Source organism: Lissotriton vulgaris, chromosome 2_1, assembly GCF_964263255.1.
Source record: "Lissotriton vulgaris chromosome 2_1, aLisVul1.2, whole genome shotgun sequence".
NCBI classification, from domain to species: Eukaryota; Metazoa; Chordata; class Amphibia; order Caudata; family Salamandridae; genus Lissotriton; species Lissotriton vulgaris.
The window spans coordinates 1,389,754,178-1,389,826,266 of record NC_141687.1 but is presented as its reverse complement, the minus strand read 5'-3'; positions in this window follow the sequence as shown (position 1 = coordinate 1,389,826,266).

The window sequence follows — 72,089 nt, the reverse complement described above, 5'->3', positions numbered from 1 at the left end:
GTATATATTTTTTCATCACATATTGATAGCAACATAGTGAGTGAAAGAGGGATCTTACTCCGTCCTGACGAAGAAGCTTCTACAGCTTCGAAGCATGTTGACACCCCCAGGAGAATCAGCACATTACCAGCGGGATTCCTCCGACCCACTTTTTTAACGGTACCAGCCTATGACCAAATAAAGTTTTTTGTATTCATAAGGCCAGGTATCTTTTAACATCACTTTCTCACTCACCTCTGACCCTACTTCACTCACTATGAATACACCTCACATAGCACTTACAAAATCTAAGTGCTCCAGCGTAGTCGCCAGTCGCAGCACGCCCCTTCCCGCAGCGGGGCGGGAAGACCTTTTGATGATGAAGCATGACACCAAGGGCCCTTTTGGTGTGTGAGGGGTATTTTAACAAATACTGTGTATGCCTTATATCTCTAGACATTCATAAACCTCTTTGAGGTGGATCTTTTTGTTTTCTAAACCATTGCATGGAGGAGGATGCATCCACCATAGTACTCCTATGAGTGCTACCTCTTCACTCCCTAACCCTTGATTTTGATCATCGTTTGTCTAACTACAACTTGCATTTTCGGCATGTGATGTGGCTTTGTCTCTGAGATTGGGACATGGCCTTGGGCTCATGGTGTACGGATGGCGATACACACACACACATGTTGGCATGTGGAGCCAGGTGCCCTGCAAGGCCTTACGCTGCTTGTGCAATCTCACTCCGTCTCTCTCCCTCGCTTTCTCACTCTCTTTCCTTTGTTAGGCGCATCGCACACCTTCTTCTCTTCCAGGCTGTGTCCAACGGATTGTCCAGTGAGGACCCCCTAGGACTCATCCGAATGGTTGTTTTGGCTTTTGTTTGTATGGTGTTTTTTGTTGGTGATTGCATTGCTGTATGACTGATTCCTCATTTTCTGGTCACGCATGTATGTTAATTTTCCTGCTTGTGCGACATCAGGCAAAATATTTGTTTTGTGATTCGTGGTGTTGGTGTGCAGTTTCTTGGTCGAGGGTTGGGGGTGGGCTGGGAGGGGGGGTTGCAGGCCTGGGTGTAGGCCTGGGTGTGGTGTTGGTGGATGTTGTGGCCCTCTTAGGTGTCCGTGCTGCTTGTTCAGTTGTTCGGGGGCATCTGTTGTTCTTCATGTGTGGCTCTGGGCTGAACTCCCTTTTGTGGTGCAGACAGTGGTCCGACTTTACACCAGGTCAGAGCAGGTGTTAATTTCCTGCTGCTAATGCGCCTAATTGCCTGTTTTATGTTCTGATCGCGGTTCTGTCTGGTCGCTGTGACTGTTGTGGTGTGGTGTTGTTGCGGCTTTTAGCACGGGAACGTCTACTCTGCATCTCATTAGCGATAGTTGCGGGGCTCCTATGTGGCGATGTTTTTTGCAGCCTGCTATCGCAGGTAAACTGGTGCAGTGGGCTGTTAACACCAGCTTGTGAATGGGGAGGTAAATTTATCACGACTTTGGCTGCGTTAAAGTGCCAATATTTTGGCGATAGCTCCTTGTGAAAATGCCCCTTAGTTTGCTGCTCGCTAAAAGAGAAGTTGCACTACACTGGGTCGAAAAACAATTTCCACACTACAGGGATGGCTTACTAGCATGGCCTTTTGCAACACCAATAGTGAGCTCTACTCCACCAATTGCCTCGATCCTCCCAGCCCAAAGACATTTGGGGACCTTTCAGGGCTTACACTCTAACTGCCTTGTTGACTCCCAAGTGGAACAGAGAATTGGTCCGACAGGTGTGGGATAAATAGTTTTTGCAATGTAAAAAAAACCCCTCAAATATATTATCACCAGGGAGAGAACGATAAGCATAAGGCATACAATGAAATAGAAATACAATGTATTTTATTAGTTAGGTATATATACATATGTTAAAAACATAAAAATTCTGACACGTTATAAAAAGTAAAAAGCAACATATAACCAATTTTAAACAGTCAATGTAATACAATGAAAGACACCATCAATTTTTTAAAAAAAGGGAAAAACAGTGGCGGACAATATTAGTCCTCTTCGACGCGCATTTCGGCGCTTTCACAAGAACGCCTTCTTCAGGAGCCACACACACAATCAAGTATTTAAATAATCTGGATATTTCCAATATATAAATGGAACGTGCAGGAGTGATCTGTCCTCAGTATGGATGGCTGAGAAGGCTCGAATTATTATAGTTGAGTGCAACCGTCAAATCAGATTATGTTTTGTACGGAGTTGCATCTGGCTTATTGTTTGTAGGAGCCGTCACTCGTTTTCCAGTGTACTAAGGTGGTTAACAAGGCGGTTGTTGATACAGAACCGATTCCGCTGCTTTAAGATCTAGTGTTCGATACTCTTGAGAATTAATAACGCAATGATTAGCGTTCTTTTGAATCGAAATATTCAAGTTGATGTATATGATTCCCTTCGCATGTTTGTGATAAAAATAAAGTTCTCTAAAATCAGCTTCGATGGAATCAATCAAGTTTAAGCGGCAAAGGGGCCACAAACGATGTGTGCGCTCCCTTGACTTAGCCTCTGTTGGATGATGTTTTTCAACGGCTGCGGGACGCCATTAGACACATCGGTCGTGACGCCCGCAGGTTGCTGTTTATGCGGATGCCTCTTTCTATAACGCAACAGAGGCTAAGTCAAGGGAGCGCACACATCGTTTGTGGCCCCTTTGCCGCTTAAACTTGATTGATTCCATCGAAGCTGATTTTAGAGAACTTTATTTTTATCACAAACAGGCGAAGGGAATCATATACATCAACTTGAATATTTCGATTCAAAAGAACGCTAATCATTGCGTTATTAATTCTCAAGAGTATCGAACACTAGATCTTAAAGCAGCGGAATCGGTTCTGTATCAACAACCGCCTTGCTAACCACCTTAGTACACTGGAAAACGAGTGACGGCTCCTACAAACAATAAGCCAGATGCAACTCCGTACAAAACATAATCTGATTTGACGGTTGCACTCAACTATAATAATTCGAGCCTTCTCAGCCATCCATACTGAGGACAGATCACTCCTGCACGTTCCATTTATATATTGGAAATATCCAGATTATTTAAATACTTGATTGTGTGTGTGGCTCCTGAAGAAGGCGTTCTTGTGAAAACGCCGAAACGCGCGTCGAAGAGGACTAATATTGTCCACCACTGTTTTTCCCTTTTTTTTAAAAATTGATGGTGTCTTTCATTGTATTACATTGACTGTTTAAAATTGGTTATATGTTGCTTTTTACTTTTTATTACGTGTCAGAATTTTTATGTTTTTAACATATGTATATATACCTAACTAATAAAATACATTGTATTTCTAGTTCATTGTATGCCTTATGCTTATCGTTCTCTCCCTGGTGATAATATATTTGAGGGTTTTTTTACATTGTCTTCTTTCCCTGTCAAACAAATTCTGTTGCTCTAACAGGGGGTCCTTGTTACTTACGCCAATAAATACTTTTTGCATCACACTTACCTATTTCACAACCGCTTACTGGGGTACACCAGAGAGAGACTTTCTTGAAAGCTTGTATGAGCCTTGGTGGGATTGGTTGGCGAGAAGGATACACAAAAAGCACTTGGGGACAACCTATATATGAAGCATGCATGCCATCTGGGCTATTCCTGCATACCTTGACGCTCTTCCTTGTGTATGGGAGTCTTGCAGTCATGGCTACCATGGCCTGCCACCTTTGTATTACTATGCCGATGTAACAATACCAATGAGCAAACGTGTTGTGTTGCAGGATTGTGATAAAACAGTAAATAAAGTTGTTGTTTTTTTAAAGTGCATGAGTAACTATTTAACATCCACTGGCCTCTCTTCTCACTTCTCATAGACCATTCCTTACCCTTCCAATTTCCCATCTTGCGTCTGCTCTTACATGATCCATCCCATGCCCCCTTTTACCTTTGTATTCTTCCTCATCCAACTGCACTTTATTCTTGCTACTCTAATCCACTTCTCCCCTTTCTCCTATGTTTTTGTTTCCCATTCTTCTTGTCTGTACCACCATCTTGTTCCTTCCTTCAGCCCTTCTCTTTTTTCCTTGCATTTACCTCTACGTTCCTTATTCACCTCCCGCTCTTTTCACTCCTCTAATCCTCTCTCTTTTTCTCTGTGGGTCACTGCTAGTTTTCCATTTGTCACTCATTATTCTGCCTGCACCTCCATCTTGTTCCACCCTTTCGTCCTTCCCTCCCAATAGCCCCTCACCGGTGCATAGAACTGAAGGCCAATTTCTTTAAAAAAACTATCTTGTCTTCATTACAGTCCTGCTCTTCGAGCTAGGTGTAAAGTAAAAAGATCCAGTGGCAAGGGAACAATCATTATGTTCCTAAATCCTTGTTTTATTTCTATTACAGCAACAAAGAAGGATTACAAGACTCCCTTGCCATTTGACCTGTATTTTACATGGAACTAAAACGAGAACAGGAATGATGGCTATTGAGCTTTTAATATAGTAAAGGTTTAGTTTTACATTGGCCTTGCTTTAGTTAAAATGTTAAAGCTGCGTGTACATGCGCTAACACATTAAACACAGACCTATTAGCTTTGCCATTGCGTGTGTGACAAGAGGTTGTAATTAACAATATTTTCGATATTGGTGGTTACATTGAAAGCAGAGTTAGTGCATCCCTGTGAACCGTTCAGAATTGCGAGTTCGTTTTTAATTAAGGATTTCAGGGCCAGATGCATCAAGCATCCATTTTGCGATTCCTTATTAGCGAAAAATAAGGAATCGCTAATAAGGAATAGCAAAATGGAATGCATCAAGCAATCACTATAAAAATAGCGATTCCTTAGAATTCCTTAATTGCGACTCGCAAATTGCGAGTCGCAATTAATGAATACCTCCCCATTAATTCCTATGGGCCTAGAGGCCCATAGGAATGAATGGGAAGACAATCTCAATTTGCGAATCGCAATTAGCGATTCGCAAATTGAGATTGCGAGTTCAAGGGTGCAGGGGTGTCCAAAGGACACTCTGTTACACCCCTGAATGTGATCTGTGCACATATGTTGCGCACACACATGCCCTTAGGGCATGTGTGTGCGCAACATGAAACTTTGAAAAATGCACAAAAGTGCATTTTTCAAAGTTTTTGCAAATTACCATGAAGTTGTACTTCGTGGTCATTTGCGTGCCCTATTAGCGAATTCGCTATTTTTGATACTTTCATGCATTGCATTTAAGGAATCTCAATTTGAGATTCCTTAAATGCAAACAATCGCAATTTAGCGAATTCTCTATTTGCGATTTTTGCATTTGGGATGATGCATCCCAAATGCAAAAATTGCACTCGCAAAGGGCCAGATTCTTATGCCTAGATGCATCAACCTTTTTAGGAAGTGCAAACGGTGCGATTCGCAAAAATCGGCCTTTTGCACTTCCTAAATTGGTTTCTGGGATGCATCAAGCATTTTTGGAAAATCGCTTTTTTTTGCGAGTTCCAAAAATGCGATTGCTTTTAAGGAATCGCAAATTTGCGATTCCTTAAATGCAATGCATCATCCTCAAAACATTTGCGATTTTTCAAATTGCAAATGCAAATTACCACGAAGTTTAACTTCGTGGTAATTTGCAAAAATGTTTAAAAACGCATAAAAATGCATTTTTTAAACGTCTACGTTACAGACACACATGTCCTTAGGACATGTGTGTATGTAACTCACATGTAAAAGTGCATTTCATGGGTGCAGGGGGGGGTCCTTTGGACCCCCTCTCCACCCTTGAAAGGCTTTGTTGCATTCCGATTTCAAATTGCGAATTCGCAATTCCCATGGGCATTTCAGCCCATAGGAATGAATGGGAATTGCGAATTGGCTATTTGAAACTCGCAATTTTATTGGGATTCGGTAAAAATTGCGATTTTTACCGAATCTCAATAAAATAGCGAAATTAATGATGCATTGCCATTTGCGATTCCTTATTTGCGATTCCTTATTTTTCGCAAATAAGGAATCGCAAATGACAACGTTGATGCATCTACCCATGAGAATCTGGCCCTTTTGCGAGCGCATTTCGCTTGATGCATCTGGCCCTCAGGCTGTTGTGTGTAATCTAGCAGCAGCCAGTCAACGCGATATGTTCACGGACCCAAACAGCTTCAGCCGTTAAACACATCCCTCTTTTTTGTCAAGTATTAAATATAATTTATGTCTAATCATTCATGAGGGAGAAAATCTATATGGCTGGTGCTATTACTAAATGTAATGTTGGCATAATAGTTTAGCATATTTTGTGAAGGAGTAACCATGCTAAATAGTGACGTGTTGCTCTATTCCAATTCTTACATACCATATCATGTTAGCAGAGATCTCTACTAGGGAAAATGTTAAGGAATGAAAACTAATTAGCATAGCTTTTTTAAATCAGAGGAAGTGATTTCACAGAATCTTTGCTTTTATGACTACTCATGAAGTTATGCCAATAAAATAAAAAGACAACATAAATGTAAAATTCAACGTATAAACCCAAATCCTTGTAAAAGTCTAATCGTGGCTTACAAAAGAGGAGGAGAGGCAGTCTTATTTTTGAAGTCGCTCCTCCGTTCAACTGGACACCTCTGTAATAGGGTTTGGTTCCCCTGTGGCGGAGCTGCTGTGTGACTCTACAGCTTCCAGAAGCTTCTCCTTGCTCCACGGAGCTCTGAACAGAAACATTTATGGTTCAGGCTTCAGTCCTTCTCGTCATCAGGAGTGACATTTAGCCTGCTCTGAGTGAGAGCTCTATCTGCCCTCAACATATGTCAGTCTCAGTCGCAATGAGTGAGGCTTGAGAATGACAATGGGTCTCCATTCCCGGCTTTGGTCATGCAAAACAACCAGAACTGAGGTGTAGCTCTACTCATTTCCCGGGGCCCGGTGGCACTGTACCAGATGCACTGTTGAAAGCTACGCCCCTGCCATCAAACTGTAAACTGAGATCCTGTGCCGTTAACACTCACTCCTTTGCCCAGAGGTTACAGAAATGACGACAAAACCCTAGAAGCAAGAGGAGCACAGCCTGAAGGAAAAATATATGTGGATTTTTTCTCTCCTCTCCAGCACAGCGTCCTATTCATTTCTCCCCTGACGGGCAATATCTTTGGAGTTTTGCAGAGTAGAGGTGTGTAGATGATATTTTTTAATGAAATATATTTAAGAGCCATTCCTGGATGTCTGGGGCCCTTTCAGGAGGTTATTGCTCAACCTTGTCCAATGCTCACAGATAATTATACAGACTCTGGGAACATTACCCTGCCTTCCCATTTGAAATGCCCTTGTGATACTGCTAATTGGCCTTAATCGGATATGGAGTGTGAAACACCCAGCCAGCTCTTGTGATGATTCGGTATTACATCTGTTTAAGTCACCTAAACCATTTAAACCTAAATGACATTTCAAATAGTGGATTTGAATACTTAAAGTGCCCCAGACAGCCTTCTAACACGATGACATCTATCCTGAGATTTTCAAGTGGATTTCAGAATTGCTTCACGTCGCAGCTAATGTTTTATGAGGTGATCTGCCTCACACACTCCTCTGAAAGCTCATTTAATATCCCTCTCCAGCCCTGGTTATTGATACCTAAATTGGTTACATTTGAAGCTCAGATGTGCTTCAGTTTGATGTAATTACGAGTTTAACAGCCGTTATCACTGAGGAAAGAGTACAATTTTGGTTTTCAGATAACATCTGCTTTTTGCTGTGTGGTGATCCCTTTCAGTAAGTATATCTGTGCATTACTAATGTTTCCTATATAAATGTAGTTGTCTTTGCAGCTTTATCCACCTGCAGTGTGAAAGTGATGCTGAGGAAGATACATTTCTCCTTAACTCGCAGACAAAAATAGGATAGCACATGCCAGATCAGCACAAATATTTACTAAGATTTAAAAAAAATGGTATATATTCTTGCTAAGGAGACAATGGAAAGGTGCGTTTGTATATGGGTAGGGCTAGAAGGGTGAGTGTCAGAACAACAAGGGCACGATTATATATGGAGAAGAATCATTTGGATCCCACCTCCAGATAAAAGTCAGAGTAAATCATATCTATGGGGAGCCAGCACTCGAGAAAATATTTTGTGTTATTAAAGTTACTAAAAGAAGATGGAGTACCGGATACATTAGGTGCTTGTACCTTGGCCCACTAATCTTGCTGCTTTGCTCCTGTGTTTACCTGGGGAAGCCCTCTGACCACTGTGTTCTTCTGCTGAGCTGCTTTCTTGACTTGCTCCCGCCGGAATCGCGGACCGCTCGCAGCCCAGACTACACTACCCAGAGGGCTGCGCGGTCTCGCGTGAGGCAGGGAGCTTTGGGACACATCCGGTACTATTTAGTGCAGCGCGGGCTCCCGCGTCGCGGGACGCCCCTTTACCTTGGCCCACTAATCTTTGCTGACTTGCTCCTGTGTTTACCTGGGGAAGTCCTCTGACCACTGTGTTCTTCTGCCGAGCTGTTTTCTTGACTTGCTCCAGCTGGAATCGCGGACCGCGCGCAGCCCAGACTACACTACCCAGAGGGCTGCGCGGTCTCGCATGAGGCGGGGAGCTTTGGGACACATCCGGGCCTATTTAGTACAGCACAAGCTTCCGCGGCTCGCCTGGACAAACCCGGGCCAAGGGCGGGCCAGTCCGCACCCGTCAGGGGCCGGCAGAGGCTGGGCTGGGCCACCCCCCTTTCCTCTTCTACCTGTGAGTTGCGGTACAGCCCTCTTGTTTACTGGAGTTAGGAAGAAGTCGTGGGGAGGCCTGGTACCAGAGTGCCTCGCTCAGATACGGATTTACTCCCAGAATAATTTCGGAGGCAGTAATCTGGAGGGCGGGAAGAAGACTCGTGTTGCATCGCCAATAAACCCAAGGTACTGATAAAAAGACTTATTTACCTGCGATACTCATTGAGGGCACTCGTAATCCTTAGGACATGTGTACCCGGAAAGAGTCAAATAGAGTGCAGGGGTGAGATGTGAGGGGGACCCTGGACGCTTTCATAGTGAGGGCTGAGTCTCTCTTGAATCATGAAATCCAGCTAACCGAAAAGAGGCTCTCACTGGACAAGCTCATCGAACAAAAGAGATCGTCCATGGGCCTCATTGCTAATTGTCCTTCCCCCTCACAGGGCTCGTCCCCGGGCAAAGCACAAGGGGAAGCAGGGTCACCACCAAGGCCACAATACATTCTCCAGCACCAACAGTAGGGGTGACCATACCACCACAAACCATTGACCTAGATGATAACGACCAAGATCAGTCACACACTTACCATCAAGAGGGGGTGGAATCACAGGATCGCATCTCTCTGACACCTGACCGTCTAGGGCGAAGACACGCGGAGGCAAACACGCCCAACCAGGAGATTGCGGAAAAAATGTCCTCAGAACCCAGAGGGGAAGTGATCACGCCCTCAAAAAAGGGTTTACAGGCAAAGGGCATTACTAATAATAATAATAACCCAAGAGAGACCAAAGTCCAAGCAAGGTGCACAAAGAAGGGGGGACTGTACACACAGGAAAAGACAGGACAGAGAGGAGTAGTGAGAGGGAGGGGGGCCTAGAAGAAGCGGCATCGACAACCTCCACGAAGTGCCCGAATTGTACTGAGGCACTGGTATTAGAGGGATGCAACAAAGAGTTGATTACTACATTTGAATACCTCTTATTAGCGTATCTGGGACCTCTGGAGAAGAAGCTAAATGTAATAGAAGGGCAATTCTCGCAACTAATAACAAAAGATAGGACAAAGGCCGTAACTGAGAAAGGGCCACGGCTGATGGGGAGGGGAAATGTTGAGACTATTACACACTACAAGCTAGGACTACCCAATGATGGCACAAGCGGGGTGCATAACAATGTAATGGACCAGGTTAAAGGCAGGCAAGAGGCGTCAAGGAAGAACTCACCAGACAGAGGCACATGTAGTGAGGTTCAGGGTCACTTAAGTCCAAGCAAAGTCAACAGGCAATCAAGGGAGGAGAGGCCATTGGCACGTTCTAACAATGATAATACATCAAGCAACCGGGAGGGTGGAGGTGCTAGACTTACTGAACTAGCACCCTCACAGTTGGACATGGCAAATAACACCCAGGAATTACCAGTATTAGATCTACCTCCAGCAGTAAATCCCTACACAGTGGTTCTGACAGGGATCCAGCCATGTTCAGAGGGCAGGGAAGAAACCATTAACAAAGCAGCTCACTGGTTGGCCATTAACGTAGGTTTCAGTATAAGTAACCATAGACATATTTTAATGGCCAGAAGAGTATCACGGATTGGAAAGAGCATAAAGGGTTTCCCGGGAGACTGTGTAATACTAAACTTCAGATACCCGGAGATGTTAAGAGATCTATTGTACCACCAAAAGAAGGGGATTTACCAGGACGCAAGTAATTCCAGGGCTAGATTACTCCCACTAGGTTTCTTCTACAGAAATCATATGCAAACCCAGAGGAGGGAAGGTCCAAGGCAAACAAGGGCAAGGATAACGGACGGGGGGCACTTAGTACCGCTGTTCAATCGATACACCCCCATACAAAGTATCTCCACCCTAAGCGACCTGGACTGACTACCCGAGGGGTCAATTATAGTTCAAGGGGGTGACATGGAGGAAGTACAGTTAGCCACAGTCATGGGAGGAGTAGGTGGAAATCAGACTGATATTCAAACACAACCCACAGCACGGACAGTACACGGAGAGCTGGGCACTGATTCTAGTCCACCCGGAGGACTGGTACACCATAAGGGGTTTACTGTCCTGGGTCCAAACCCCTCCTTATCTGAAGGACAGGAAATTTTTAATATAATTACCTGGAACATAGCAGGCCTGTCCAGCAAATTAAAAAAGCAGACCTGGCTGAAATATATAAAGAGATTTAAAATAATCTGCCTGCAGGAAACATGGGAGGTGGATTTGGCCGATCTAGCAATGGAAGGGTATAAAATGTACTTCGTCCCCACCCAAACATCTCTGGCTGGGCGAGCTAAAGGAGGTCTGATTACGTATGTGGACCTGAGGCTAAGGGGAAAATGGGAGACCCTAGCTTGGGACTCTGCTTGTATTCAAGGGTTACAGTTCACAACTAGGGGTTTGAAATTGACTCTCATTCATTTTTGTAACGCCATCAAAGGCGGAGAGACATTGACCAGCCTGGCTGAGCTAGACTATAGACTGACAAGATTTGAATCACAAGGAGGGAGTAAAGCGCAGCTGATAGTGATGGGAGATTTTAATTGCCACCTAGGAGACCACCTACTTAACAGTCAGGGGGTCTGGGCATCGTGCCCAAGGGAAGATGGATTACATTTGGAACACACTAGGGAGGGACTGGAGCTAAGCAAGGTCCTGGGCACTCATGCTCTAATACACACAATAGACCTGATAAGAGTAGTCGGGCCGTGGGCATCCCCCCAACCTTTAAAGGCAAAGGAAGGGGTTCCATTATAGATTTTATTTTTGTACCCACCACTCTAATTTGTCGGATAATGAGCTTCAATGTCTAACCAAGTCCCTTCAGCGATCATAACCCGCTGGTCCTGACTCTACAGGGTCCTGACCCAGTCAAGTATACCCAGCGTAAACAGACCAAAGGTTCTTTTAAAGCAACGGATCAAGGGAGAAGATTAAGATGGGCAAAAATTGACTGTGACAAATTCTATAAGGCTTTACTGACGGGGGAAAACCAACAGATATGGTTGTGCTTGGACCCTCCCATTGAGGGGGCGGGCCTAATCACTGCATATGAGGGGGTTGCTCGCCGTATTGATGAGCTCCTTAGAAGTACAACTAGGAAAAAAGTAGAAGACACCCCAAGGTGGTTTAATCAGCAATGCTCTAGTGCCTTTAGAGACCTTAAAGCAGCACTAAAGTCGGTCCCCAGAGACAAGCTCTTTATGTCAATATGCAGGGGGAGCTATAAACAGGCCCTGAAACACTGTAAATACTCACTGCAAAATGAGGCATGGGAAAACCTGAGGGAGGCAGCTGAAGCAAGGGATATGTCTGCCTTCTGGAAAATTGTGAATGATCCACTCTTTCAAGATAAGGATAAACCTAAAATTGCCTGCCATGTTCTACCAGAGGCTTGGGCGGAGCATTTCAAAGGTCTTTATAACCATGATTGCCCAAGCATTGTACTTCCACCTGAAGGGGTAGAAAACAAACTTCTCTGGACATCCCCTTTGCCTTGTGCGAGATAAAAGCGGGAATAGAGAGACTAACCCTTAACAAGGCCCTGGGCCCGGATGGGATACCCCCGATCTCCTGCTTTCTCAGGTAGACTTGTGGGCTCCAATCTTAGTAAGAGTGATCAACACAGCAGTGGAGACAGGTATGCCTCCTTCATGGTCCACTGCCACAATTGTTCCAATTTTTAAAAAGGGCGCCAAAGATAACCTACAATGTTATAGACCTATTTCCCTTATTGACATCTCAGCAAAAGACTTGGGGAGAGCAATCCTTAACCGCCTAATGGAATGAGCAGAAGAGCATGAAATCATCGCGGACATCCAGTATGGCTTCAGGCCGGGTCGCTCAACAACTGACCAATGCCTTAAGCTCTACCTCCTTGTTGCCAAGTACACCGTCGCTAGTAACTAGACGGTGTACTTGGCATTCATGGACCTGACAGCGGCCTTCGATCGGGTCAATCGCACTAAACTATTGGAGTTATTGGACATCCCCGGTGTGGATCCAGGACTGGTGAATATTCTACACACCTTACACTTCAGCCCGGGTCCAATATAATGAAGAGGGAGACACCACGGATTCCTTTCCCTGCTCTAGGGGTGTCAGACAGGGTTGTATCTTGGCCCCCTTTATATTCGCATTATATATCAATGGTTTAGATAAGGCTCTGGGGGAACTAGGGGCAGATAGCCCGAGGATAGGCAACAGAGAAATACCGGTCCTGTTGTACGCGGATGACGCAGTGCTGTTGTCTCGCACTGCACGGGGCCTCCAGCACCTGATTGATGGATTTGTTCGTTTTATGAAGAACCTGGAGTTGTCCGCAAATCTCTCCAAATCCTACATCATGGAGATGGGGAAAAGACCAGGTAGAAAATTTTACTTCAAGATTGGCTCCCACTCTTTAGAAAAAGTACAGGCATTTTCTTATTTAGGCATCGTGTTTGACTCCCGGACTAGGTTTAACAAACTGATAGAGGGCATAACATCCCCTGGTTGAAATATGTTAAGGAAACTCTAACTGGTTTGGGTCATGCCGACTATTATGAAAACCTGAAGTCGTTGGCAGCACAGGCTAAGGAGACTGTCAAGATGGCATTTTTAAAGCAGAGGGCCTCGGCCAGGGACAACACTGAATTGATCAAACCATCTGTAAGATCCCACCTACCTGCTAAATCTAGTCCTGAAATGGAACCATATTTGTCCTACTTTTATAATGTTCAGGACAGATTTCTGATGAAGAGATTTAGGATGAACCAACTTCACTACATACTGGGGTGTCCAGCGGGGTTTTTTATCAACGATCGAGTTAAGGGGCCCCTGCGGCTGCGACTACAAGTCTCCGCAGGATACGCTCCATTTTGTTTTATTATGCCCTTTTTATGCCCGCCCCAGGAGGTTATTTTTAAAAAGAATTTTAAAGACTGTTAGGTTCAAACAAGCAAGGGTGACACTACTATTCCTGAAATTGTCTGCGGAGGCCTTCACACTCTTTTGCACAGTAAATATTTTAAAGATGGCCGCAAGACTGAGAAAAACCATAGACTCCAGATGCTGACTCTGATCACGTGACCCTTCTTTCTTACCCCCAGGGCCATCCCGCATGATGTTTTCAAATGGACTTTTTAAACCCAGACGATTTTAAGGTGTCCTGTTTGGGGGTTATACTTTGTCCTGCCTAGCCGGCACCAAGCTCTCTGCTATAGATATCTTTTCTACTGATTACAATGCCCTTTGGGTATATCATCAATTACAATTGTCAGTCTATTTTAGTAGTATTTGTAAGAAGTTTTGTATCTCATTTTTATTGTAGCACCTTGCAGAGTGTTTTATTTCGCGTGCTTTTAAAATGTTTGCAAAAAACACAGTTGATGGACAGAATGCAGAACAATGTCATACATTCACCCCAGTACAAGGATCTGGGCCTAAATCCATCGTTTTTTTGCACTCCACACCACCCTGGGTTAGACACTGGCTATATGCAAATCAGCTCTGACCCTGTGCCTCATGGGAACAGTCCAGTCCGAACTACCAAGCTATGTCTTTCCCAGACCGGAATCAAGCATCCAAGGACCGGTTTCTGGCTATCAGCCTTCATCAGCCTGGATAGCTTGACTCCAGTGGTGTGGAGAGCCTGGGACTTACGTCTGAGTATACCCAGCACACTCGGGGTGAAAATTGCAAAAAACACAGTTGATGGACAGAATGTAGAACAATGTCATACATTCACCCCAGTACAAGGATCTGGGCCTAAATCCATCGTTTTTTTGCACTCCACACCACCCTGGGTTAGACACTGGCTATATGCAAATCAGCTCTGACCTTGGTAGTTCGGGCTGGACTGTTCCCATGAGGCACAGGGTCAAGGCTGATTTGCATATAGCCATTGTCTGACCTAGGGTGGTGTGGAGTGCAAAAAAACGATGGATTAAGGCCCAGATCTTTGTACTGGGGTGAATGTAAGACATTGTTCTGCATTCTGTCCATCAACTGTGTTTTTTGCAATTTTCACCCCAAGTGTGCTGGGTATACTCAGACGTGAGTCCCAGGCTCTCCACACCACTGGAGTCAAGCTATCCAGGCTGAAGAAGGCTGATAGCCAGAAACCGGTCCTTGGATGCTTGATTCCGGTCTAGGAAAGACATGGCTTGGTAGTTCGGGCTGGACTGTTCCCATGAGGCACAGGGTCAAGGCTGATTTGCATATAGCCATTGTCTGACCTAGGGTGGTATGGAGTGCAAAAAAACGATGGATTAAGGCCCAGATCTTTGTACTGGGGTGAATGTAAGACATTGTTCTGCATTCTGTCCATCAACTGTGTTTTTTGCAATTTTCACCCCGAGTGTGCTGGGTATACGCAAACGTGAGTCCCAGGCTCTCCACACCACTGGAGTCAAGCTATCCTGGCTGAAGAAGGCTGATAGCCAAAAACCGGTCCTTGGATGCTTGATTGCGGTCTAGGAAAGACATGGCTTGGTAGTTCGGGCTGGACTGTTCCCATGAGGCACAGGGTCAAGGCTGATTTGCATATAGCCATTGTCTGACCTAGGGTGGTGTGGAGTGCAAAAAAACGATGGATTAAGGCCCAGATCTTTGTACTGGGGTGAATGTAAGACATTGTTCTGCATTCTGTCCATCAACTGTGTTTTTTGCAATTTTCACCCGAGTATGCTGGGTATACCCAGACGTGAGTTCCAGGCTCTCCACAGCACTGGAGTCAAGCTATCCTGGCTGAAGAAGGCTGATAGCCAGAAACCGGTCCTTGGATGCTTGATTCGGGTCTAGGAAAGACATGGCTTGGTAGTTCGGGCTGGACTGTTCCCATGAGGCACAGGGTCAATGCTGATTTGCATATAGCCATTGTCTGACCTAGGGTGGTGTGGAGAGCAAAAAAACGATGGATTAAGGCCCAGATCTTTGTACTGGTGTGAATGTAAGACATTGTTCTGCATTCTGTCCATCAACTGTGTTTTTTTGCAATTTTCACCCCGAGTGTGCTGGGTATACTCAGACGTGAGTCCCAGGCTCTCCACACCACTGGAGTCAAGCTATCCAGGCTGAAGAAGGCTGATAGCCAGAAACCGGTCCTTGGATGCTTGATTCCGGTCTAGGAAAGACATGGCTTGGTAGTTCGGGCTGGACTGTTCCCATGAGGCACAGGGTCAAGGCTGATTTGCATATAGCCATTGTCTGACCTAGGGTGGTATGGAGTGCAAAAAAACGATGGATTAAGGCCCAGATCTTTGTACTGGGGTGAATGTAAGACATTGTTCTGCATTCTGTCCATCAACTGTGTTTTTTGCAATTTTCACCCCGAGTATGCTGGGTATACCCAGACGTGAGTCCCAGGCTCTCCACACCACTGGAGTCAAGCTATCCAGGCTGAAGAAGGCTGATAGCCAGAAACCGGTCCTTGGGTGCTTGATTCCGGTCTAGGAAAGACATGGCTTGGTAGTTCGGGCTGGACTGTTCCCATGAGGCACAGGGTCAAGGCTGATTTGCATATAGCCATTGTCTGACCTAGGGTGGTGTGGAGTGCAAGAAAACGATGGATTAAGGCCCAGATCTTTGTACTGGGGTGAATGTAAGACATTGTTCTGCATTCTGTCCATCAACTGTGTTTTTTGCAATTTTCACCCCGAGTGTGCTGGGTATACTCAGACGTGAGTCCCAGGCTCTCCACACCACTGGAGTCAAGCTATCCAGGCTGAAGAAGGCGAATAGCCAGAAACCGGTCCTTGGATGCTTGATTCCGGTCTAGGAAAGACATGGCTTGGTAGTTCGGGCTGGACTGTTCCCATGAGGCACAGAGTCAAGGCTGATTTGCATATAGCCATTGTCTGACCTAGGGTGGTGTGGAGTGCAAAAAAACGATGGATTAAGGCCCAGATCTTTGTACTGGGGTGAATGTAAGACATTGTTCTGCATTCTGTCCATCAACTGTGTTTTTTAAAATGTTTGCTGCACACTTTTATGGTATTCATGGATATGGAATAAAGTAATCTTGTCTGTCTGTCTGTCATTAAGTACTGCACGTGTCATAGATAGTTTAAAAAAATGTGTGTTTAAATCATGACTAATATAGAATTTTAATGTACTGAATAATGAATATTAGATGAGAAATTCTATATACTTGATATGATTTATCATCAAACTAATGAAATGAAATGTGCAAACAAATGTTCAGAAGATTCAGTAGGTAACACAATATCATGTTCACTCGAGAGTATTTTATAAATAATTCCTAATAGTCTTTTGCAATATTCATTTGTTAGGAGATTTCATTTGTGAGGCACTTATATTTGTGCATGCATTCGTAACCCAGTGCTTTTGCTAACATTGGCTATTATTTTGAAGCCTAATATGTGTTTAGTTTAACTTCATGTGTAAATTCATTTTAACCTAATGTTATATTTCAGTGCAAGCTCCCATTCTGTTTGTGTTTAACCTTCAATGTGGAATTTTTTGTTCTATTTGGTTTCCACTCCAGTTGTAGATAAAGCCTTACTAGTTAGAAAAGGAGGGCTTGTGTTTTGTAAGATAGAAAGGTATGAGAAGACGAAGTTGGCAGAGAGGAGGTGATAGTGTCCAGTTTGCGCTGGAGTACTGAAAAATTACTGGAAGGGGTCATGTAGTATTGTCTACCTTGAATGTAATTGATATTACATGCTGTGAAAAGTGAGAGGAAGGAGAGCTATCTTGAGACTTTGGGCCTGACATCAATGTCGGTCGGAGCGCAACTGACGGCCCCTGCATTCCGCCCGTCTCTTTATGATGCGGTGGTCGGAGGTAGCATGCGGAGGGCCGACAGCTGCAATTCTGACAGGCTCATGGAACCTGTAGGCCCAGCAGTCAGAATATAATCCCTACAATAAGGGCGGTGCATTCTCAGGCTTCACTGTAGGGATTATGACATCCCTTTGGGTCCGATATTCTATGACGGTCCAACCGCCATAGAAAGACAGACGGTAACAGATTTTGGGTTCCCTAGCAGTGCCCCATCCCCCTGCAGCCTTCGCAATGGGGATCTGGGGGGCATCTGTGATGCTCTCCTAAACATCCCATCACAATGTGGTGCCTGCCACAGGATGCATGGATGTTTTAAATGTGTTTATTTTCTATTGAGGTTGGGGCTTCAACCTGCAGAACAAGCCTCAATAGAAAATATACACTTTCAATGGCCCTGAAGGCAGTTGCATCATAATAATGGAAGCGGGACAGCTGACTCCCTGTCGAGCGGTCCCGTTTCCGCTATGATGTTGGTCAGATTCTCATACACCCCACATCGTAATTAGGGTCTAAGTAGGGTGCAGACCTATGACTATGCATTTATACATTTATGCAACCTGACCCAATGCTTGGAGTATTTCTACTGAAGACTCCAGCAGCTGACACCTTTCTTCCCTTTATTCCTATCCTAAACTGTATCAAATGCTTATTAGAATAGCTGACCCCTGTTAGTGTAGTGTAGGGAAAGACAGGACTAATCCTTTCTATTGAAAACCGATTGACCCAATTTAATTCACAATTCTTTTTCTTCATCTTTTGCCTAACCATAGGGTGAAGGTCTTCAGGAGATTTGGACACATTTTTTTAGTTCTGTACTTCTATACCCTTATGCAGAGAATGGTATATGTATACTTATTTTTGAAATTATGTGTAAAATCTCACTAGTCCCATTTTTGGTTACTGTTTGGCTTATTGTGTGACCCTATTGGTTGCACTGTATTGGAAAATGCGATGACTGATAGTGTTCTCCCTTTACCTCTCATGCTTCCAATAAAATACCATTGAGTCAGAGTGAATGTGTAAATCAGCCCGAGCTCTCACAAATGGTAGCAGAGCTACATGATATATAATTTGTATACATCCATGTATTTTGCACCAGCCCTTCTGGGTAACATTGATGGCACTAGCACAACTTCACCTTTAGTGAATCTGCATCAAAAAGAGTGAAATAATAAAGAAAGTCAACAAAGAATCAAAAAATGAATAATTTATATTGATGATTTTTTTATATAACTTTAGGTTATTAAATAAGCTCCCATACTAAAGACTAATGTTGATGAAACTACATTCTAAACTTTCTAAAGCCAACACTGATTCCTAAATGGTAGTCGTTATCCTAAATCTTACCAAGCCCGAACATTAACCCAACCCTGAACTCACCTCTATCACTAAAGACCACTTGACTGATCATCCTTATTAATTGACACCCTTTACCTAAGAAGAACACTGGTAATTTGATACAAGCCGTTGCGCCTGGGTCAAAAGCCATTGAAAATTATGTTGGATGTCTATAGGGACAAATGCATTCTGATATCAACTTTTGGTAGGGATATGTGGGGTTATGTTAAGATTGATTCTCTGGGGATTGCAGAGAATAAGTATCTCAGAGGGCTTTTGGGTTTCACTCAATTGATTCCCACAGATATTCTCCAAGATAAGCTGGGTTTGCCTTATATTTTAGATTACATTCAGTTGTACTCTCTCTTGCTTTGGTGTAATGTCTGGTTAAAGGATGTGTTACATCTGATCTGATTAATTATATTAGATTGCATGAAATTGGATTGTGTATCTAACATTTCCTGGCTGGAATGTATTCAAGATAACGTCATGCACCTTGGCAGACCTGAATTATACTTTTATCTTTCCAGCATCACCAAACATGATATTGTGTGGCTAAAGGAGATTGACCATATTTACTCTATGATATGCCAATTTTTCAACGTTGTCTTTTGACCTTTCTAGGTCTCGCCTACCCAGCGGTCGCTTTGGCTTTTCAGCCAAAAACATGCACGCATTCCATTGCCTTCAATGGCAACGAATGCACATGTGGCGATTTACTTGCGGGAGCGTGCAGCGCCATATGGTAGCAATTATCTCTCCTGGCGCTGCTTGCACTCGCAAGTGAAACGCTTAAGGCCCCCTCCTGTCTTCCCTCCCCCTGCTGCCTCCTTTTTTAGCGCGAGTCGCGCGCGCATGCTTGTTTTCTTTAATGGTGCGCCTGTGCTTGTTTAAAATTGTGAGCACTATTTTCTTGCCGTGCGCACCCCCTCCCCCCTCCCGCAGTCCGTGCCTTCTCGGCGAGTCCTATTGAATTGTAAATTGCTATTATAATTAGCACAACTGCTGAATTGTGTTTGAGTTTTGTTGGCCATCCTATACCTGATTGCTACTTTCCCGTTCATGCTGCTGCCCCGTCAAGCGCCTCTGATCGCGGCCATACCAGGCTCCACACGTGGGCCCCCAGCCGGGATCTTCCTTATCACCACCCGCCCAGCTCCCACAGCTGCCTGAGTCGCTGTTGGACTGTGCAGCCAAGTGCATGGCCGAGATCTGGGCCTTTGAGTGGTGGAGGAGAGATTCAGCCTCATCCAGAGCCTGTGCAGTACCACATCATCTACTGGAGGTTCCCCCGCTCCGAGCACCAGTTATGCATGTACACCTCCTTCTAGCCTGGGTGACGCAACAAGGAAATGAACCTTTAAAAAGTGTCTACGACTGTGTAGAATCACTTTAGTAATCAATAATTTTTCTGTTGGTCTTTTTCCTTTTTTTTATATAATATCCAATAAGAAACCACTGCGCCCCTATGTAGTTTATGTCTTATGTATTGTTATTTTGGTTTTACTGATACACTTGGGACACTGTTCACCTTTTTATGTATGATCTATGTATTTGTATGCACTGAACTGTATGACAAATTCAAACAGAGTTTATATGATGAAGTAAAAACATGATAATAAGTTATATAATGGGTCGTGTATATCTTTCCGCCATTCTTGTCAACCCTCGGTGCCGATCCTTATTGCTATTAAGCTATATATTTATTTCATATCATTTTTATTATACCACAGGAACCATTGTTCTTTGATATAATTGTTGGCCCTGGTTCCTATGTGAGTAGGGTTTCCCTTGTTCTTTTTGAAGACTGGGTGGCGAGGAAGGCGTGCTGCTGCCAGCCAGGGGCACAGCCCGCTCAGCCTTGGCGGCATTGGGGGCAGCTGGAGACGCTCTGGCAACTCCCATGGGGACCACCGCAGCACCCACAGACGGGGACAGGCTACCCTTCCGCCAAGGCATCCGCCTGCTGGAGACGGCCTACGTGGAAAATGTCCTGCAAATTGGTGAGTACACACTCCGTGCCCCATGACTATATGGCTTTCATTCTTGAGACCCCGCCCTGTGTCCTTGAGCAACTTCAGAGCCCCTCTCCCTCCTCAATCGCCTCCTAAAATATGCCTTGTGCTCAGTGTTACTTTAAACTGCCTATGTGACGTGAATGTAAACAAAAGCGATTATGTGGTGTCTGGTTTTAGCCATAATCACAAACCCCAAAATGTAGACACAGCTCCGTTAGCCTAGAACCAACCCCTGTTTTATCAGCCAGTGACCACAGAGATCACCAAGTCTTCATAATGTAAACAAGGCACACCCAGCCCGTTATGTTACTACTCCTGTCTGTAGTGCAAACCGTGGCTGCAGAATCACCCCAAGCATAGCTTTGATCTTCCTCCCACATCCCTTCCACTCCTCTGCATGGTCCAGTTACTGTCAAAATGTAGATTCTTAAACAAGCTCTGCCTTTCTGCTCACCAGACCAAAGGTCAGCTGGATGTCCATTCATGAACCCAATTCCCAGGCAGTCTTCCCCAGTAGCTGTTTCCAAAAATAAATATTAATCTCCCCATATCACCATTTTTAGGAAGTACGTATATTCATGAACAGCATTTACCCCCATATTGAAACAACACTCCCTATAGACCCTAATTGTTTCCTAATCTCACCAACCATGCAGCTCAGTTTCTAAACTAATCCCCAGACCCAACCAGCCCCCGCAGCCAAATCATGTCATAATCTATCTCCGATCCAGCTCTTAACCTAATTATTCCAACCAGCCTGTACTCAAAAAATCAACAGTGCACCTAGATCAGTCGAGCCACTGACAGGGCCCTGTCTGTACCAAATAACTAGACCAGCCCACTAGCTCCCCCAGCCCTCCTGCTCTGCACTCACTATAAATGATTAAACTACACTGCTCTGTGCTGCAACACCTAGTCATCGCCCCAGTGCCTCCGCTTGCTCTCCCTCCTTCCCTGCTGCCCATGTACACTACCCGCACATTCCTTCCTTTCATCTTCCGCTGGGACTGGCCAATCTCCTCCATTTATCTCCCTTCTTCTTCCTGGAAGCTCTGCTCAATGGAAGGAACTGGACAATGGATGAACAGGAGAAGAGCCCACAGTACAGCCCGGACCGCCCATCTTTCCAGTAATTTTCCAAAGTGGCAAATCAGATCTACTTTTTTCCCAGCCTGAATGTGCTCCATGGGAGGAAGGGCAAGTCTCCCCCCATACTCCTCATATTACTCCCTCTCCTTCCGACTCTTTCTCACACCACTCTCACGCTCTCACACAATAATCCAGTACTTCTCATTTGTTTTCTGATGTCTTTTTTGGGCTGATAAATAATGTTTTCCGATATGTTGTGGCTTTGCAAAGTGGTCAAACTCTGATTGTTTTCACATTTGTTTTGGGTAGTAGATAAATATTTACTCTTTTATTATTCACGTTGCCTTCTGTCTACTTTGGTTACATTACATGCACATTTTCTGCAAAGGGAAGAATTGTTTTTAGCTTCACTCACCCAACTGCATATTACACACATTGTCGTGTCAGACACAGAGCACCATCCTCAAAGCTGGATTTTGTTTTTGTTATCAATTTACTCATAAACAGAAGATGCCATATACTGCGTCTTGGCCCATAATAAGCTAACAATATAGTAACTGTTCTGTGCGCGTTGTGTTGATGCTTGGGCAGCACTTTTACTGCCTTTCTGTTGCTTCAACAATGCAAAGTGACGTATAAGAGGAAAGGGAGATGGTTTTGTAATATGTTACTTCACAGTACTTTGCAGTCGCACATAGAATGTTATAGTGCTGTTCACGTGCATCAAGGCAGTTTTCTTTATGTATGTGTGTTAGAAAGCCTTGGAATGTGTCTATATTGCCTGAGGCAAGCATGTATTCTAGCATCAGACTGCACGACCCAGTGTGTAATTATTGTATAGCTCTTCAATCCTTGGCAGTATTCCATGCTGCCTCATGCGACCATGTCCTGATTGCACTTTCAGGTCTGTGCCGCATCTAATATCGATCTCTAGGCAGCACACACCTGCTTCTACATGACTGCTGCACTCATTGGTCTGCTTTTGGGCCCTGGCACCTGTCAGGTCCCTGTACTCCATTCACGACAGGAGACTGCCAGTCATTCAAGGTAGGCTTTATTCTTGATAGATTGTTACAGCATCATTCACAGACGTCTTGCCCCATCCCTGGTCATCCTCTATCTCCTCTACTTCCTTTCCCTTGACCGGAACTGGTGTCCAGTGACGGCCCCATCTCCCACTCATACTGCATGGTCCTAGTGCCCACTATCCAGGGCACGACAGCACCCAGGATAATTTGCTGCATAGCAAAACCCTTATAAAGTCCCAAAGGCGAGACCTATTGGCCAATGCTTGTTTAAATTGAGTCTGTTTCACCAGCTGTTGTTTTCTGATGGAACATTGTATAAGTATACTGAACCCCCTTTATGTACATGCAACTTTTTTCATTTAAATGTGATACTTTGCACATTGTTATGATATAGCCTTTGTATGCATATCGTCGTCATACGTTTTTAAACCGCTTTTTTTAAACTTAGGTTTTCATCAGGCTAGGCCAGCATTTTTATTTTTGCAACTTTTAGATTAACGTATAGTTTGTTATAATGTATCAAAGTTTCTTCTGGGGTTAACAAAGCTGTTCATTAGGTACAATGCTGAGCAAGGACGATTGGTGATATTTTTATGATGTCTGCTTTATATTATGGAGGTTTTCTGAATTGTTGTGTTATTGTTTTTATTGTACTTGTATGATTTCATTGATAGCCTTGAATACAGTTTATGATGGTGATGATCACCCTTATTCTGACTCCAATTATAACAATTACCTCTTTAAATTCATATATTCTTTTTAAAGTGCAACAACAATTTTCAATTTTTCTTTCTTCATTTTTGACAAACTAAAAAAGCAAATGTTCTATCTTTGTGATTTTGTGTTCCTGGTTTTTGTGTTCCTTTTTATTTTGGCACTTTCCATGTGTAAGGAAAATACTTTCATGACTCAATCAGTTTGCTACTGATTTCAATGCTGCGTTTGACAGTGTGCCGAGAGATCATCTGTGTCAAGGATTGGTTAAATGGGGCATTCTGCCGACATTACTTAGGACAACACAATCCCTGTACTCGGAAACATGCTACGTGTAAAGATAGTTGACAGAAACAAACTCTTGAGGAAAGTTCTTACATCTCCTTGATTAAAACAGGTGCATCTTTGCAGTTCTCATTTTTATTTCAGACCTCTCAGGAAAGTTGGATCTAGTGAATGCGCATTCACACAAATTAGGTGGCAAAGTGATCTGCCCTCTTCCAATGATTTACTACTAATAAGTAAGAAGAGATCAGGTCTCCAGAGACTGTTGAATGAACTACACTACAGGCTCTTACCTCAGTAAAAAGTCCGGATGTTAATCTGAAAAACAAGTGCTTAAAATTTGAAAGAAACGAAAAAACATGGAACCTGGAGTGTAACTAGGAGTCTATTGCACGTGAAAGTGAGTACAAATACCTGGAGACCGTAATGGACAACATGGGCTCCTTTAACAATAACCATAAGCTTCATAAGGGACAATGCAGACACTCTAATCTATGCCTTCCCAACACTATGAAGATCACTGAAGAGCTCGACATTTGGCCCCTACAAAAGATCCTTAATGCCAAATTGATTCCCACTTTTACCTACAGGATTTAAATAACGAGAGGAAGAGAATCTGAGCTCTTAGATTGGTTAATAACAAAAACGTGCCATACAAACGTCTATCTTCCAAAATTCTCCTCCCAAACCCAAGCCTGCATGGAGTTTGACCTCTTAAAGTGGAACATGGCCGGGCAGGGAACTTTCCTTAAAGCATCTCATCGGTTTAAATCTGCACAGCGGGGCACTCTTGATCACATAATCTGGCAAGAGTTTGGAACTACTTCCCAAGGTTTGAGGCTTAGGAACTGTATGGATACTTCCTTATGTTGATTACAAGCATCTGACCTGCTGGCGGCTTCACTCTCTGGAAATAAATTTTAAAAGATTTTAAACAAACACATTTGAGGGCTATCAATGTTGCAGGATAACATAGACAATAGCTAAATGAGTTAACTCATAGAAAATAATAAAAGTTATGTCTTGATGCCCACAACCCTACTTGACCTCCTGCTAGTCAAACTGCAAGCTTCAGAAAAGACCTCTAGACCTGGGGCCTTATTTATGAAGGCTTTGCGTCAGGTTTGCGCCGCCGGTGCATCACTTTTTGTGACGCACCAGCGGTATAAAAAATGTGCCTTGTTGCGCCATATTTAAAAAGTGACGCATCTAGGTAGATGCGTCACTTTTTAAACCCCTGTTCCACATTATACCTGCATCAGGCATAATGTATGCAGAGGGGGCATTCCCCCGCAAAAAGCCTCGTAATAGTGACGCAGTGAAATCTATGAGATTTCACTGCGTCACTTTTAGGACGCTGTTGCGTCAAAATCTTGCGCCTGCCTCACAGCAGGCGTAAGACTGACGCAAGCCCTTTCACATGGGGCTTTCCCCATGTGAAAGGACGCATTGCTGGAGTTGCATCACTTTTGTGACACACTCCAGCAATGCGTCACTTTTGCGCTTACAGATACGTCAGAAATACTGACGTATCTGTAACTCCTTGTGACATGATGCGTCATACATTAAATATGAGGCATCAGGTATGTCGCAAGGAGTGCGCACTGAGAAGTGACGCATCGCTGCTTTCACGCAGCGATGCGTCATTTCTCATAAATTAGGCCCCTGGCTCTTTGGATGACCTTGGAGCTGCCCGAATCCCCCGCCCCCTTACAGGTGCATAGTGCGCTCTTAATAATTAACTGATTGATTGACTGTACTGCAAAAGCAAACTCATGCGTTAACGCTTTAGTGCTCTGCCAACACTGGATAGTTTTCCTCCATGGATTAAATTGATAGATGGTTCCTCGTGCATACAGTGTGACAAAACAGAAGAAACACTAATTCATGTCAGATGTATTTGCCCAGAAATCTTGGTTGAACAAAGTGGCCACGTAACAAAACCACTTAGAAACATTGGGGTTCGCACCTGCAGAGACACAGTCATTAAATGCATGTGCCCCACAAACATTTCTCTTGATGTCGGTTTTGTCAAGTATTTGATGATGTTGGAAAATGACTTGAGAGTGTACACACTTGTTAAAACATTAAACAGCAGCCAGTAAAGCTTTTGGGATGATGTTTGAAAATTAATAGAGTGCATATCCATTTTAGAACATCGAACAGTAGTAATGGATTATCCTAGGAGTTGATATGAGCAAACATCAGCTCCTTCTGTGGAGTCTCTGCAAGCCTTATATCCTGGACAAACATACCCATCTTTATAATAGCAGTACGCTGTTTGATTTTAGTTTTATCGAGATTTGCAGAAAGGTGTCCCTTCACGTAATACTGAAAATGTTACGTTCTCTTAACAGGCAAGTAGTGGCCCTTTCCAATGTGTCTGCATGATTATGGAATCACCAAATGCACTTTCATTGTGCACTCTGAGTGTTCCCTTTGTGATTGCATAAGAACTAAAATCACGTTTTATTTGTGTCCTAAGCAAAGTCACTGGGGTACCAGTGTGTATAACAGATTTCTTTTTCTTTAATCACATCTTACTACTCTTAGGGAGACAAGTTAGAGACTAATGACCTATAATACACTTAGCTCAGGACCTCTCATGCATTAATGGCTCGTTGAGTGTTGTGAAATTTTATGTGTTTTAGCAATGGAATGTTTTTAGATAACTATGCATGTTAAATAAATGAATTTAAATTATTACAGATTTTTTAATTTAATTGTTATTGTATTTTAGTTTAGAAATGTTCCCATGACATTACATCTCATCCTTTAGTTATTTAACTGGAAAGCGGTGATCAATTTGTTTGTTTCCAGTTTCTATGCTGTTCATGTAAGTTATTGACAGATACCAATATTCATAATAGTGTGATGTGAATTTAAGAGCCATGTTTGATTTCTGTTCACCTATTTTCTTGCCAGTCACATTTGTCACTTTGAGGCTCTCCCCAAGTGCACAGAGACGTGTCACTTGGAGCCATATGTATCAAGCCTTTTGTGATTCGCAATTTCGGCCTTTGCGAATCGCAAACAACCTTTTTGCATGTTTTGGGATGTATGAAACATTCCCAAAATAAGGAATTGCAAACTTGTGCGATTCCTTATTTTGCCATAGCATTTAGGGAATCGCAATTTTGCGATTCCTTAAATGCTATGTATGTAGCATTTTTGGCTAGCGAATTTTGGGTAAGGAATCGCAATTTACCACCAACTTGTAGTTGGTGGTAATTTGCGATTTCTTGTAAATATGCACAATTGTGCATTTGTGAGGGTGGCATATGACGCACATACATGCCCATTGGGCATGTATGTGCGCCATATGCACACACATGTAATTTACGGGGATGCAGCAGGGTGTCCTTGAGACACCCCTTCACCCTTGCAATAATTCTCAAATTGCGATTAGCAAATTGCGAATTCGCAATTTGAGAATTATTTGGAAATCATTCCTATGGGCCTCCAGGCCATAGGAATGCATTGGAAATTATTCCTTAATTGCAAATTCGCAAAATGCGAATTCGCAATTAAGGAAGCTTAAGGAATCGCTAATAAAAAGCGATTTTCTTCATACATACCATTTTGCGATCCCAAAATAGCGATTCCTTAAAAATCGCTATTTAGGAATCGCAAAACGGAACTATGATACATATGGCCCTAATATCAATTTTACTACGAGTAACTCTCAAAGGTACAGATATGCAGCTACCTGGTTCGCCATGCATGTTTGGGATTGCATTAAGTTGTGGTCTTGTGTTATACATATTACTATCACCATATAGATACGGTTAGTATATCGTTATTCAAGAGTGCCATTTTGGAAAGATCCCCTTGTGAGCATAATTAACAGGACAAAATCACATGGAAAAATTTGCATATAGTATCACTGCACTTCTAATTCATCAAAGACAAGAATGGAAAAACGTGCATGGCCATACAATGTTTTATAATAAGTGACATACACGAATGGTAAAAAAAAAAGAAAATACATTAATGTAAAGGAATCTTAAAAACAACAAAAACATGTAATGCCAAATGGAGAGAAAGAATACAAAGAAAATCATGCATATAATAACAATGTGTTACATTCTTTTTGGTTCATCATAAATTTGATAATTACCAATATTTAAGGGAAATAATGAAATTTATTATTTGTGTTATGGCAAGCGGCGGCTCCTCTATTACGGCAGAGGAGCGTCGCCCCGCCTGCTGCGAGTTCAGCAGGCACACACGATAATACAATGGTGATAAATACTATTTTATTATTGTGTCTGAGGCTCGCTCTGGCAGGGGGCAGGGCTGATTTGTGCAATTGAACTATTAATGCAGCCCCCGTCTCTGCGCAGGTCAGAATGGCCTTCTGTCTAGAGCCGGCCAATCTGACCTGCGCACTTCAGAGCCTGCAATCCCAAGGCTGAGAAACAGCCGAGGGACTGGAGCCGCAGGCCCACCGCCTCAAAATAAGTGATGAGTCAGCTGCTCCAACCAATCCTGGAGCTGCAATGCAGCTCATGGATTGGTCAGTTTTATGTTGTACAAGGGAGGAAGTCCTCCCCTTTTCCACCCGAGTCAGTGCTGAGGAGAGCACCAAGAGCATGAATGAGACAACATCCAAAGCCTGCGCTGCAGCGGGCACACGGAAAAAGCATCAGTTGGAAGGTAAGTTCATTTAAAAACAAAATAACTCATGTTATTTGTTATCTGATCCCCCTCCCACTCCACCCGCACACCAGCCGCTAATGGTTATGGCTGTTTTCAATAATTCGCAACCAACATGTCCACTTTGCCTCACATTTTCTGAGGAAAAGCTGTTTCATATCACCTTTTACCTCGTGGTTATGTATTGAATTCCATGAAACAAACACTGATTGCCACTCTCTTGGCATTAATGGCTAATAGTTAATGTCGTGTTTCAATTAATACATTAAGAAGTTTGGTACCCCTCTCTGTTGTAATTTTATTTTTATTTTTGTGCATTCCATACTTGACACGTTAGATCCATTGCATATAAAAACACAGAAAAAACCTTAGGTTTGGTGGACAACCTGTTCTCCATATTCTGCTTTGTTGGAATATAATGAAGACAACAAAGATATTGAATTTTTTTACACCTGCAATAAAGAATCTTTCTTTCGTAAGTCTTCCTTCAGGTCTGGTACCACTGATATAAGGGCCAACGTTTACAACACATTTTGAAACTGTAATTACTGAGCATAATATACCTAATAATCAAACACAGTTGAAATGTTCTGTTATGTGTTTTCAAATTCTTCTTTTTCAAGTTGACCTCTTCACCTACATTTTTGATTCTCCGTTCTACCCTGCCCAGGCATTGATGATCATAGCCTCTCCTCAATTTCATCCAAGTGCAATATTGTTAAAAAGACCTCCTGGCCACTGCAATTATGCCTGATATATACTATTTCACTGAGGGGGAATCTTTCAATGACTGATCTGCAATGAGCATTTGTTGCTTCTAAAAGTTTGCACTCAGTAGGTTTTCTAAATATTCTGCTATGCATGCTGACATTGTTTATATAAAATTCATAATCCAAAAACTCCATTCTTCTGCTAAGGGAAAGTGCCCCATTTAATTTCGAAAAGGGATCCAACAATATTGACTTTTGGTTCTGACGAAAGCCATCGACCCAAAGTGTGCAAAACTGGCTGAAACATGTTGACCTGGCTATTCCAGAGATAGATGTGAGAGACACCGAATATCTCTCTACCCACATCTTCTATTCTTTTAATCAGACAACTACCTTCATTCTTCCTTCTAAATAAATTGTATATTCTTGATGATAGGAGGTATTTTTAAATATTTGTCCTCACATGGTGGATTGTACACAATCTCTGTCCACAGAAACAATCCCTCCTGGTGGAGGAAAGACCCAATGGTGTGAGGATCGGTGAGCAAATATGCCAGCTGAAAATATATTTCTGGCAGAACTGCTCTGTTGAGGGTCTCGCAACAATTTTGGTTTTGCCCCCTCCTTTTCTAACAACTCTTCCACTGCTATTGAAATTTCACACATTTACCCTGACCTTTCTTCTATAACTCTTTTCCTTCCCTTTGTCCTCCTCCTTTCCTCCTCACTTGGTATGATCTTTGGAATTTTTAAGAGGGAGCTCAACTTAAAATGTTGGTAAAAAATGTCTGTGAGAGTGGAGGTTGAGAGAGAGATAGGTGTGCTTGGAGACACATGATTTGGTGTAGAATCCTCAGTGTCCTGTCTTGGATTAGAACATTATGGTGATGAGGTTGGGATGCTGTGCAGGGGGCAGAGATGTGTCTTCACCCCTCTGAAGTTATTGTTGCAAATTCTTCCTTCCATCATTTGTTGTTGGGAGAAAATTGATTTGGGAATCATCATCCTGTTTCCTGTGGAACAAGAGCCATAAAGAGATGGCAAGGGGATCCTGCACTGCATAGCTTCTGGACGTGCTGCTCTTTAAGTAAATATTTGATGACTGGCTTTTTTCACTGTAAGTACTCAGTTAGGGAATGTTTGGTAGTCAGAATTCGAGAGAATGGGGAAAAAGCACATTAGGCCTTGCTTTGTGACTCCGAGCGGCATGCTGACCCTGCTCTATGACTCTGTTCTCATGCCAGCCTTGCTCTGTGACTGTTCTGTGCACTGGCAGTGTCCCCGCCTCTCTTCCGGCAGCACTAGAGTGAGCGACCACCCTCACCAGAGACACTGAAAGAGGACTGTGAGCTTCCAGAGACCGCCCTCACCAGAGGCACTAAAAAAAGGATTGTAAGCTCCCCATGTGCATTAGAAAGTTTCTGCTCCAAACATAGTGGTAAGGAAAATGGATTTAGGCAGCTCTGGGTATTCTTCTTTGTATTAAAAGGCCAGCACTCTCAATTCAGTCCATTTTTGCCCTCAACTGTTGATCGCTTGTTACATATATTGCAAATCTGGGGCATACCATATCCTGTGATGGAATTAATCCTAAATTAAACCTGGGATGCTGTTAATAATAATATTAATTCCTCTCTTACACGGAAGAAGTGAAATCTTCAACAGTATTGTATCTTTTATACATTCACATGCTTGAATCTTCTCCGTTGTCAGGGTGGGAGTCCCACGGTAACTGTAGAAATAGCAGTGCTAAAACATTACCATTTATTTATTTAAGAGTTTTATATAGCGCCAGCCAGACTTGAAGGTATCAGAGTGCTTTACAACATATATTGTGAGGCAATCAGTTATACAGTATTGCAATAAACAGCAATGTCTTGTGTCGATTCTTGTTCAGGCAGTCTTGGACGAGAGTGAGAACACAGGCGCTGGAGAACTTTCTTGTTGAAGTGTCTATGTTCTGGGCTGGGCAGGATTCCTTTGGTGGTAGAGCTCTGTCACATTGTGAGGCATCTCTCCATTCAGATAAGATCGGTTGAGGAAGAGGTCTTTGAGCTGGCTTTTGAAGTTTATGAAGGAGGGAGTAGTCCTGATGTGGACTAGTAGGGAGTTCCGAATTTTGGGTGCATTTCCCAAGAAGGAGCGAGACAGAGTTTTTTGTTTGCAAGTTTTTGGTGGAATGAGAAGAAGAGTGTTGGTGCTCCAGAGGGTCCTCGTTTGTCCTGCCTTCTTCAGTTTGGAAGCCAGGTAGGCTGGTTTACTGGTCTGAAGAGCTTTATGTGTGAGGCAAGCAGTCTTGAAGTTGGCACACATTTCGATTGGGAGCCATTTTAGTTCTCTTAGAGAGGGAGAAATGTAGTTGTATTTCTTTACTCCAGTGATCATCCTGGCAGCTACATTTATAGTTTCTCGGAGGGGAGCTAAGTGAGATTTTGCCTTGCCCGTGAGTGTTGCGTTCCCATAGTCCAATCTGGACAGAACCAAGGATTGTGTGGCCAGTTTAAGGTCGTTGGAGGTAATGAAGAGTTTTATTTTGTTAAGTAATTCTAGGTTCAAGAATATGCACCTTTGCTGAGTTCTTGATATGCTTGTCCATGTTTAGGCTTGGGTCCAGAATGATTCCTAGGGATTTTACAGAGTCTGCCAGAGTAAGATTGCAATTAAGAGCGTCAATGGTTTTTAGCCATTCTGTGACTAGGGGGGTCTGCTCCTTGTTGGATATGAAAAGTGTTGGACTTGGCCCTTTTTGACAGGTTCACCACTAAACTTTTTGCCTTAAGCTCTGACATGGTGGTAGTGATTTTAGGCCTCTGTGCAATTTATCACTGTGGCCCAGTGTAAAGTGTGTGCGCTCTCTGAGTACGTGTGGTGAGATTGGCCTGCCCTCCCATTGGAATGCATGGGGGATATGTGTGTCCATGGTAATTCCTGGTATGAGGGGAGTGCAGGGTCGAGTTTAGTATGTGCGAACTCATGTGAATAAATGCTGTGCAATAGTGTGCGTAGATTTATTGTGGTTATTTTAGAAATGCCACTTTTAGAAGTTGACATTTCTATGTGCTGTGTGTCTGCCTGCATGATGTGAATTGCATGTCTGGCTTGTGAGTGACAGGTGCTGGATGATGTGGGTGGCTCCAGGAGCCAGGATGAGTCTGCCCAGTGGTGAATAAGGAGATCTGCATGTAGATGGGAGGGAGGAGTTGCACCTAGGGCCTGAATAGGACTGTGCCTTCCCTTCACAATGCCGGCTCCACCCTCTGTGGTGCATCTGATCCCTGAGCCCCCACCTGACAAAGGAGAGAGGAGCTGAACAAAACAAAGTGCTCCATAGCTTCCCTGAACCAGTTGTATCTGGTTCTCCCATGCCCTGCACTTTTAGACAAAGGAAATATGTGTATAAATATAGGGGCTGTGACCCCATGAAATTGTGCAGTCTTGTTTCCTGATTTCTGGGGGACATGCTGCTGCTGGTGCCCAGGAGGACCTGCCAGGAGGGCTGCCTCCCTGGGCCCAGCTATGCCCCTGGGACCTTTTTCTTCCTCTTTTAGCCTTAGGGACTGTAGGCTGATGCTGCGCCCTATAAGCGCTTTTGCTTTGAATCCTTCTAAAGGAGGAGCGCTGTGCTTTACTTTCCCCCTGAGAGAGGAGCGCAGGAGCACCGCAGAACCAGGCAGCGTGTGACTGCTGAGGGAAAACCCATCGTAGGGATTCCCCCGTGGTGCCCAGAGGAGCAGGTGCCCACCCCGGGTTTCTACCGCTGGTTGCTCTCCTAGACTAGTGGGAGCCCACCCCACTTCATGTTTCCACTTGGGAGGGAGCCTACCACTCATTGGCCGCTTTGTTTTTCAAAATGATACTACGGGTTCCCACCCCACTTATTTACTCTGCGAGTGCCCACCCCGCTTATGGGTTCATTTTATATTGCGGGAACCCACCCCGCTCTATATTTTAACTTTGGAGGGAGCCTACCCCTCGTTTTGCCACCGCAGCCCGGGCCGGAAGTCAGGCAGTGTGATGCCGGTCGTTGGGCGGGACCTCCGCCTTCCGAGGTAAGCCCCGCGCCTACATAATGGCAGGGAGGAGAGGCCAGTGCAGGGCTCCCCTGCGATGAGGAGAGCCCTGTGTGTAGTTCCCCAGCCGCCGTGAGACCAGAGGAGAGCAGAGTCGTCCATAAAGAGTGCCTCCCGCCGTGCTGAATGTGGCTGCTGCAGAGCCTGCCTTTCGCCAATGAGGGGACCCGAGCAGCACAACATGGGAGCCGGTGAGTAGGGCTCCATAGTGGTTCTCTGTGTGTGCCTATTCGAGGCACAGTGCTATCCCGGCATCATTTCCTGAGCGGACCCGCCGCAGCAGGACGCTCCAATGAGGCAGGCATGTGTTGTTTTAAAAGCCTGTGCGTGGTTCCAACGATGGGGCAAATTTGGTTAAGGGCCCCAGTGGGGGTCCAGAGGGCCAGTGGTGCCCGTGCTTTGGTCTAGTTGTGGCCATTGTTTTCAACGAGCCCCAGAGTGCCACAGTCTTTTATGGGGAGTGTTGGTAATAGCCCCAGTGAGGCCCCAAAGGCACAGATATGCCAAGGCCCCCTTGTTCCTTTTACCAGCTGCCCTGCAAGAGCGCAGGCAGCTGCAACATTTGGCGCATTTATTCCAAGGGCACATTGAGAGCCCAGGCCTGCAATTGATTCCCAGCTGCCCAGCAAGTAGTGGGCAGCTGCAACGTTCAGGTCTTTCTTTTCTTCTGGAGCATGTTGGTAGATCGGATTGAGATGCACTCCTTTGCCCCATCCTTTCACGGCTGGGCAGCACTTAGTGCCAGCTGCAGTGTTTAGGCTGCGCAAAGTCGCATCCTTGACTTTCGCTGCACAGGCAGCACACCCTGACTTTTGGACATAGGGCATTTGAGCACCTTTGAGATGGCCAGTTGGCCAGGGGGACTATTAGGTTCGTAGGGCAGCAGGCCCTGATGTGATTTATATGGGTGCTAGGAAATGTAATTTATATAGTATGTATACACCCTGATTTATGCCTCTAGATGTGATTTTAGGATTATTTATGAGGTTTTACCTACTGTGTTATGTTTTGGTTTATTCCCTACTGTGGTTTAGTAAGTTCATTTCCTAATGCGAGTTATGTTTAGGAGATTATGTTCTACTATGTTTAGGTTTATGATGTTGGCCCAGAATATAGTTCTCGCCTGAAATGGTACTGTACATGATATGATTTATGTTACAGGATGATGCTGAGTATAGTGTTTGCCAGTAATTACTGGTTGTGGTCTACGTTTATGATATGTTCTTACTTTTACTATTTTTACCAAGTGATGATTCTGACTGTGGCCCACGTGGCCCTGTCATGTGTAAATAATCCCCTGTAAATATTGCCCAGTGCCAGTTGGCACAGTGCATAGTGTATGATTACCATCTAATGTGTTTTATGATAATACAAAGGCTATTTTTACATATAACCTTGTGTGGAGTTCCTATTGCGGTGTGCCTAGTATGTTGTTGCTGTGTGTGTTGCGCAAATGCTTTACACATCGCCACCAGGATAAGCCTGACTGCTCGTGCCAAGCTGCCAAGGGGGTGAGCAGGGGTTATCCTTGGCATGTAACTCTCTTGCCCTGACTAGAGTGGTGATCTCTGCTTGGCTTTGGCGCATGCCTTAGCCAACCAGAGATCCCATTTCTAACAAAAAAGATTTATATTTTGCCAAAGTGCTTCCCTTTGGGTTAAAGCCCACTCCCAGGGTTTTCATCAAGTGCATGGCACCTATAGCAGCTTTTCTTAGACGTTGAGGTTAGCATGCATTTCCCTACATGGAAGACGGGCTTATAAAAGCTGCAACTTTTCAGGCTGCAAAATCTTCAATAAAATCCCGCCAGAATCTATCTCTTATAAGCTCTAGTCCTTCACCTCAATCTAGAAAAATAGTCCATCATTCCATCCGAATCGCAGATTTTTCTGGGTGCACATCTCAACATGGATCTCTGCAAAGCCTTTCCCACTCACAAAAGAATATTGCATGTTCAGGATACAGCAAGGCTTCTCTCAACAAAAAAGTTCATTTTTGTGAGATAATACAAGTCCAGGTTGGGTATGATGTCCTCTTGCATCCTATTTATCCCCAATTGCCTTCTCCACATGCCACCACTGCAGGAGTAGCCCGTTGTGAAGTGGATTCAATGTCAAGCTTCATTCAACGACAAAGTTCACATTTCAGCAGCAATAAGAGCTGCGATGTCCTGGTGGATGATCAAGGAAAATCTTTTGCAAAGTCTCTCTTTCATTCACACTCTGCCATAGCTGGTGATTACCTCAGACGGGTTACTGGATGGATGGGAGCCTTGCCATAAGGAGTTAAAGGTTTACGGCCAATGGTCCAACCAGGAGATGGAGTGCCACATAAACATTCTGGAACTCAAGTCAGTATTCCTGGGACTAAAGGCTTTCCTGCCTCGATTCAAGGAGTTGTCGATACTCATCAGGACAGGAATGACTACTACACTGCTTAACCTCTGATAGCAAGGCAGCACGAGATCTCAAGTGCTTTCCCTTCAAGGTCAACAAACTTGGGAAAAAGATCTTGTCAACCACATCTCCTTGTGAGTGGAACGTGCAAGGTGTCCGCAATGAGCGGGCCAACTCTTTCAACATAGTTTCCAAGCAATGCCATGAATGGGACCTCAACCACAAAGAGTTGTAGGTGGTCTTCTAATTCTGGGGTTATCCAGTTTTAGATCTGTTCGCTAGGTCCCTCAACAAAAAGTGCCCTCTGTCGCAAACAGAAATCCTCATCCAAAATCATGGGGAGATACCTTCCAGTTTTCCGCTGATCCCTCAAGTCATTCAGAAGATGAAGCAGGAGCCGTGTCAGCTCAGTCTCATTGCTGCTGGGTGGGCAAGGCAATTCTGGTACACCGAACTGCATCACCTATCAGAGTGTGCTCCGATTCTGTTTCCTCAAAGGGAGGATCTTCTCTGCTTGAACCAGGACCAAGTGGTTCATCCTCAAATTCCCTCTCTTCATTTGTCGGCTTGTCTCCTCACCTCACTGAATTTGGAGACTTGAGCCTATCCCAGGAATCTACGTCAATACTACAAAAGTCACAAGCTCCATCCACGTTCAAATGTTACACAGCTAAATGGAAGAGATTCTGTACATAGTGAATCTCTCACACATTGCACCCTTTCTCATTTACTCCCGAGCAGGTGCTGCTCTATCTCTTGCACCTAGCCAAGTCAGGACTTTCACACTGTTCCATAAAAGTTCACCTTGCTTCAATTTCTAGATATAGAAGTCATCCAGGTCAATCTTCCTTGTGGTCCAATCGACTCATCAAAGAATTTATGAAAGGACAATTGAGAGCTTTCCTTCCTGTTAAACCTCCTCCAGTACTGTGGCAACTAAATACTGTCCTGTCACAGCTAATGCACCCTCCATTTGAACCAGTGCACAAATGCAAGTTGAAGTTCCTTTCTTGGAAGGTGGCTTTTCTATTGGCCTTTACGTCAGCTAGATGTATCTTTGAAATCCAAGCTTTCACCATGAAAGAACCATATCTTCAGTTTCTGCCTGACAGGGTTATCCTGCGCACTAATCATTCTTTTATACCTAAGGTGCCTTCAACTTACCACCTCAATAAAACTATTGTCTTACCCACATTCTTTCCTAATCCATCCTCAGCGGCTGAGAGAGCATTACATTTATTGGACTTTAAACATTGTCTGAAATTTTATCTATAACGAACAAAGGTCTTTCGTAAATCCTCTCAGTTGCTGATTTCCTTCTTGGCACCTAGGAAAGAAAAGTCTTAGCACAGGCCATGTTTGTTTGTTGGGTCACCTCAAAGAATGTCTATTGTCATAAAAAAAACTACCTAAGAAAACACAGACTCACTCAACAAGGAAAGTGTCAACTTCCTCAGCACTGTTTGGAGGAGCATCTCTTCCTGACATCTGAGGGTGGCAACATGGACAAACACTCACACATTCACAAAGTATTACTGCCTCGATGGTTGGAAGAAGGCAGATATAGGTGTTGGACAAGCTGCACTTTGACATTGTTTTGCTTAAGGTAGGCGGCTATTAGCCTCCTTTTTCCTTGCATGACAGTTGGCTGTTTTAGTTCACAAAGTATGGGACCCTGGTGGGGGCCCTAGAAGGGTAGAGAGGTCTTCACAACGGAGGTTGGAGGGGTTACGCCCTCCCTAATGAATGCATGTACAGGCAATTGGGTATCCCTCTGGAACCAGGCTGGCTCCTCCAAGTGAAAAAAAGAGGTCCAGGGGACACCAATGATTTTTTGTTAGTCTTTTGCTGTCCCACTAGTGTGGGTGGGAAGGGGAAACACCCTTTTCTTAATATAAGCCTCATACACTCTAATAGTGACATGCTTCATCATCTGACTCACCTCAACTCCTAAAGAATGGGGTAGGCTCAACCATATTTCAGGGAGCACTTGCAAAGACTAGGTGTATGGTGGTGTAACTTTAAAGATAACATTCCTCCCCCACTCCTAAAGTATCCTTAATTATTGGCGTGGGAGGGAAGGTCTAAAAACAAAATAGTAGGGTTTTGAGGATGTGATGGTCCTATGACCCTAACTAGAACACCAACAAGTTTCAGCCCTTTCTAATGGCCTATAAATGGTTCTGGGCTTTCGTCAGGGTGGAACACGATGAAGTCACTTCCTCCGAGACCGTGAGTGTAAATTCGGCATGCAACTTGCATGTGTGATATAAATATTTAAAATAATCTGATATTTGCCGCTGTAGTTAAGAGGAATTACCCCACATTACCAGGGCATTTGATCCCAACAGGGGCATGAGAGGGAGGCCTTGTAGTCACACATTTGTCAAAAGTCTATCCCTGACCGTAACCTACTGTCTGCTCTGCTCCCTTGCTTGTCCACGCACATGTCCCGTCATGACGCAACCGCAGCTGACAGACAGCTATTTCCGAGTTGCCTTTCGACCCCTGTTTAACCAACTCTGACTTACGGCGACGATGGTTACCCTCCAACTGATCCCGTTGGACCTCTAAACCAGGAATTAATCCTATCTCATGCTTTCATTGTACATCAAGGTGAGTCAAAAGCCCCGTGATGCATCTGAATTCAAATTCGGCTTTGTTCCGGTCAGTCTGTAACTCAATTTTGTTATCCACCCAGCGCCGGGACGCCCTCCATATGCCACTGGTCCTCAGCTCCTACATCTACCCACATCAAATGTCTTCATTTTGACACTTGTCAAACATATTGCTGCTGGATCTCAACTATTCACCAGGACTTGACGTCCTTCCATCTCCCTGGTGAGTCCTATCTATTACCACCATGTGGTTTTCAGGTACTTGGCCAGTCGCAACCCAATTCTCTTTCATTTTACTAATATATTCCCTCTTCTTCTCCCTTCTCTTTTGACCTTGCTTAAAACCACCTCATTTTTTTTCACCCTCTCCCACAGAAAAATACTCTGGTGCACCCCGGCCGGTGGTGCACGGTGCACCCCGGCCCAGTGTACCTTGGCCATATCTCATCTCCAGGATTCATTGCTTCCAGGCCTGGATTCACATCCTGGTCAGGTACCCACCTTCTCCCATTTGCTCCCTTCCATCTGCTACTTGCCTGACCCATATCTCATTCTTTCATTTCTTACTTTCCTTTTTTACAGCACAGAAAAAACTGTAACCTGGTCCTAAAGATAACCTTAGTGTAATACAGGTTGAAACACCGTTGACCTCCCAGCGCCCTTGGCGCAACTCTACGGTTAAAAAAATTGACAATCATTTATAATTACATATCTGTAAAATACCACTAGTGAACCGAAAAGTGTCTTGTAAATACTGTTATTACTGTCTGCCCTGCACCGTTCTTCCCTGTGTCACTTGCGCTGTTCACCTTGTTTTCACGAGCACTCATGTGCACAAGTTTTTTCGGGTTACCCTCACATCCAATGTAAACAGTGCTGATACTGTTTCCCTGTTTATACCTGTTCTAAAATACAGAATGCTATTTGCATCTCTCATAAACCCTTTGAGTCTCCCTGTTCTTCTTTTTTTGCAAATAAATGTGCATGTTTTTATTAACGGTCTTCTAAATATTACCTGTTGAGATATTGTTTTTGTTACATATAACTGAATGTTGGCGTATTTTTCTTCTTCTTGTTTTCCGATATTCCTATTTTACGTCATGGTGGGATAGTTTGCCTACCCGCTGCTATTATTTTGTCTTATTGCTGATATACTGCTTACTAGTCCGATTCAAACATGTTAAAATATAAAAGATGCAACACTGGAGAAAAACCAAATTACTTACCGGTACACTGTGATCTCCAGTATTCATTTTCCTCTTCTTACCCCTCCCCTCCAGGTCATATATTTCTATTCATATTTAGTCTACAGTAGTGTGATTTATCTTAAGCTTGTGCCTATGTGTATTCACCATAATCATTGAGATTCACTGTCCCATCAGCCTAGCAAAGGCATCCCTACTATTATCGCTGTTCCCAAATTAGCCGATTTATAACTTTTCTGCTTTTGGACAACCCACTGAATCTGAGGATTGCACATTTTTGGGATAGTCCTTCCTTAACGTGGTTCACTAAGCCCTTCTTTCATGACTATCATGTGTTCCACTTGTGTGGGACTTGAAGATGATACTTCTAATTGTCTCCAGATTTCTAGAGGTGCTGTTGAAATGAAAATGATAACTGCATGGCATACAGTCGTGCTCAGCAGACCTCAATGCCCAATTGCAATTGTCTGATGTTGCTTCTTGATTTTGGCCCTAGTATCACACTCATTTTGTGTGTACACGGAGGCCTAGGACTGTCCTCTCAAATTAGTGAAGTCCTGCACCGGTCCTTTGACCTGGATAGGCAACTAAGCATGGTTTTACTCATTGACTTGACAATGGACTATTGACCCTGCCATTGGTTTAGTACATAGAGCGGTGGTGGAAGCAGACTTGTTTTGTGCATCCATAGTTGTGATCAGACCTTTTTATCTGTGTGACTTCAGTGGTGGTCTAGTGGCTCACTCGTGTGTAGTTCTGCTTCTGTGTCTTTAATTAGATCCTAAACCTAGCAATTCAATGTCTGTATACGTAACCCGCATGGTGCATGCAATGTGTTTATGAGAAAGCCAAAGTAATAGAGGCCTATGGGATACATTAGCATGCCCCTATCCTCAGCTTGTGCTCATGATGTAGGTGAGGTTGTTTTTCCAGAAAGAAGAAAAGTATTGCTGACCTTCCTGGGGGGATTGAAGTGGGGAGAGAGACATAAGACTCCTTTAGAAATTAAATTAGACCTTTTGCTGAGAGAAGCTGCAGATTAGTTTTTCAATAGCACTGCCATTTGATAGATGGTGGTAGTGAAGGGTCAGACTGCAGTCTCTGTTTTTCAAAGTAGAAGGGGCATCTTAGGTGAGGCCAGCCTGTTTCCATTTTCCCTGATCACTGTTCACTGTGACAGATGACAGCAGGAAGCTGCAAATCTCACTTTCCTTTGTGTCTCTCTTGTGGGTGCTCCAGGTTGGATACTATCCTGATGTCAATAGCATAATTCTACATAAAAGGGCATCTGAGAATACCCTAGAAAGGTCTCTTTGAAGAAGTACCCTAAACAGTTTGTGAAAGTGCAGACAATAGATCGATGTCTCCTGTCTCCTTTTCCTGTATTTTTGTGGGATTCAGTGACCCACTTAATGTTCCAGTTCCAGGTTCTCTATGATCAAGGGAGAGAGTACTCTGCAAAGTATTCAGAGGACTGCTGACAGACAGATTCCCAACTGAAGTCTTGCCCTGCTTGAAGAAGCTACTCATCTAATGGGGTGCCTAGAAACCAAGCTGCGTGCTGAGAGGGCGAAGAAGCATGTTAACTCAGCAGGAGGTGTGACTGTCTAGGAAAATCCAAAAACAGTGAGACCCTGGTGCTGATGGGGCTTTCCAGAGGAAGGAGAACTTGATATAGCAATGTGCATGCCCCCGGCATTAGCAGGCATCAGAATCTTCAAGTGGGGAGTAAGAAAATAATCTACTCTGCCCTGATCCCCCCATTTTCTTTACTGATACTGGTGGTAAGTGACTTTGACTGCACCCTGGGCTCTGCTAACTAGGCTCAGGGCTAGTGCTCTGATTAAAAATATATATGGTAATTAGGTGTAACCTACCTGTAAGTCCCTAGTATATGGTATAGCATGTAGGTTTAGAGGCCCTAACAGCTTTGAGGCACTTAAGTGTGCACTGCTGTTGCTTGCTGTCATTTTAAAGTCAGCCCTACTTTGCATGCTGCTTTTAAATTGACTTTGGATTAAATTCGACTTTGAATTTAAAGGTACTTTCAAAGTATTAAACCACCTTATTCTTACATATGTTATTCCTAAGGTCTGCTACAGGTGCCCCCAGGGTAGGAAGCCATGTAGCAATTAGCAGGGATATTTTAAATTATGTTTTATATGCCCTGGAGAGGGAAACACTACCAATTTTGTTTTTCCCCTTTGTGGCATATTAGCTCCATAGGCTAACATGGGAATACTGTATACAGGGTAACTATTGACAGGAGAGAGCTAAAATAATATTTCAATGTCTTCTTAGATTGGTATTGATAAACCCAACAACTTGCCACTGTTCAATTTATCAAAACTAATATAGAAAAGAAGTTATTTAAAATGTTCTTTTCTGTAAGCCAACTTCTAGCAGCCTCTCCTGATTGGCCAGCCTTAACAGGCTTAGCCAAACTGCTTTCACGAGGTGATCAGTGACTTGCATAGAGACAGACTTTATCTGGGGGTGGGAACTCTGAATCTGCAGAGTACAGGCCAGGAATGGGGCTACATTTTATTTTTTAAACTTTAAAATGATATACAAATAATATAGCTATATATATATCCATAATAAAAAACATTGTATAATACATTAAAACATTAAAGTATAAAGTAGGGAAAGGGTTGGACAGTGGAATAATTAAATGTACTATTTCAACTCCAGTGAGTGCAACAGTAGGGAAAGTGTTGGATAGAGGAGGGGTAGAAATTACTATTCACATTTCAGTGATAGCAAAAGGAGGGAAAATGTTGGATAACAGAGGGGTACAAATTACTATTCCCACTCCAAAGAGTGCAACATTAGAGAGAGTGTTGGATAGCGGAGGGGTAAAAATTACTATTCCCACTCCAGTGAGTTTAAATGTAGGGTAAGTATTGGATAGAAGACAAATTACATTTACTATTCCAACTCCAGTGAGTGCAACAGGAGGGAAAAAGTTGGATAGTGGAGGGTTAAAAATTACTATTCCCACTTCAGTGATAACACTAGGGAAAGTGTTGGATAGCGGAGGGGAAAAAATTACTATTCCCACTCCAAAGATTACAAAAGTAGGGAAAGTGCTGAATAGCGGAGGGGAGGAAACTATTCCCACTCCAGTGAGTGCAAAATTAGGGTAAGCGTTGGATAGTGGAGGAATGAAATTTACCATTCGAACTCTTGTGAGTGCAACAGTAGGGAAAATGTTGAATAGCAAATCGGGAAAAAATTACTTTTCCCACTCCAAAGAGTGCAACAGTAGGAAAAATGTTGGATAGCGGAGGGGCAAAAATTACTATTCCCACTCCAGTGAGTGCAATAGTAGGGAAGGTATTGATAGTGGAGGGGTTAAAAATTACTAGTCCCACTCAAAAGAATGCAACAGTAGAGAAAGTGTTGGATAGCAGAGGGGTAAAAAGTACTATTCCCACTCCACTGAATGCAACAGTAGAATAGGGGGCCACTTCCTATTCGGGAAAAACCACTCCGAATAGCCGTACGGAGCGTTTTTCCTGTAAGAATTGTACCCTGCAGCCTCCTCCGTACGTACGATGAAGTACGATTCGTACCAGGAGCAGGACTCTGTACGAATCGTACAAAGACCGTATGACTCTAATCTCCGTACAATTCTCCCTCGACATCTGTACGGTTCGAAGCAGGCTTTCCCGAACCAGCAAGTACGATTCGTGTCGGGTATGCAACGTACAACGCTTTTTTTACGGGAGACCAAAACGTCCGGAGAAGCAGAGTATGCCTCGAAACTGGTACGGAATGGCCCCCCCGGGTACAGTGCGTACACCCCATGTCTGCAGGGGTACAGTTCGTTCTCCTGCGATCATGGGGTGTCCGGACTGTACCCCCCGACCATGGGGTGAACGCATTGTACCCCATGATTGAAGGGTGTACGGTGCGTACACCCTGCAATCATGGGGTACAGTGTGTACACCCCATGATCGCAGGGGTACGCACCGTACCCCTGCGATCATGGGGTGTACGCACCGTACGGTGTGTATGTGATTGTGTGGTTTGCCGTACGAATCGCCCTTACCTGACGCAGACAGTACGAATCGCGTTCTCATACCTCGGTCAAGATCGTACTCGTCGGGTCGTACAGCATGTGTACGAATCGTACGGTTTACTGTGAGGGTCCGTGTCATACGGTTATAGCCTTGCAATTTGTACGGTTCGTGACGATTCGGACGGATTGACGAGATACGGACCGTACTACGCGATTCAGACGGATGTGTACGATTCTTACGGAGAGGGCTCCGGATACAATTCGGACGGACCTTTTTTTCACGAATCGGAATCAGCCCCTAAGTGTTGGATAGCGGAGGGGTAACATTTTTCATTCCCACTCCAGTTAGTGCAACAGAAGGAAAAGTGTTGGATAGGGGAGGGGTAAAAATGACTAATAACACTTAAACAGTTGAAAAAAAAAAACATATCACACAATTTAAAAAATCATAAAAATAAAAAATATGTGAAAAATATATCTTTACATATATTAAACATTTAAAAAGAACTCATATTATAATATTCATTACATATAACAAAAACCTACAAATAATATATAAAATAAATTAATACATACCTTTTTAAACATTAATTATTAAAAAGTAGCAAATATTACCAAACAAATTATGTAAAACATAAATGTATTTATTATATTTTATACCCTATAAGACCACACTAATAACAAATCACTTCAACATTTTTAATTAGATTTATTTCCATAATTAATATATTTAATACTCATTTAAAACATTTTATTAATAAACGAAAGTAAATAAACATTGATTGCACAAGCTTAACACTAATATCCACAACACACACCTAAAGTAAACTATAAAATATAACACACTTATATATTATTTATTTTAAAAAACTATTACTATTAACAACTAATACTTAAATAACTAAATTGTACTTAACACCCACCCTTTACCCCATTAAAAGTAAAAACAAAACACAATAAATCAACTTTACCCAAAATAAATATCAAATAATTAACATGAATTAACAACTATATATTAATTAATTAAACACAAATTACTTCCAACCCTTTACTCCTATAAACACCGCAACACACACATAAAATTAATGACACAATTACCATCATTAATTACCAATTAGTTTGAATTAATTAACAACTAATTATTAATTAATCAATTAAAAATAATATGCTTCCCACCACACACAAATATAATTAATTATAACAATGCCAAATTAATTACACATTAATTAAATAACATTAATTCACAACCAATTATTAATTCATAAATTAAAAATATATTTCTTCCCACCATTTACATCTATAAACACCACAACACACACCTACAACTAATTACAAAATTACTATAGTTAATTACCAATTAATTAATTAAAGTTAATGAACAACCAATTATTAAGCAATTCATAATAAATTAATTTATACATTTAACACTATAACATCTCAATTAAACAAATATTAATACATAAAAATTAATCAATAAAGTAAATATAATTAAATTACTTCCCACCCTATTCCCCTATAAACCCATAACCCTCTACGGGACTAAAAGTGCAAAATTCAAATAAAACAATGTAATAACTACTAAAAATGTAACACAAATATTAAAAATACAAGCAAATCTTATGCAAAGAAATACATCACATACATATAAAATATATACTAAAATACATAACAATATTTTTAACAACTATATTTTTGCAAACGATATTAAACACTTCAGTATTTTTAAAAACAATATTTCTTACCTTAAGTCGATATTCTGGACCACGATATTCTTGCTGTCAATATTCCTGACCCACAATATTAATGACTCTATATTTGTGCAACTCAATATTCTGTCTCTGCACCCTCTTCCTGTACCACCCAGCCAGATAGCAGTCGCAGGAATGGAAGTTGCAGGAGGTCTGAAGAAGGAGTGTTCAGGAAAATGAACCACACCAGTATGTTGGCTTAGTCAGGCCTTACCCTCAAGGAGAGGAATTCTCCATAATATGCTACACTTTAGAGGAAGCTGTCATGCTTTTGGACGGCACTCTGTATCCCATTGGTCAGGGGTGCCCCCCTTCTTGCCGTCCTAGAACATTGGCTAAATAAGTGACAGCTGCTTAACAACTCAGATCTGCTGCTTAAAACTGCAAGGAGAAGAAGAACTGCCCTGCTGGAATCCTGGCCTGCACCTCAAAGGATTGCACTCTGAAGGGCTGCTCCCGCTGCAAAGTTGAAACTACAGCCCTGAGGACTTTGCCTTGCTTTATAAAGGATTAAGGAGTAGACTCCCTGAAATCATCAGGTTAACAGTGCTTCCTTGCACCCTCTCCCACAAGAAGTCCCGAGACTGGAGTGCCATCCAGTGGACTTTTAAGAATTTGGCCAGGCGCATTGTGGGAATTGTAGTCCCAAATTTCTAAGGACCATCTCAGAGCTTGGAGACCCTTGGATTTGTGTTTTGGACATTTTAAACCCTCAGGGGGAATTTCAGGGAGAAGTTCCGGAGTTTGGAGCAGCTTTCGGAAAAAGATCAATAAGGTGACCAACCCATCAACAAGAGTCAGACTGCCAACTTCAAACCGTGACCCAGCCTGGATTTCAGGTTCATCCCGCTGAAAGCTCTGGAGCACAACACTTCCAGGATTTCATCGAGGCCTCGCGCTGCGCCAAGCCGCAGTTGACAACTCAAATCATGGCCTGAAGAGGAGCCTCATTCAGCAATGAGAGAAAATCCTCCATTGTGTGTTGTGTTTACCTGTTAAGTGTATTGGTGTTTTTAAATATTTACAAACCTATCTCCTAAGTTAAGTCTGCCTGCTCGCAGCCAGCTATCAAGGGTTGAGCCAGGGCCAAATGTATTAAGAACTTGACTGGACCTTATATTGCATTGGTGACCTTATTGCTAGTGGTAGGTGCATACTTACCCCTAATAATAATCCACCTTGCAACATTTGGTGTTCAGCGGTGTGGATATGTGCTTGCGTTTAAATTACACTAGATAGTATATAAAGTTAAGATCTTTCAAAATCCACTAAATTGACTTAGAGCAAAACTTTTGATTTTGTGAATTATTCACAATTTGGACCAAAACTGATTTCTGATCAATCATTTTTGATTTTTCCAAATTTGTTACATTCTATTCTATGCAGCAGATTTGTAAAGTGCATGGCTACCCTACCGGGGGTTTCCCAGCACTGTCTAGACTAGCTTGAGTACGAGTACCTAAAAGGACTGTGGGATAATATGGGTTTTTAATTTCTTTCTAAAGCTCAGAAAGCTTTCTTCCAATCTCAAGTTGATTGGCAAAGAATTCCAGAGTTTGGAAACAAGAAAAGAGAAGGAGCGGTTTCCAATTCTAGCTCTTCCAACCCTACGAACAGTGAGAAGGCCCCAATTATTGGATCTCAGAGCTTAATTGGCCAAGTGGGAGCTAATCAGCAGCTGCAGGACCTGTGGGCCCCCTTTGTATTTTGCCTGATGTGGGATGCAGATTGCCATGAACTGTACTCTACAGTTAATGGGTAGCCAATTAAGAGAATGCTCTAGTTGACTGCGTTTTAGGAATCTCTAACAGTATTCAAGCAGCTGCATTCTGAATGACCTGGAGTTTTTTATGACTAATGTTGGACTGCCGAAGTACAGTGATTTACCATAATCAAGGCAGGAGAGGATCAGCCCTTGAATAACAATTCTTCTATGATCCATCGGGAACAATTTCAGGGTCTTTCTCAAAGGTCTGAGAAGGCCAAAACAGCGACCAGCTACTAGAAATATAAATTGCATTTTTGATTTCTTTGACCCAAAACCAGGGATTCCATGGAGCTAGATCTGGGCAAACTGAACTAACTCACATTGGCTGAGCATAGGGTTCAATGTCAGCCCAGGGAGCTACCTAATAGCAACAAGATCAGGAAGGCAGAGTTGATTAGGGCCCTTAAGGCCTGGGCACAGGCAGCTCCAGCGAAGGAAGGAGAAGATGACCCCTACAACCACCTTCAGTAGATGGATAAGGACACTTTATCCATTTCTTCTAGTACCAGTTTCACATTTCCAGCTAATGGGGGAGGAGAGGCTCCTCCACAGAGGCACGGATAAGGCCCTCAGAAGGCAAGAGCTTGAGGCACAGGTAGCTTCTATTGCTCTGGTGGTGAAGAAGTTAGACCTAGCTAGAGAAAAGTGGTAGGAGGTGAAAGTAAAACAGAATGGTGGATGTGACAATGAAGAAGATGCTGGGATGCCCAGGGGTGGTGGGCTTAATCCTAGGCTTCCCAAGGGAATAGCTTCCATTTACACTGAAGGGGATGCCAATAACAAAGGGCTGACTGCATATGAAAGGGCCCTTGACATGAGGGGGTTCCACTCTACGTATTGGGGTTCACTCATGTGGGCTCTGACCATAGTAGCTGCGGGCATAGGCTCCTGACCCAACAGGAGAATTAGGCACAATTTTACTCCTTCATGAGGTAATGTTTAGTCAAGAAATGTGATCTGTCCCTAGAGCAGTACTGCGTGAAGTTCAGGGACATACAAAAATTAACACATAGGGGCATATTGACAAGGAGCTATCACCGAATTAACGGCACTTTATCGCAGCCAAAGTTGTAAGAAATGTACTCCCCCCATTCACAAGCTGGTGCAAACAGCCCACAGCTCCAGTTGTCCCGCGACGGCTGCCGCAAAAAACTTTGCCACAGAGGACCTCCACAACTATCGCTTATGAGATGCAGAGTAGGCCTTCCCATGCAAAAAGCAGCATGCACCACAAAAGGGAGCCCAGCCCAGGGTGTCATCGGAAGGGCAAAAGATGCCATGGAGCCACTAATCTTGCAGCCTGGACACCCAAGCGGGCCACAACACCCACCCGGCACACCCCTCCGGACCACCACAGAGGCAGCGCAGACAAAGACAGTGGCCCCCCAGGAAACGCACCTGCCACACAGGCCCAACATCTGACAATGTCACTATCCACTACAGGCTGAAAGGGACAACCATCCTACGAATCCTGGCCATCATCGCTTAACAGGCCTACAGCACCAACATAGCGACAACCAATTCCTATCGCATACCAAGCTGCTGGCTGGGCTGCACCTGTTGGCCCCTGGCACACCCCAACCAACACCCGCCAGAGTCGGCGGAGTCTCACAGCCAGCCACATCCAAGCCCCCCACACATGTAATGGACATCACCATCACCCTGGCACCCCAGTCTCCATACGTCCAACACAATGTCTAGGAACCGCTAGAGACCAAGCAAGGACCATACGCCATAGCCGGATGCACACACTTGTTGAGGGCAATCCACTGCACAGATGTCCCACCTGTGCCCCCTGGTGACACAGCACACAATCAACGCAGGAAGCACACATCACACATAAATGTGCAGGCAACCACAGAACACTGTGGAACCTTCACCAATGTTGCCTCCAAATACACAGCCCGTGTGCATGATCCCTTCACCCTCCGACAGTCCATCAGCAACCAGTGTTCCCAGGATGGCACCAAGGGAAATGCACAGCCCCTTGGCAAGTGCCAAATTAACACCCCACCTACCTCAACTCCACAACCATGCAACCCACAACTCTGGCAATGCACACGCCAGAAAATCACAACTAACATGCACAACAACATGTCCACCCACCAGGCACGATAGAACAACTTACAATGGTAACCTGGACAAGCCGTGAACATGACCAATCAACATCATGGTACTTCAGCCACACAATAGCCGAATGTGGGGAGAGGTGGCAACCAGGCATGTGTGAAGGATGCAGTAGAACCATGATTGGGGAAGTCCACAATGCCAAGAGTTGCGGCAAAGTGCTAGACATATCGCAGTATGCAGAACACACCCATATCCACGGTGACACACACTTCTGGTGTGTGGAGTGTAGTGGACAGTGGACGCAACCATGTCACCCCAGCCAGTGGGGGTCCTCGCGGAAATGTTGCCTGTTACACCCACCCCGTAAGCATGAGCAGAGTGGGATGGGCCGGCATATGGCAGGCCAGCATAGGGGTGTGAATAAAAAGCATGTAGCCCTGGGCATGGTCGTCTTCCAGAAAGCCCAACGTCTCTGCCAGGACGGCGCCTCCCACCCCACCACGAGGCCGACACCGTCCTCATGAGCAGAGTTGCCTGCAATTCTGTGCGCCTGCTGTACCATGGCCCGCTGGAGCACAAACCAGTCAGGCCCGACCCTGCGCAGCCAGGCCACACTGATCACCATCCAAGGAGGGCCCACCACATGCCTGTGTAAGCTCCAAGCCCATGGCCTGCGACCCTGCCAGCCTCTCAGCCCATTGTCAGCCCCCGACGCAGGTCCACATTACTCCTTCCTCATTAACACATTCCACCATCATCCTCTGCTGCCCAGTAGGTCCCATATGTGAAACTGTGTCTCGTGTCCTGAATGGCAGTGATCCCAAATCTGGGCCAGTGGCCACAGCACCAGAACCCCCCGATCAGTGAGGCATAGTTCCATATGGCCACTAACTCTGTTCCACGCCAGCCGGCGACACGTGGTTCCACAAACCCTGTCCCACCCCAGCTGGCAACACGTGGTGCCACAAACCCTGTTCCATGCTAGCCTGTGACACGTGGTGCCACAAACCCTAATCAATGCCAGCTGGTGACACGTTGTGCCACAAACTCTGTTCAACGCCAGCCGGCGACACATGGTGCCACAAACCCTGTTTAACGCCAGCCGGCGACACGTGGATGAGGGACAAGGACTACCCTGCAGACCAGTAGGTCTCACATCCAACACCTATTTGTGAATCATGAATGGAAGAGTCTACACCAGTGGTCGCACAAAGAGGAGTAAAATGAAGATGCAGCTCAGTCCAGACGAAAGCCGGGTGACAGTCACGGAGGTGGCCGAACACGTGATGCCACTGAACCTGACCTACGCAGGCTGGTGGGGCCACAAACCTATGCCAGCAACCCTCGGTGAATGGCCCGTGCTGACCGCTGCCTCCGGCCTACACTGCAGACCAGTAGGTCACAGAGTCATGATTCAGCAATGGCGGACTTCATATCAGTGTGCCGGCATCATCGCAGACTGCATACCCTCAGCCCCGGTGAAAATAAGTCTGTTCCCTGAAATTCATGGATACCCTCTGGTCGAACTTTGGTGGAGTCTGAGTCTATGGACTAGGGGGCAGTTTTCATCCTCAAGTAGCGGATACCGATTTGGTGGTGGCAACAAGGCTGTCACATTCCACTCCTCCATTTGCTGCTTCCGGATGAAATCAAAGCTTGCGGCGTCATGCCCTGGAGGACACCTCCCACAGTCCCCTGTAACCCTCCGCAACATACAGCTCGGACATTGATGGTGACCCACTCAGGTCGCATGGCACGTCCCGTGGCTTGGTGCCTGTGCCGGCCGCAGTGCATCAGTGGACACTAACTCTGTTCTGGTCCTGGCAGGTACCTCTTTTCTGGAGACATTGGATGGCCCCTGAAACACAGGCCTTGGGGTCATCAACACCATTTTTCTGTGGCCTTGCGCTGTACGCAGCCTCCGGGCCAAAATGCGTCCCATCAGGGCTCACACACCAAAAGGGAGTCCAGACCAGCCCGGACGTCGCATCACAATAGGAGGCACACGCCACCACCGCAAGAACCACCTCCAACCGCCATCTGCCAGTGTCGAAATGGTGGTCCTGACAGACTTATGAATTTGCTCGGACCTGTCATGAATGCCATAATCGGCCCGATACCGTGCTCAGCACTCCAGGTGCCAGTGATTGAGTGCACCGCAAGCCATTGTTCGTTGCTGATTGTGCTTTGTGCTGTGGAGCGGTTGCACAGCTATGTTACCTCAAACAGTGTGGGGGCCCTGAAACATTGATGGGGAAGATGATGCAGGTCTAACACACCCCGTTGCATCTGCATCAGGATTATGTTGAAGGGCCACAATCCAAGACTTTTTCTTCACATGAGCGCGCTCATCTCTAGTGTCCCAACCCCAGTGCACTGCAACTCACGGACACTTCTGTTTGCATGCTGGCTGTCCTCTGGACTTTCTCCTTCGCACTCCATGTTGCTCAGCAGTTGACTCTGTTATGCATGTGTTTTCTGTTTCGGTTGCACTGGTGTCCAATGTTCAAGTGGTTGCCAGCACCAGACATTCCGTGCGGAAATGGCTTACACTCACCCCACACATATCCAGCACATGCGTCATTGTACATGTGGCCCTGCCAATAAAGGGGCCGGGCGCATATGCCCGTAGCCAGTTCAACATGATATCTGTGTGTATCCCTGTGGTCTTGGTGTATGCATGAGGGCACTGGGCCCTATGACGTTACATTGTGCTGTGTACATTGGATGCAGACATATCACCGCAGGCAGCATGTTGGAGATTGGACATGTAGCTTTGTCATCAACCACTCAATTTGTAAGGGGAGTGGCCAGGTTCATCGTACACAGAGCCAACATGGGTTTGAGGGCCCCTGGGTGTGGTTCTGTACTGTGGATGTGCATCTGCATGTGTCTCTATGGCAGTGTGAGACTCCTTAGTGGGGTGTGGGTGGGCCCTGAAGGGTGATAGACACCTATGTATGTGTCCCGGTTTGCATTCCATGGGTTCAGCCCCCACACACACCTGTTGGCCACCTCATTTTGGTATACTGACACATGGCATTGGGGTGCCATGTGTGGGTGGGTGAAGTGTTGTGAGCCAGCTGTGCTTGGGGTTGCTTTCTGCGTTGTGGTCTGTTGCAGGCTCGGTGTTCCCCCCTGAGTAGCTTGGCTGGCCGGGTCCTGGTGGGGGGTTGCGTGACCATAAAAGGAAGCTTAGAGCGTTGGAAAGAGGATGGAGAAAAACCAAGCAGGACACAGCTAGGAACTTCTACCGAAACTCTCTTCACCTATATAAAAAGTCTATTGCTCTAGCTAAAGCAGAATATTATGAGTCCCGCCTAAGTAAGGCAGCTAATGTCCAGAAAGAGACCTTTAAGATTTTGTCGGAGCTGAGCAAAAAACCCGAAAGCTCCCAGTCTCCCATAAACTGCAACATCTTCCAGGGATACTTCTTGGAGAAAGTGAGAACCATTATCCAGGAAATAAAGAGTGGCATGGCAAATGGGATGGCTATACCCACAGCCCCTCATAAACCGGCTGACTGTACTATCGCACTGTTTCCAGAGATTGATATATTGAGTCTGGAGCAGTTGATGGGTAGAATCAAATCCGGCTCCCCAGCAGACCCGTGCCCACCCAGTGTCTTTCGGGTAGCTCGCCCCTTATTGGAGGAATGTATCATCTCCCTCCTTAACAGATCCTTGGAAACAGGGTATCTACCAGCTGAACTTAAGGAAGCACGTGTAAGACCTCTACTGAAGAAATCAGGCGCAGACCCCGCAGTGCGAAAGAACTACAGGCCTATCTCTCAGTTGCCATTCCTCTCAAAAATACTGGAACAGCAGGTATTAAAATCCTTGTCCATGTACCTGGAGTCTCACCATCTACTTCATGAACGACAGGCAGGGTTTCGAGCTCATCACAGCACCGAGCTGGTGATGCTCTCGGTGCTGGATGAATTGAGAGGCATGGCTGACTGTGAGAAACCGAGCGCCCTGATTTTGTTAGATCTTTCAGCGGCGTTCGATACCGTCAGCCATGCCCTGCTTCTGGATAGATTGAGTGACTTCGGGATCAAAGGCCTGGCCTTCAAATGGTTGCAATCCTTCCTCTTGGGAAGGACCCAAAGAATACAACTGGGGGACGAAACATCCGAGGTGGGGACTTTAGAATGTGGGGTGCCTCAGGGCTCGGCCCTGTCCCCACTTCTATTCAATCTCTACCTGCAACCTCTGATTGCTTCCTTGGCAAGCATGTGCTGTAGAGTATTTAAATATGCGGACGACATGCAGCTGTTGCTGAGTGTCGATAACACAAGCGCCGCACAACTCCAAGCCCAGAATATCTTGAGGTACACTGTACAATGGATGACGGAAAATCTTTTGAAAATCAATCCAGATAAGACCGAGGTATTGGTGATTCCATCTACCACATCACCATGGTGTGACCTCCACTGGCCTGTGGAGTTAGGCCCGGCTCCAGAACCTAGCTTGAATGTAAAGAGCCTGGGGATCAAACTGGACTGTGATCTATCAATGGCCAGTCAGATCTCTTCTGTGGTGGGAAGCTGCACTAATATCATCCGACAGCTACGGAAGCTAGCTCCCGTCATTTCTCAATCCATGATGCGCTCAATCGTAGCAGCCACTGTTATCTCAAGGATAGATTACGGTAATGCTCTCTATCTCGGCCTGCCGAAAACCCTGACCAATAGGCTACAGGTCATCATGAACAACGCTGCACGACTCATTTTCAGGCTCCCAAGACGAACTAAAGCATCTCCCTTGTTACAGAGCCTGCACTGGCTCCCTATCAAAGAGCGAGTGGAATTTAAGAATCTGTGCACAGCTCACAAGGCAATCTACGGGCTGGCACCCGCCTACATTAAAGATCGCTTGGTGGTGTACAGTCCAATGAGAATTCTTAGATCCTCAGATTCTCAGTTATTGGTCTGTCCCCGGTACAAACTTGTAACCAAGGGAGGGAGAGCCTTCTCTGTGTTAGTCCCCCAGTTATGGAACACGCTACCTGAGACGCTGCGCAGGGAAGGGAACCTCCTACGGTTTAGAAAGGTGCTAAAAACCCTGCTGTTCAGAAGAATCATGAGTGCTTTATAGGCCAGTAGATGCCTTTTATTCTGTGATTGCATAGTTATTGTTCTTACCACCGATTTTTGAGCGCCTAGAGACCTGCAGGTGATTGGGCGCGATACAAATCCAAAATAACAATAACAATAACAATAACAACAATATCCATGGGCTGTTGTAGGGCATTGGTGTCGATGGTGTGGTGGTCCTCTCTGGCATCACTGATGTGTTGTATTCTGTGCTCTGCTGAAGGTGTTGTGTGCCACTCTCTGATGTGAAGGGGAGGTGCATGTTGACTTTGTGTTGACATGTATGTTAGATCATTGTGCTGATTTGCATGCAGACTGTATGGCAATGTACATTGTGACTATTTGGGGGTGCTGGGTTCTTCTGCGGGACAGTGTACATTTGGACTACATGACGGATGTGAGGTCGTACGCGTACATTTCCATTTCACAGTTTCTGGCTCTGTCTGATGTAGTAGGCATGTTTCTATGCATGTGCAGAACCAGTTGTGTCCTCTGTTCTGATGTGTCAGCTATGCACGTTGCTCCACGTTGTCATCAGTGTTGGTGTGCTGTTCGTGCTATGTGAGTGTGCTGCAGTGTGCCAAGGGGATCTGGGAAATGATCCTGGGTGATTGTGGGTGTGCAGTGTGGTACACCTCGTTATGCATGTATGCCATTGTGCCCATCTCCCCAGTCACCCCAGTCCCTGTTCGTTGCACTCCAGGTTGATGTTGTATCAGGTCCTCTTGAGCTGTGTCCATACTCCCTACTCCTTGAACCGTCTCCACACTGATGACTGTGGCCTGAGTTTCCTCCAGATCCTCCGGTGGCGCTGGACTGCCACGTCCTGTCGCCATTGCTGCCTTTCTGTTGGCACCGAGTTGGTGCCTGGTTTAGGTAGTCAAGTCATGCGGGCGCCTATTGGCCTCCTGGATTGGCCTCCTTGTCACTCCGACTGCAATCCAGGTGGTCTGCTAGTGGGTCAGTTGCTGGTAGTGTTCCGTCACCTCCGTGATGCTGGTTTTCTTTTCCTGGGGTCTGCGCCCCGTCTTCCTCTCCCTCTTCTTCTTGGCCTTCCCCGGCTCGTTGTTCCTTGCTGGTAGTCTGTGGGGGTTGTGGGGTTCGAGTTGGCCTCTGCTCTGGGTCAGTGTGCATCCATGTTGCTACGTACTTTGGCTTGTTTCTGGTGTATTTTTCTGTGATTTTTATGGTGCATTGTCCCGCCAGACGTATGGATTTGCAGGCCTGTGGCTGTTTTTCGCTACTTTTTGTACCGCGGTTTGCCTCATTGTATGTTTTTTTGCGTTCACGTATCGCATTTTTGCGGCGTGGCGTTAATTTTCACGCGAACATTTGCTGCGTTATCTGGTGTCTATTGCATGCTACTGCCTTGTTGTGAATCCACGTTGACACAGGGTTATTTTCCCACGATGAGCTGCGATGTTGAAAGTTGCGTTACGCTACTCTTGCGGTAGTTATCACACGTTCTCTTGTGAATATACCCCATAGTTCTGGGTAGACTTTGTGGACATCCGAGTGAAAGCACTAGAGGGCTGAATTCGTGGTAACCAGGTGAGTACTTATGAGGGGCTGTAGAATTTGAAAGAGAACATCCTGACTCATTGTGCTCAAGAGAAGTTATGCCAGTACCTAGTGGACTCTAAGCTGACTAGCCCCAGAGAGTTGAAAGAGCTAGCTGATGAATGGTTGAGAACCTGGGTTTTCAATAAGCACCAAGGAGTGATCTGGAGAAGAGAGGGCAGGTCCCCCAGGGGAAAGAAGGTCACAAACAGAAAGAGTTCTCACAAGACCCACAAAAACCTGTGCAGGGGGAGGGACCCTGAGCCAATCCACTTACAAGAGAAAGGGGTATCAGGGAAAGTCCTTTTGCCCGGCAAAGGCAGGAAAGTTCAGTGACCTTATGAAGGCAGGTCAGTGTTTTAACTGTAATCAGCCAGGGCACAAGAGAGTAGATGCTATTTGCACAAAGCAGCCCACCACTGGTGGGCAACCACAGGGGATTTCAGCATAGGGGTGGGGGTGGAGATTGTCCCAGAGATGGGAATGGGGTTGACAGAGGCAACCTTAGTTTCCTTGGGTGGGGTGGAAATTGCAACCCTGGCTGCCTTGCCTCCCAGAATGGAGAGGTAAAGGCAGAGGCCTAAAATCAATGGAACTGAGGTTAAGACTCTGAGAGATACAGGACCCAGTGTGTCTATGGTCACAGAGAAACTGGTTTCCCCAGGTTAGCCCGTACCTGGTGTGTGTCACCATGTAATCTATACAGACAACAGAGCCAAACTCCTTCCCATGGAAATGGGGTGTTTGGAATGGGGAGGTGTGACAGACTGTAGGAAGGTAGCTGTGTCGCCTGAACTCCCAGTAGATTGTCTACTGGGAACTGATCTTGAAACGTCTGACTGGTCAAGGGAGGAGAAAATGGTCCATGCAATGTTGCTGGATCCCCCTGAGTGGGTATATGCTGTTATCAGGTCATGGACTATCCAGAAGGGAAATGCTGGACACTTGGGCCCTGGTACAATTGGCCAAGCTTCCAATGGTAAGGGAAAGGACAATGTGTGTGGTGAGTCAGCCCAAGGAACTCCATGGGTGCAGGTGGAATCTGACCATGAGGGGAAGTATTTGACCTCTGTACAAGGAATGCATCACTGTAAGGCTTGTCAGATTTGGCAGGATTGACAGGAGCTGGTGGATCATCCAGAGAGTAGTTTTGACAGGGAGAGCATCCCACCCTTGAGAGCTTGAGGCAGACTGCCTATGAGCAAGAAGAGGGGGATACCGTTGAATTCCACTGAGTCTACTGGGAGGATGGAGTTCTAAATACTGAGGCCAGAGACATCAAGGAGGGTGCCAACAGGAGGGCAGTGGTCCACCAGAAGTATAGATAATTCCTCCTCATCTTAAGTCATGACATCTCCTTAGCAGGTAAGTTTTGGGTCAGAGTCAGACTTGGGACTGGTTGGCTAACAATTTCTATTGTCCCAACATGCCTGCCAAAGTTAAGGAGTTTTGCAGCTCCTGTGCAACCTGTCTGGCCATTGCCAAAGGCTCCCTTGATACCACTGCCAGTGGTTGGGTCTCACTTTGAGAGTGTGGGGAAGGGAACAAGTATATCTTGGTGGTAGTAGACAATGCCACAAGATACACTGAAGCAATACCCCTCAGAACAGTCATTGCTTCTGTGATGGCTAGGGCCCTTTGAGGTTTCCAAAAGAGGTTCTGTCAGAAAGGCGTAAACATTTCATTTCTGGCTATCTGAAGGTAATGTGGGAAGAATGTGGTGTTTCCTACAAGTTCACCAACCCATATCATCCCCAGACTACTGGACTGGTAGAAAGGTTCACTAAGACCCTGAAGGGCATGATCAATGGTTTGTCTGATAACCTCAGGAGGAGATGGGATGTGCTCCTGTAATGGCTACATTTTGCCTACAGGAAGGCCCCACAGAAAGGGGTTGGCTTTAGCCCCTTTGAGTTGCTGTTTGGGCACCATGAAAGAGGGCCATTGTGCCTGGTGAGAGAGGCTTGGGAAAGCCTCTCAACGAAGCCATGGACAATGTGCTGGACCTGAGGTCTGGCATGGGAGAGTACATGTACAAGGCAAGCAAAAAACCAGAGGCTAGACAGGAGTTCAATGATATGACAAAAAGGCTACCATGCCTGAGTACCCTCCAGGACAATTGATGTGGGTGTTGGAGCCTGTGGCTCCTTGGTATCAGAGTTGCTGTTCTTCCTCAGGATCTGCAAGTGACAATCCAAGGCCCACCTCCAGGCACCTCTAACTATGAATGCTTGATTGTAACAGAGCCTTAAAGTGGCCAGGCGGGTGGAAGGGTGCAGGAAGGAAACTGCGGGTAAAAAGATCTGAAAAGCAAAACGTAAACAGAGAAAAATAAAAATTAAAGAATAACTGTCTTAAAGCTGTGTCTTATTAGTTAAACACCAGAATATATTTTTAGTTAGTAATGGAAGCACTAATGACTGCTGAGTTCTCTTTGACTTTCCATGCAAATACTTATATTCCTCGGGAAGAAGAGTAACTCATTAAACTCATGAGTACTCATTAAGCATTGCTCTCAGAAGTAAACAATATAGGACTGCTCAAGCCGAGGTTTAAAACCGTTCTGTCACAATTAAACACACTGTCAGGATTTCTGCCACAGCTCACCTCTCTTGATTATCACAAATATACTGGCATGATTCATATGGTTCCTCCCAACACTTATGAATGAACAAATGTCTTGTGCCCTGACCTTTGACCATATTATATGCTGTTGTGTAGTGTAGTTCCGATGGTACCTTTTCATTCAGGACCTACGCTGTTTACGGATAACATATACTGTGGGCTTGGTGGCAAACTGACTCTGTACACCCCCACCGAATATGTCAGCCTATGTTTTCTCATTAGCTAGCTTGCAGTGCCACTAGAATCTCCTGTTCTCTGAGAGATTCGTTTTTGGCAACCTCAGAACATAATCACCTCAGACTCGTAGAAACAACATAACACTTTTCACCCAGTCACTCGTGCTAGCTTGTTTTGCTCTCAGAGAGCTACACAGATTAAACAGTTGAGCGTGTTTACAATAAGAATTTATTGTACCGTTGTTCATTTCATGTAAAATAAGTGCGCTGCTACAACTGTAACACATGAGCAGAGCTATAGAACCAGCAGTACAGTGAATAAAAACAAATAGTATTGTTCTACCATTTGGCAATAGTCATGAACACATACATGAATATAAAATGCATTTATAAAATAAAGTGCATACTCCTAAGATGCCTGTCTAGATGTACCTAAGTGTACCTTGCATTTGGGTAGGTGTGAAAGAGCCTAAGCCTAAGAGCCTACGTCTAAGAGCCTAAGTCTTAGAGCCTAAGTCTAAGAGCCAAGAATCCCACTAGGATTTAGTCGAATCCCCTTACCTGAATAGTGAGAGTGTGGGACTTCGTCCTGGACTTGAGCTGGACTGCCCGCAAGGGATCGTCAGACCACTGTCAGCTGGAGCGATGGCATTCCGGAGCCGCAGCGTCTCTGGTCAGTGTGTCGGCCTTGAAGTCTCGGTTACCTCCTGCTTTCTGATAGCAAGAGGTGCTGTCTTTATACAGTCTATGTGCGTATGTTCACCATTGTTCAGTATGAGGATTGTCGTTGGGGATTAAATCTTGTGTGTCAATGGGAGAGGTGAAGTGTACCTCCTGGAGAGTGTACTCATAAATTATTCATATGTGCTAAGGATGATGTCTTAGCAATATCGATTGGGAAAAACCCACCATCGGCATGTAACTAGGTGAAAGGTTTAGTCCATAAAAGGCTACAATCCTTATAAGGCGTTATGTCCATACAAGGCAGTCTGTCCTTATTTGGAGTTGTGTCCTTATATGGCTCGTTCATATGAAATGACAGGGAGATGATGTAGAGAATGTGTACAATGTTCCCTGGACCTATATCAGGGTACCGATATGAAATATTACACCCACTCCACCTTATACTTAACAATGATAATACACTTTTGAGATACACATTGATAACAATGTCAGTGCATAAAATGATCAACCAGTCATTTAAAATGCTTCTAAAAAACTTTAAAATTTCTGTTAAAAACTGTTTAAAAAAATGTTATTTGTGAAAGTACGACATTTGTAGAAAAAAGTTCTGCAAATCACAGTTCTAAATGAGTTCGATCACACAAGTTGAACTACTGCAAGCGTACTTAGAAGGCCATGCTTTAGGTATAGAAGGTGTCAATTTGAAAAACATTCTTTTGAGTAAATAGAAGGGGAAGGAAAAAACTTAATTTGTTACCAGCACACGGTGAGCCAGATTCAGATTATATGTCCTGGCTGGGAGACATAACAATGTCGTTGTCTGCTGTCGTAGGGGACAAACATTGTAGTACCTTGCATAGCACGTCAAGTGTGCATAGATGAAACTCGTTAGTGCTGCCAACAGTTGATGGTAAGGCAGCCATTGCTGTATTCGATACCTCGGTGCCAAGGGTGGAGCTGAAATCCAACTTGGACATGGTCACCTTCGGATCCTCAAGGAATGCATGCGTTAAGATGGAAATACGCTGAGGACAGAGTCGAGCATGGGACCGCAGTGGTTTCACTCCACTGGCGTCTCCTTTAGAGGTGTCAGTCAGATGAGTAACTCGCATTTCTTCTCCACAAAACAGGCATCGGAAAACAGTTACGATGCAGTCTTCAAAGACTAGTCTGAATGACAGGAACCAAGAAGCACATAGTTCTCGAAGGCGAGGCACACCCAGATGTTGTACCATGCGCTCACGGTAATATCTTTGCAGGAGAACTTTTGCAATCTCGCTGGCGGATGGTCCGTCCATTGCGTAGCAGGTAAACGACAATCAGTATTCCAGCAATAGCTAGCAGGATCAGATGTAGACCCCCGATAATGTTTCCAAATACGGGGTGTATAAAGTTTGGAATAACTCAGAGGATGGTCTGGAAGGTGTTAAGGAATCCTGACCCTATGGTTTTAAGTAAGTGTACAACACCGCTCGTATCTGACATATTTACAATACAACCCACCATTTCTGCAAAATGTCGGGGGCAGTTTGTACAGATTAGCGCCTGTATCTCTGTCGAGGTCCGAGCAACTTGAAGTTCAAAGGCAGAGGTCAATGGCACGGTTTGCTGTAAAAGCATGGCTTTCATTCTGCTCAAAGCATTAAACTGTGTAAAAGAAACATTCATTGAATTCCATAGAGGCACCTCCTTAACTGTATTTGTCGGAAGAAACAATACTCGCATACAGCAAGTAACCCTGGTGTTCACGGTGACCAGATAGGCAGTGCCCGGGAGTATCCCACAGCAACCTTGATCGTTCAGCATCAAGTAACTCCCATTTGAAAGTAACTCAAACACTGGCGTGATCACGACAGCTGTAGTTCCTTTCATGTGGCAAGACAGATTAGAAACTGAACCACTACAGGCCCATGGCAAAACAATATCTTGGCACATGAGAGAACCGCTTAAAGCGCTCTTGCAGTTAGTACCACTAATAAACACTTCTTGATCCCCACTCCAGCATCGAAATCTACATGGTAAATGCCAGGATTTCTTAATGTATTCTCTACCCAATTTTTTCATATTTGCCTGCCTGCCTTTGTTCAAGGCAATAGTGAAACTGAAAGGTTGTGACCCGGAGTGTGAATTGGCTGTGGATTAGCCACCCTGTGGTTGGTAATTCAGTCACTGTGAATGGAAGCCTGTCCAATTTTTCAATTTGCAGCATTGTGTATTTAGCTCCCCTTTGTGCCATTTCTATCCATGTATCAGTTAAATTGTATTCTGAAAACAGAGATATACTGTTTATAAAACGCCAAGGCACAAAGCCTGCACGCCAAGATTATAGCGTCCAGCTCAATAACATAATAGAACGTAACTGAGATTGGCCATGTTGTAATATTGCCAAATCCTGTTCCAGTATGTCAATAGCAGAAGATACAATGTTGCCCAATGAATATACTCTGGATGTCAAAGTTGTTAACCCATTATCCACCACAGCTAAAGCTTTTTCTAAGTTTATACAGTCTATTTCCTGTATTCTCTCTGCGGCTTCTTGTTGGGAAATCTTCCAGATTTCATTATAGGCAGCATAAATGCCTGCATATATAAAACGTTTTTGACGTTGTTTCTTAGGTCCTAGTAAAAAGTCCCCAAGATCCATGTCTTACTTGAGTAAAGATAAGTGTTGTTTCATTTCTGCAAGTGTTGAGGTTTCTAGCCATTTAGGCACAACTTCCCAACACTATAGGATGTCACTACCCCTGGATGTTTTTCTGTACATAACGTGGATTTGGTCTATGCATACTGAGTCCCTTGGTGATGTGCAGGAACCATTTATGGCATGTGTTTGTGTCTAAGGGCCAAACCACCCCTTCCTTCCAATTTGGGTCTGATCTATTGTACTTTAGTACGTCATCAATTGTTGCCCCTTCCTTTGAAGAAGAATTCTGCTACCCCTGGGATGGTATAGGAAATGTTGGAGTGTTCAGGTCCTTTATCTTGGCTGTTCCAAGACAGGATGTCTGTTGCACAGTATCATTTAAAAAGATCATCACTGTGGAATGAGGCATGCTCTAAATAGTGCAGCTGTACCCTTTGTTGCCAGTTCCTTGAACCCCAAATAGATTTTGAGTCAATTTTGTCTTTTCATGGGTAACCCTGTTTAGACAATTGGGCTAAAAAGGAAACCGAGTAAAACTGCTTAGTGTTTTTCAACTTTATTTTCAGTGTTGATTTTGGTACAACCTGATAATAAAATGAGGCCGGGTCTGTGATGTTAAACCCTGAAAAGAATGCATATTTCTGTGCAACATTTGTGAACTACTTTTTGGTGGTGTTGGGCAATGTTCCCACTGATGGTACTCAAATACACTCCTAGGTGAAGTGGATTTGTGCAGGAAATGATGACCAAAATGTTGGTAACAGTACAATTTGTCACACAACCCTCTAACATCTCATTATAAGAAAATGCAGCAGATTTCTCTAAATCAGACAACATGTTATTTACTGTTTCAGTGTCCAAATCATCTGAAAATGTACTGGAGGTAATTAAATCACTTAATGAGATTTTAAATAAGTGATTAATTTTTAAAAGTTTGGTCGGCCCGAATATGTTGAAAGCAACCTTGTTCCATACTATTCCATCGGGTATAGGAACAGCTGTAATGTTCACTGATGACAAGTCACTTTGTTCACAATGTGATGATGGTTGTGGCTTCAGTAGGATGTTGACCTTTTGGGCTGTGGAACCTTGTTGAAGAAAGCGTCCATTGATAAGCATACTAAAAGTCAATACTAAGCCTAGCCAGAAAAGAAATAACAATATCTCCGAAATTACCGAGAGTTCAATTCAAGGTGATACCAAGTATTTCTTTTGAAGAAAGAGAAAAAAGTTCTTTAATTCTTGCTTGAATGGTGTTTTGACTGGTGTTGTTTCCGGCTCGCTTGGATCCATGGAAAATGTATTAAAGTTAATGAAATAGCCAGAAGCTGTTCAATCAATTGTAGGAATTGCATCGGGATTAGTTGAAATGTTATTTTCCTCTCGACGAGGCAGGTTGATGTAGACGTCTGTATTTGGTCTAATTGCAACTTGTGAATTATTCTGATTTTCATTTTGAATTTGAATTTCTTGTTCAAGTGGAACAAGTTCCATAGCATGGTTGCTTAGTCCTTCATTCCTTATAGGTGGCTCTTCAAACGTGATGAGTCTTTCTGTTTGAACTTCTTGGATTGTAGTTAGAGGAGGGCTTCTACTACAGTGGAGTCCACTAGGCCTACTGTTTAGTATTGGCCACATAGTGTGGTTTGATTAAGTCGATTGAGACAAATCTGGTCTCTTTTTTTACCGGCAAGAGGTGGGAGTAACATAGTTCTTGTTCCGTGTACTGCAAGGACTGGCACAGGTTTCCTGTAAAAGGGTCCAAATTCCTTTTTGTCCACAATTTTCTCTCTGACCAGATCCCGACTTTTGGGATACAGACAGGTCTTGCCGTGACTACCTTGACTTCCTGAGTGGCGGCTATATAGACATAGCTTTGTTTTGTCCTGGATTCATTTAGATCCTGTAAAACAGCCAAACGATCATGGATATCAAATGGTTTTTCATCTGCCACTGCGCCTTCACAATCAAGATCATGTACACACATTCGTGTCCCAAAAAGGACCTCATATGGAGTGACACCCCCTAGAGAGCTTCTTGGCTGGTTGTTTAATGCCCGCTGTACCCTATAAATAGGCTGTCCGGAAGTCAGTTTAAACCGACTGTACCCGAGAGTACCCTACCAGATGAAAATCAGCTGACCCGGTTTAAAACGAGTGTCACTGATTTTCATCATTGTTGCGCCTTTTGGCCACTTGATGGAGCCAAAGAATTACAAAGGTTGGCATGCCTGTGGTGGCCTGGCGCAGAGGTGTCAAGGGAAAACACTGATTCTCATGGGGAGCCTAGGTGTGAATGGCCCAAGGGCCAGAGCAACACCAGGCCCCCTGCCTAGCTCACATAGAGGGAGAGGAGCTGCTGTTGTCTGCCGTCTGTCTAACTGCGGACGCACCCGAGTACTTCAAAGGTCTTTAAAAAGACCATTAACTTAAGGTGGAAGACAGGCTTTATTTTTTCCGGCAACATCTCAGTGCACGACTCTCTGAGGAGGCTCGAGGCAATCAGTAATTCCTGCTGTGGCTCGAGCTCGAGTTAGATTAACTCAGAGAAGTGAGAGAGAGCGGTGCTGCAATGCAGCCACTGACTGTGTGCGTGTGTGATTAATTAATTCCTTCCTTTTAATTTATTTGTATCTTTCTTTAGTAATAGGCCCACATTTTTAAATCCATGTCTCATTTAAAACACTTTTGCCTCACTACTCGCTGATTCTTTGAGAAATAGGCAGAGTGGAGCTGCAGGGGCTCCAAGACGGGGTGAAAAACAACAAAGCCTCGTTAAGAAGCCAATGGTCTTTTAAAGACCTGCAAAGTACTCGGTTACGGCTGTGTGTATGCCCGGAAAGCTGTCTCACCCGGGCTGACACACAAGACTTGAGGGGCAGGGGGGGCTGCAGCCCTTTGAGCTTGCCTGTTCACACCCGCCTGCTACATTCACCCCTGAAGGCTTTCCCCAATCACTAGCATTCCCATGCCCACGGGGAGGCTCAGTGAGAAGACCTGTACCATCCGGGCCATCCCCAAGCACCCTTCCTGTGCTCCACGCCCCTCCAGTTCTGCTTCTCAGGCACGGAGGCGATCAAGCTGCACTCAGGTCTCTGGGTTGCCATTCACAGGTCTAGAATTGCCAGCAGCGGAACACCTTCTGCTAAAAAATATAATAACGATAAGCAGAGACTCAGGGTTGAGTCTGAGGGTGTGTGCCTGCCGAGGCGTGCAAACTGATGCCTGCACGATGCTCACCAGTCATCCTGCTGCTGCCTCCTGCAGCCCCCACAGGGCTATGAAAGGTTTTTTTAAGGGCTTTTCGAGTCATTCCTATGAATAACATAACATGCTCTGCATAGTCTAAACCTGGCACCTGGGTTAAATTTAACTCAATTGAAGGAGTACCCTCCTGTTACAAGTTTATTTATTAAATCGCCGTTTAAGTTCAACCATTTTTATCTTATTTGCACCAAGGTTAATCTTGCAGCCCTAAATGAGTGATCTCTATGTGCAATTTACATAATCCAATTCAAGTAATCAGTTTCTGTAAACACTTGCATTTGTAAATGTAACTCAACACTTTGCATACTCCGAAAGCAAGAACGATATTTAACAGTGACACATTTTGAAATTAAGGTTGTGGAAATGGATGTTCTCAAAGGTGCAAAATAATGTAATTGTTGGGGCAACAGTATAACTTTTTCAAAACTAACTGGCAAAACCCAATGTTTATTTCCTGATCATGTTGGGCATTATTTTTCAGTTTAGCTTTTTTTGCTGGAAAATAAGGCACAAGAGACTTTAACGGAGTTGCCATTTGATTTTGCCAAATTTTTGATCTCACCTGCGTCAGCGCATGCGCTCTCACTTGCAAGAGATATTGTGTGGAACAAGGGGCTTATTCTGGTTTAACTCTGAACAAGCCATTCACTAAATGGGTAACTATGTGCCTCTCCATTGTATCTCAAATGCTAATGTATTGCTTTTAACTCTTTTCTGGTGAAAGTAGGGCATGAATATCAGAAGAAATCACCTAAAAATCAGCTTGTTTTGGGTTTGACATTAAATAAGAAGCACTAGCGGATACCGGCTCGAGCTTTTCCATGGCTTTAGAGCTTTTAGCAGCTTTCAAGCTCTCAGTGGCTTGCCACCTCCATGGTATAGGAACGCCCCTTCACAGTTTTTCATTCTTTGTAGCAAACTTGCAAGCGCAGTCAGCCATTCATTTGAAAGACACCAAATGAAGTGCCAAACAGCGCTTCGCGCACACAACACGTGTGAGGGCGCTATATTGATGATACAATGCAATGCAACACTCTGAGCAGGAGAGGGGTACCGACTCTGAACACAGACTGTAACTTCCAACTTGCTGAGTGACCAATTCACGCTTTTATTTAAAACAAGCATTTGTAATGCAATAAGTCTCGCATTTATGTGAGTTTGAGCTATTGACATTGCAAATACCAATGCCTTGTATTTTTATTTTTGTTTTTAAAACATAAACAAAAGGCTTTGTCATTTACAATGCAAATAGCTTAAACTCACATAAATGCGAGACCTATTGCATTGCAAATGCTTGTTAATTCTGATCTGCAGACTCAAAGGACAATGGAAAGTATTTCATGAATGTATTAGGCTTCTGAAATGTAGAGCAGTATACAATTTCTGAAGAAAAATGGAAATAGCAATAATAAAAAGGAAGCGTTCCATAAACACTGGTAAAACACTGTTTCAGTTGTTTTTTATGGTGTGAAAGTCAATAACCATGGAAAAGCACTGTTTTTTTAGGTAATGAAATCACTGGAAAACACTGAAAAAACACCACCAGAATTTCCCAAAAATAGAAACTGAAAACAGGAAAGCCTACCTATAAAGGTGTGTGACCCAACTACTGTCCTTGCCTAATACCCTAGCTGTCAAAGATTGCATTCAACTCCGCTGTCACCAGAAATTCCTACAGGTAAAGGCGATCTATTGTCACTTCTGCCGCACTGTCTAGCATTGTCAGAGCCCATTCTCCATTCAGAATTTGTGTATTTGGGCATGTCTGATTTTCAGACCTGCAACTTTCTTTTTCTTAAATTGAGGTTTTGGATTTTGCTTATCTTCTTTTTTAGAAGTAAAGTTTTGAGCGCGCTGTTTGTCTCTGGACTGTGTGCGCTCCTCTCTATTTTTTGACCGTCCTTCCCTTTCGGAGCTTTTCTTCGAGCCCTGAAAGGAAGGAGAGGAATGTGTATCAGTATCATGATACCTGTCAGGTTTCGTGATGTTATCCCTAAGGTTATACCTCCTTTCTGCATAGAAATGTCCTTTTCAGGACAGCCCTGTAGTTAAGGTTTTAAAGTTCTTCCCCCCAAACTATCTCTGCCTAATTCTACATACGCAGTTTCATATATATTGGTTAGTTCAGCCTCTTGAATTAACGGGCGAACCTCCCTTGGACATTGGCGGATTGCCACTGATGCTGCTTCCCCTTTAATATTAGCTAATATTATGGCTGATACCCGGTTGTAGTTATTTAATAACTTCATCCCTAAGTTTAGGGCAGGTTCTGCTCCGTAGTCATTTTGTATTTGTCGTAATACATCTGGTATTACTGCTAACGAAGGAATACCATGAGTTCTGGTATATATGGCAGCAAAGACTGTACCCAAAGAGGTACATTCCTCTAACTGTGGTGCAATCCCTATGGGCAAACAGATTGTTAACATTCTGTGTTTTTCATTTAGTGTTGTATTTGAGAATACTGCTTCTAACTGGGTTATTTTCTGAGCAACCCAGAAAGGAATTTGATCACATTTTGTGGGCACTTTGCTCATTACAGCGTGTAATATTTGTGGAGTAATTTTATGAGTGCTCTGTGTAAGAGCTGCAGTAGGTGTAATTAATGTAGGTTGGACCGCTAGTGTCCTTAAGGCAAAGTGTGTCATGTTTCTGTAGAGTTTTATCAACTCTTTCATTTGAATAAGTAGTTCATCACCTGGCATTGTGTCAATGTCTAGATTTGGGTCATAAGTCGCTAATATCGGCCATGCTGCTCCTGGTCTTCTTAAAGGATGAAGTCTATCTCTTGTTCGTGTATGGGGTAGGGCGCCATTAAACCAGACAATATTTTCCTGGAAAGTAAGCGGAATCTCAATCTCCTCAAACGGAGTGTAAGCTGCTGGAATTTTTCATGTTTGTAATAATGAAACGTTTTTGTTACAGCATCTGCTTCTGGGAATATAACCCATGAGTAGAATACCTCTGTTTTGAAATCTTTGTGTGCCTCTATCACGAATATTACTACACCTTCTCTGGGTGATAACCCATGTTGGACAAGATCAACTGTCAAAGTTTGTCTTACTTTGGCTGCAATTTGTATTGCATTTGTATCTACCTCACTAGACTGATTAAGTCCTACGTCTATTGAGTTTAAATCTCTGTTCTCGACAGACATCGTGTTTAAGACACAAAATTGCTATCTAGGACGGATGTGGATGCAGAATGTGGACTCATCAAATCAACCAAAGAGCATGGATGTCCCAGAAGGCTCCTAGGAAACATTCTCAGGCCCATACCCTTTTGTATATACCAAATAGCACAAAGAAGACCCCCTGAATCTAGAATACAAAACGGCTCACACCTAATATTCCAGCAGACCCTGAACCAAGACTGGAGCTGGGCGTTTCGGACAGGGAGCACCAGCAGCCTTGAGAAGAGATCTGTAGAGCACTGGATGGATGTACAAGGAGGTACGGAGTTTTACATTTTAAGTCACTGGATTCACTTGACGCAATACCTCATATAGTCCTATATATTTCGGGGGAAAGATATTTTTTATCTTAAACATGAAATTCTTGGTGGAGAGCCATACTTTATGTTTTGGATGATACACAGATCCTGGTCTATGGTGTTTGCTGTATTGGTCTTTATATTGCTGCTTAGCCTTTACTAGATTGGCTTTGAGATGCTGATGCACCTAATGCATAGGAGTTATGGTTTTCTGTACTGCTGGTGTGGAGCTCATCAGGGCTGGCAGATTGACTGGTAAGCTATGAGGATGGTAGCCATATAACCCAACAAAAGGGGGTGTAAGTAGATGAATGATAGGAATTATTGTATGCCAATTCTGCTAGCCAGAGTAAGTCCACCCAAGAGGCAGCAGCGTCCATTGCAAGCATCACAAGAATTGTTTCAAGGTTTGATGCAGTTGCTCAGTTTTGCCATCCGTTTGAAGATGATAACTTGTTGACAGTGTAGAAGAAATGTTCATGGTTTGATACCATGTTTGCCAGAATTTGGAGAAAAACTGAGATCCTCCGTCTCTTAAGATAACTTTGGGCAGTACATGAAGATTAACTATGTAGTATTCTCACATGAAGTTTCATTACCTCTGTTTCTTCACTTTAGCTGCTCAGCCTGTGTTTGTCTACTCTGTATGGAATGTTGGTGAGTGGACCTTCATTAGAATGCCTGGGTGACTGGATGAAGTGTGAGTTGGTCAGAGAGGCTGCTTGACATAGCACTTTTCACGGGTGCTGAGTGAGTTTAGTCTGAGTTGTGAAATACCACTGTGTTGTGGAGTGCTGCCATCTAGTGGTTTTTATCACATTTGAGTTTTCAATATTTCAGTCGAAGGATTTATTGTCCAGTATTCAGGAAGCATTATTGAATTTATGTAAATTATAACCTTACAGTACAGTCTCCTTTCAAGTACAGTTTACAGCTTTACACTAGTTCTGTTTTAAATTGTTTCAAGTACAGTTTTACAGTATTACATTTATTCCCTTACATTAGGGACATGTCATTTTTGTTACAAGAGTTTACTGCATGTTTCATGGCCCTACACAGGGGTTAACTCTTACACGGGTTAAGAGTTCCCTTACAACAGGGTTGGCCCTACATCAGGGTAAGTTTTGTGGATTTCAAGAAAAGTTTTACGGTATTACAGTTTTACATGTTAGTTTTGTCCTTTACCTTAGGGACATGTAGTTTTTCTTTGCAGGATTTATCTACACTTTACATGACCTCTACATAGGGGTAACCCGTACACAGGGTGAATGACGTCTGGGTAAGCTTTTGGACTTTTCTTATCCAATTTTTACAGTTTACATTACGGTATACATTATGTTTTTACCCTTACGTGAGGGTGGTCATTTTGAAAGGTTGCAGGGGTGGGTCCCTGCGTGTGTAAGACACCTTGTTCCGCACAATAGATTGTTGCAGGGTTTCATTCCCTATGTGCCTCCCCACATGGAGAGCATTTTACATTTCACGATAGATTATTGCAGGGTTATATTCCTTCCTGTCTTGGGTTCCTTTCCCTCTCGAGGTGCGGTGTTCCCGTCATCCCTGGGTCTGGGCTTTTGACTCCGTTTTAAATTGTTCATTTCCTCTTCATGATGTTCTCTTCATTTTGGATGTGGACTATTTATGTATAATGTACATTTATGCTTATAGTTAATTACATGTTCATGGTTATGCATTCACTCTTTCTTCTGTTCATTAGGGAAGAGGTATGTAGTATTCTCACATGGTTTCATTACCTATGTTTCTTCACTTTAGCTGCTCAGCCTGTGTGTGTCTACTCTGTATGGAATGTTGGTGAGTGGACCTTCACTAGAATGCCTGGGTGACTGGATGAAGTGTGAGTTGGTCAGAGAGGCTGAGCAGCTAGCAGGCTGCTCCTGGTGGGGCTGTGAGTTACCTGTGATTTACCACCTACATGACTTTTACTACCTGTTACCCAACCTGTGAATAAACCTACTTGGTTTACATCATACCAGCGTGGCGTGATTACTACAAACTACTTGTTGAAGAAATGAAATGAAATGAAAATTGCATTTATATAGCGCATAAACTACCCTGAGGTCTCGCAGCGCTTTGTCTGAAACAGAAGGAAAGCTGGAATTTCGTGCTAGCAGATTGTACCAAATAGGTGGGTTTTTAAAAGTTTCCTGAATGCCAACAGATTATCGGTCCTTCTAAGCGGGAGGGGAAGGGCGTTCCATAGCTTTACAGCATTAAATGTGAATGAGTGACCTCCCCAACGAGCTTTGTATATCTTGTTTGAGGTAGCGAGATGGAGTAGGCTAGAGCGCAAGGCTCTGTTGGGGAGGTATGGGGTGATCAAAGGATGCATTATGGTTAGACCCGTCTTCCAAATTGCTTTATGCGTAATGCACATAGCTTTGAACTGGATCCTAGCTGTTATGGGCAACCAGTGTAGTTTCTTAAGGACAGGCTTCACAGATTGCCTCCGTGGGATTTGATAGAGCAGTCTAGCGGCACAGTTCTGTGTGACCTGAAGTTTATTAGTTGTGGTCTTTGGAGCTCCCAGGTAGAGAGCATTACCGTAGTCCAGGCGGGAGAGTATTAGGTCCTGAACCATGACTCTCCTCGCCTGGAACGGAAGAAGGGGGAGTATTTTCCGAAGCATCCTCATCAAACCGGAACAGGTAGATGAGGTCTTGGTGGCCTGGACCATAAAGTCTAGGGAACTGTCCAACCAGACTCCCAGGCTCTTTATCTGTGTCTTAGGGGAGGGGAGGGGTCCCATACAATCCGGCCACATAGGGAGCAAGATGTTGGGTACGGGGTTCCCTAATAACATGATTTCCGTTTTTTCCCCGTTAAGTCGGAGACAGGAGAGCTCCATCCATTTGGCGTCCGCCTCCAAACAGGTGCTAGATGACCCCCCAGTCTGGTTTAGTGAAACCACAAGCTGGGTGTCGTCTGCATAGGTGACAATTTTGACGCCAAAGGGATGGACCACCTCTGCCAGTGACCTCATGTAAATATTAAAAAGGGTGGCACTCAGTGCAGAGCCCTGAGGCACCCCACACATGAGTGGCTGTTTAGTTGAAACAATGTCTCCCTCAAAGACCTGGAAGAAGCGCTCTTCCAGGAAGGAGGTCAGCCATGTCAGCGCCACGCCCGACACTCCCATGCCACTCAGACGATGTAATAGGGTGGCATGGTTAACCGTGTCGAACGCGGCACTGAGATCTAGTAAAATAATGGCCGCCTTACCTCCCTGGTCCAGCAGACTCCTTGTCTCCTCTATTACTGCTAAGAAGGCTGTTTCAGTCCCATGCTGGGGACGAAACCCTGTTTGGGATGTAGAAAGCAGTTGGTTA